Source organism: Hevea brasiliensis, chromosome 7, assembly GCF_030052815.1.
Source record: "Hevea brasiliensis isolate MT/VB/25A 57/8 chromosome 7, ASM3005281v1, whole genome shotgun sequence".
Taxonomy (NCBI): Eukaryota; Viridiplantae; Streptophyta; class Magnoliopsida; order Malpighiales; family Euphorbiaceae; genus Hevea; species Hevea brasiliensis.
This window is the reverse complement of record NC_079499.1, coordinates 38867082-38939170: the sequence shown is the minus strand read 5'-3', so window position 1 is coordinate 38939170 and position 72089 is coordinate 38867082. Positions and strand designations below refer to the sequence as shown.

The window sequence follows — 72089 nt, the reverse complement described above, 5'->3', positions numbered from 1 at the left end:
GAGAGTCCAGCACTGAGGGACATTCCTACTGTATGTGACTTTCCGGATGTATTTCCTGAAGAATTGCCAGGATTACCTCTAGAAAGAGAAGTGCAGTTTGAAATTGATGTTATGCCTGGTGTGGACCTAATCTCCATAACACCATACAGAATGACACCAGCAGAACTAAAAGAATTGAAAGTGCAGTTGCAAGAACTGCTTGATAAGGGCTTCATTCGCCCTAGTGTGTCACCTTGGGGAGCGCTGGTGTTATTTGTAAAGAAGAAGGATGGCACTTTCCGGTTATGCATTGACTATCAGCAGTTGAATAAGGTGACAATAAAGAACAGATACCCATTGCCCCGCATTGATGACTTATTTGATCAGTTGAGAGGTGCAACTGTGTTCTCCAAAATTGACCTGAGATCAGGCTATTATCAGCTGAAAGTACAAGAGCAGAGTATACCTAAAACTGTCTTCAGAACCCGCTATGGCCATTATGAGTTCTTGGTCATGCCATTCGGGTTAACTAATGCTCCGGCTGCTTTTATGGATCTAATGAACACTATCTTCAGACCATACCTCGACCAGTTTGTTGTGGTATTCATAGATGATATATTGGTCTATTCAAGGAATGCAGAAGAGCATGACAGACATCTGCGGATTGTACTGCAGACTTTGAGAGAGAAACAACTATATGCCAAATTGTCGAAGTGTGAATTTTGGCTGAAGGAGATATCTTTCTTGGGGCATGTAGTATCAGAAGAGGGCATTAAGGTAGATCCAAGTAAGATTGAAGCTGTCCTTAATTGGAAGCCACCCAGAAATGTTACAGAGATTCGCAGTCAAGGGTTAATGGATACCGTCGATTTGTGAAGGGATTCTCCATGTTGGCATCTCCATTGACCAAGCTACTTAGAAAGGATGTGAAATTTCAGTGGATGGACAAATGCCAGCAAAGTTTTGATGAATTGAAGAGATGCTTGACAGAGGCTCCAGTCCTGACTTTACCTACACCGGGTAAAGAATATACAGTTTACAGCGATGCTTCTCACAATGGATTAGGTTGTGTGTTGATGCAAGATCGAAATGTGATTACCTATGCATCACGCCAGCTGAAACCGCATAAGAGGAATTATCCGACACATGACTTGGAGCTTGCAGCCATTGTGTTTGCTCTTAAGATCTAGAGACATTATTTGTATGGGGAGAAGTGCTACATCTACACAGATCATAAGAGTTTAAAGTATTTGGGCACCCAGAAAGAGTTGAATTTGAGACAGAGGAGATGGTTAGAGTTGATAAAAGACTATGATTGCCTGATAGACTATCAGCCAAGGAAAGCTAATGTTGTGGTTAACGCCCTAAGTCGTAAGACTATGGCAAGTCTACAGGTTACTCCTTTGTCTTTGGTACATGAGTTGAGATCATTACATGCCAGTTTAGAGATTAATGATGAGGGGCAGACAGCAGTTGCATGGTATGTACAGCCAGTGTTAATTGATCAGATCAGAATGGCTGCTCAGAATGATGAAAGGTATCATAAGCTGTTGGAAGAAGTCCGGCAGGGCAAGAAACCAGAGTTCTCAATCAGAGATGATGGTTTACTGCTACACCAGGGTAGAATGTGTGTTCCTAATGATGTTGATTTGAGGCAGATCATTTTGAAGGAAACACATGAGTCTCCTTTTGCTATGCACCCTGGTGGTACAAAAATGTATAGAGGGCTAAAGGAGCATTACTGGTGGATGGGTATGAAGAGAGATGTGGCAGAGTTTGTATCCAAATGCCTAACTTGTCAGCAAGTAAAGGCAGAGCATCAAGTACCCACTGGGTTGTTACATCCACTACCAGTGCCAAAATGGAAATGGGAAAGAATAACTATGGACTTTGTGATGGGACTTCCAAAGACACAGAAGAGTCATGATGCAGTATGGGTCATTGTCGACAGACTGACTAAGTCTGCTCATTTTCTGTCAATCCGAATGGACTACAGTTTAGACAGATTGGCCAGGTTGTACATCGATGAGATTGTGAGACTTCATGGAGTGCCAATATCCATTGTATCAGACAGAGATCCTAGGTTCACTTCTAGATTCTGGGGTAGTCTTCAGAGAGCCCTAGGAACTAGATTGAACTTCAGTACGGCATTCCACCCACAGACAGATGGCCAGTCTGAGAGGGTAATTCAGATCTTAGAGGACATGCTACGGGCTTGTGTGATTGAATTTGAGGGTAGTTGGGATACACACTTGCCTTTGATTGAGTTTGCTTACACCAACATCTAACAATCAAGCATTGGGATGCCTCCATATGAAGCTTTGTATGGCAAAAAATGTAGAACCCCGTTGTGTTGGGATGACGTGGGCAAAAGAAAGATGATTGGACCTGAAATTGTTCAGCAAACTGAGGAGAAGATCAGGGTAATTAGAGATCGACTTAAAACTGCATCAGACCGTCAGAAGTCCTATATTGATTTGAAAAGAAGGGATATTAAATATGTAGTGGGTGAGAAAGTTTTCCTCAAGGTTTCTCCTTGGAAGAGGATTATGAGATTTGGCAGGAAGGGGAAACTAAGTCCTCGCTTTATTGGGCCATATGAGGTAATGGAAAGAGTGGGTCCTTTGGCTTATCGTTTGGCACTACCTCCAGAGTTGGAGAAGATACATAACGTCTTCCATGAGTCTATGTTGAGGAAGTATCGATCAGACCCATCTCATGTACTACCAGTAGAAGAAATTGAAGTGAATCCAAACCTCACATATAAAGAAGAACCCATAAAGATTCTGGCTTATGAGGTGAAGCAGCTACGAAACAAGCAGATACCATTGGTAAAAGTGCTGTGGAACCATCATTCGGGCCAGGAGGCTACTTGGGAACGAGAGGAGGACATGAGGAGACAACACCCACAGCTGTTCAGAGATTGGTACCAGGTAAAATTTCGAGACGAAATTTATTTAAGGGGGGGAGAATTGTAACACCCTTATTTGTATAGCCTGGTATATTTCACTGTTCCGGTGATCGGTGTTGGTCCGGACAATTAAGGGGATTAGAACCATACTTAAGACAACTAGAGAAACCATAAACACAAATAATTAGTAATGTTAAATTAGTTAAGTATAAATAATAAAAACAGAACATAAGAAGTTAAACGAGCCGAGAGTCATAGCGATGGGTGACCTCCCTGGGAACGACTGCGAAGTCATTTTAAACTCAAATTTCGAACCGTAAAATGTGACGCTACGGTCCTTAGGACCCTTATAAACATAGTGGAAAAGAGAAAATCACGAAAAAGAACTGTTAAGCCAGTCAAATAATTCGATCAGGGAGCTAGAAGAAATATGGAATTATTTGCAAACCGGAATGAACCGGCAAGGGGCAATTTAGTCAATTGACCCCGAGAGCTGACTCCTGACCTAACTGTCAAATAAAATCGGAGAAAAGAAAATTTCAGAATCGAGAATTGAATTAAAGAACTAATAGAAAAAAAAAGAAAAAAAAAAAGAGGAAAATGAAAAAGTAAAAAGGTGATGACATCATGCATGACCTCATGCATAATGCCATAAAAATTAATTAATTTATTTATTAATTTAGATTTTGTGGTCTTCCATAAGCCAAATTTATAAAAGAAAAGAAAAGAAAAAATAATAATAGAAAGCTCTTCTTCTTCCCTTTGCCGCCTCACTTCCTCCCTAGGTCATCCATGAAAGTTCTTCATTTAAGCTTACACTTAAGCTTAATTTTCCTTACTCAACCTTAATAACCCTCATAAAAACCTCACTAGAGCTTGTTATTGCTACTTAAGAAGAAGATTACAAGAAGAAAAAAGAACAAAAGATAGAGATTTGAAGATCTAAGAAAGGTTAGTGTGCTAACTTACAATATATTACTTTAAATACATATTTAGTTGATGAAATGAGCTTAGAAACTAATGAAATAAAATAAAAATATGGGGGAGGACCAAACTAAAATTTTGGCCAGGTTGAAGAGGAGTATGATTTTGTATGGTTTGATGGATTTGAATGAGTTTAAAAACCTTATTTAGTTGAATGGTTAAGATTGAAATGCTTAAATGTGATTGAATGCAACAATTTAGTGTGATTAGGGTTTGGAGGCCTAGGGTTTTGAGGCAAAAATTTGGAGAAGTAACTAAATGATGTGTTTGAACTATTGTGAAGTGAAAAAAATGGTCAATTGTGACCAAATGAGTTGTATTGGAATGGTAGGAATGAAAGCTAAATTCGGAGGGTGTATGGTCATGCTGCTAGCAGCATGACCAAGTCAACTTTGAAGGATCAAAAATGAAATTTTACAAGTCCAATTGATATGGCACCAATTGAGGATGAAAATAGACACAAAATGACACAATTTTCATTTAGGAACCATGCCCAAAAAGTGACTAAAACCTAGTGAACAAATTGACCAAAGTTAGATAAGTGCAGTCTGCCACTGTACAAACTGACTAAATGAACAGTATTTGTTCATTTGGTAATAACTCGAGTTAGGAAGGTCCAAATAACCTGAAATTTTACCAGTGGTTAGATAAGATATAGACCTAAAACTTTCATGAAGAATATAAGTCCAAATTCTGCCAGCAACCAAGCCATTTGGCCACCCCAAGTTGGTGACTCAAATCTGTCAGCACTAAAATTTGCTCAGAAAATCTGGGTTGTGTCTAACCCGGCAGCCTTGGTTCAAATAGCCATAACTTGAGCTACAAAACTCCAATTGGGGTGATCCAAAAATGAGAATAAACTTAAGACAATAAGGAACATTTTCTATGAAGAAAGTTTTATCAAATTCCAACAGTAGATTAACCAATGGAACAGTGCAATTAGGGACACCAAAACTGAAAATTTCATAATTTTGCCAAAATGACTTAAACTTTGAGAAAATGACCAAAACCAACAAATTTAATGACCAAAATGTGGTATGTGGGTGAAGTTGGAGTTTCCATACCTATTAAGCATTAAAAAGTTAACAATTTGACTTGAATAGTGTAGTGAATAGTAATCCAAAACACAAAACTTCGAGAACGTCGAAATTAGCACATTAAAGCTAGGTAAAAATGAAGTAAAATTTATTTTGGGATTTATGCTAAGTTATGGTACTGAAACACTGTGAAATTGTGTGTTTCAGCTGAACAAGACTTGGAAGCTATGAGAGACTGAGTCAAGGCCTAGAGGCGACTCACGTCAGGTCTGTGCACAGTAATTGTTGTTTAAATATGTGATTCTTGAAAATTTGATTTTCTTTGAGTTATTTATGAATTGTGTTGCCACTTATGATTGTGAATATGACTTTGAAAATTTACCAGATTTCCAGTAATTATTTGAATAAATTGTTTTGAATTGATTTTATATTCACACTTCGCATGACAGTATCACATTATTCCTCCTCCATTTATAGGGTTGAGATCGTTTATTTTCCTCCCTCTCTGGCTTGCCAGTTGAGGTTGAGATCGGATGAGTAATCATTAGCTAGCTAGCCACCTCCCTCATTGATTTCGATTAATGGGGTTGTAGATTGCTTTGTCGTGGTGTACAACACGGCATTGATCGAAAATTTTGTGTCATGACTTAAGTTGTGTATGACTTTGGCAACACTGTGTTTATGAAATTATTCGACTAAATTGTGTTATTATGAGCTTTGATAATTTGAGAAATTTTTAAATTGTGTTTCACCAATGAATGATTTATGTATTGCATTTTAAATTTTAATTGTGCACCACTGAGTATTTTTATACTCAGCGATAGCTTATTTTGCTGTCGCAGATAAGAGCAAGGAGAAAGCAGCAGAGTGAGCTGCTATTGAATTGAGGCCTCCACTAATCTTTTTGTACGGGTATTATTTTAAACCCTTGTAGTTAATTTTGATGTAAATATAGTAATGTTGTGTGTATCAATATAAGTTAAGCAGTTGTAAATAAATTGTCATCATATTATTTTTGGATTTCCTTCTGTAATTTAATAATTGTACATGTAAATTTCATATTTTATGCCTTGTGAATGGAGTTGTTAAATATTTTGAGATGATAAATTTTGATTTGGATTGTGTAATTACCTTGAAGTGATTTGAATTGAGTTGATTGAGATTTATTGGAGGTTGGGAGTTGCGAAAAATTTTTGAAAGTGTTTTTCTCAGGTATTTAAAAAATTGTTTTATCTAATTACAAACAGAACTCTGTCAAAATTTTTATAAAATTTACGGCAAAATTTAAATGGACAAAAATTTTTACTAGTATTTAAACTTTGAATAAATGATTTTAATTCCTATCAAAATGCTTACCACTTTCAAAATGTAAGAAAATTGTTTTAAAATCCCTTGTAAGGTACTTAATTATCGGTAGGTGAAGTTCGGTAGTTCATTAAATATACTACGGGATCATGTTATGCCTTACAGAAGCGTAAGGTGTGACAATATATTAATTTAATAATTATATATTTAATTTAATAATTAAATAAATAATATAATATAATAAATTTATAATTTATATTTATTTAAAAATTAAATAAATTATATAATATATATTTTTATTAATTATTTCACATATCAATAATAATAACTAAATATAATTTTATTAAACACTTAATATAAAACAGTAGTCATCTACTATCCTTTATCAATTATTAGCTATCATTAACGGCTACAACGGCTATCAAATTTACCTAACTTATAGAATGGCATCCTTCAGCTGATGGAAATTTTGAATTTCAAATCATCTTTGGTTTCAAAAAATCCTTAATGCTTACCATCAATAGGAAAATCCTTAACACCCGTTCTTCTAACGGTCCATTTATCCTTAAACGGCTCTCTCTCTCTCAATCGTTTTGCATAAAATTCTGAACTTATTTCTCGTATTTTCCTGGAAACAAACTCAATTTTCTCGAGAAAATTTACATTCGTGCTCCTGAGAAAGGAAATTTGACCGGAAGTACTTTGCCGCATCTCTCTTTATTGCTCAGGTTTATCCTCAGATCTCCGCTTACATTTCTATTCAAGTTTTCTTGTTTTTGTTGATTTTCTCGTTTCGTTGCCGAAAAAATGCTGCAAACAGGAAGAAAAAGTAAATCAAGTCAATTTCATTTGTCTGTTGGAATTCTGAGACTATAAAATTTTGCACCTAACTTTAAATTCTTCTCTCTTCCTGGATTATGTTATTGTCGTTATTCAAGCAGAAGTAGTTATTGCTTGCTACTGGTTTATGATTTGAATTATGTGGTTGAGCTGGAATCGATGGTATATGCTTCATTGCCAGCAACTGAAATCGGGAAACCAGCTTTGTGCTTAAAAGTTTGAAATTGTTTGTACCAACATTTAGTAATTCATTAAATTAAAGGCACTAGTCTTCTAGCATCGTTAGAACCACAAGCCATGAAACCTAATTTTGAGTTTCTGGGCACAAAACGGCTACCAAGAAAGAAAAATGGCACTCTCCATTTGGAAGGAAAAAAAATAAAATGTATTTCTTCTTCTTTTTTATCAAATGTTTTCTGTGTTGGGGGAAAAGGCACCAGCACCCATCTGTCTACTGTTTGATTTGCTGTTTACTAAATGTTGATTCAAATCTAGTCAATGTGGATCTGTACTTATCCCTTTTCTATTTTATAGGAATTAACCCTATCTTTTTCTTTTTTGTTGGGCAGGCACAGTTTCTATTAACATGTCTAATCTTCAGAATGATCCACTTCTGCAAGTGGAAACGACCTGTGGATCCCTTCTTTATGAGTTGCAGGTTTATAGAACTTTAAGATTAAAGATACAATATAGTATTTTCCTTATTGCAGATGCTTAACTATATATTCTTTTTAAATTCTATCATGAAAATAAGATTATTTGGGATGAGGTTGGGGAGTTGGATGCTGATAGAGATAAAATGCTGCTTGAGCTTGAACAAGAATGTCTTGAAGTATACAGAAGGAAGGTGGATCAGGCAAACAGAAATAGAGCTCAGTTAAGGCAAGCAATTGCTGATTCTGAAGCTGAACTTGCAGCTATCTGTTCTGCGATGGGAGAGCGACCTGTACATATTAGGCAGGTTAGAAATACAATGAAGTAATACTGAGCTTTTTGTTTTATTTTTTCCTTTAGTAGTTATACTTATATAAGTTACTAATGTGGTTTATTTCCAACTATGGTTATGTATCATGGTTGCTCAAACCATTATGAAGTAGAATTTTAATTTTCAAATTTCTTACTTCACATTTAGAAATGATTGAATTACCATAGTCATGTAATAGTAGTATTAACAAAAATCCATTGGCAGAAATTTGTATGGAAATGGAGTTAATTATATAGAGGCATTTGGAACAAATAAATTCCATATATTTTTTTATGGAATTCATATGTGTGTGTGTGTGTATCAAACATGCAATTCATTCATCAATAAATTCTATTATGAAATTCATTTGCATATGAAATTTTTTTTTTTCATTTGGTTACAAACACAATATTAATGCATAACATTGTAAACCATTTGGTGCAAAAAGTTGAAGGGTTTGGTCCTAAAGCTTTTTAGATAAATAACTGTTTCTTTTAAAGCAACATTTTATAAAGATTTGAAGATTACATCTTTTGATACAGACTAAAATTACCTAGGAATTGGTCTCTCTCTCTCTCTCTCTCTCTCTCTCTCTCTAAGTTTGTATTATTTCAGGCTGATAAAAATGCTGGAAGCTTGAAAGAAGAACTTCAAAGAATTCTTCCACAACTTGAGGACATGAGGAAGAGGAAGTTAGACAGAAGAAATCAGTTCGTTGAAGTTTTAGACGAAATACAGCAGATCTCAAATGAGATATATGGATCTGCTGCTCATATATTTGTTGATGAAACTGATCTCTCATTGAAAAAACTTGAAGAGTTGCACAGACAGCTGCACGCACTTCAGAAAGAGAAGGTTTGAGACTGTTTGCTTTCTCCTTCTCGTTCTAATTTTATTTATTGCCTGTTAATATTACTGATGGTTTCTCTAAATATTACTGATTGTTTCCTTTCTCTTTGCAGAGTGATCGCTTGAAAAAGGTTCAGGAGCATCTAGATACTTTAAACTCACTTTGCGTAGTGCTTGGTATGGATTTCAAGCACACAGTTACCAAGATTCATCCAAGTTTTTGTGATACTGAAGGATCAAGGAGCATAAATACTGATACAATTCAGCATTTGGCTACTGCAATACTTAAATTGCGAGAGATCAAAATACAGAGAATGCAGAAGGTAATAGTTCTGTAAATTTTGTCTACTTTTCATCCAAGAAGTTTTGGTATTTATCAACAGTGTGCTTTGAGTCATGACAGCTCCAAGATCTTGCAACTACAATGTTGGAGCTATGGAATTTGATGGATACTCCAATTGAAGAGCAGCAAATGTTCCAGAATGTTACATGTAACATAGCAGCTTCAGAACATGAAATAACTGAACCAAACACTTTATCTGTGGACTTCATCAATTATGTGGGTAGAAAATATTTAGGAGCTATTTTTTGTTAGTATGACAGTTGCTTTGAATTCTTGTAAAAATGTAGATATTAAATCTTACAATATTTTAAATTGCAGGTTGAGGCAGAAGTCTGTCGGTTAGAAGAGTTGAAATCAAGCAAGATGAAAGATCTTGTTCTGAAGAAGAGGTCAGAGCTGGAAGAGGTCTGCAGAAAGACTCATATGGCACCAGAAGAAGATACTGCAATGGAGTATGCCATAGAAGCCATAGGGTCTGGTATTTGTCTTTAATCTTGATGGTATTATATCATTGTAACTTCTAATCATTGTAGCACTGTAGCATTTATTGTCTATATTGTTGCAGCAGATAATGTGGACCCTGCAAGTGTCCTTGAGCAGATTGAACTTCAAATAGCTAAAGTTAAGGAAGAAGCTTTTTGCCGGAAGGAAATCCTTGAAAAGATTGAGAAATGGTTGGCTGCATGTGATGAGGAGTGCTGGCTTGAGGGGTATAACAGGGTTAAGTGTCCAAATCATTTCTTTATACATTTACTTTATCTTTCTTAAGTTTACAGCTTAATTTTCACTTGGTGGAATTGTACAGGATGAGAACCGATACAATGCTGGTAGAGGAACTCATCTTACTCTTAAACGTGCAGAAAAAGCTCGTTCTTTGGTTAATAAGCTTCCAGGTATATGCCCTTCCTACTGTTGACAAATGTGATAGGCAGATAGCATCACCTGAATTCTATTTTTGGGACATCATACCTGAACATCCTATAAACTACTGTAGAGGCTGCTTTTTATATTTAATTTGTTTTCCCAGGAGGATTTATGGAGGCAAAATTGGGCCTTTATAGGTTTTATATCTTGACTTGAATGTTAACAAGCTTTCTACACCTTGCAACACACAATTATCGTGAACATTATTTTAAGATAGTCTGGTTCCACATCTCTTAGTAATTTGCCTTTTTCACGTTGTTCCAGGTATGGTGGAGGCATTGGCTTCAAAAACCATGGCATGGGAAAAAGAGAGAGGCATTGAGTTTTTGTACGATGGTGTAATTCTCGTACTTCTTAGGCATACTTTGGTTCAAGGAATGAAATGGAATAAGATGGGAATAAATTAGTTATTCCTAGCTTCGATTCAAATTTTGAACATAGAATCCTATTCCAGGAAATGCTATTTTACAATTTAAATTTTTAATCAGATTTTAAAATTTGTGATTATTATTACAAAGAATATTTATTGTTTTTATTATTGGGATATAAATTCAACACATAAGCAAAGAATAATTATTTCATGAACATGGAATGACTTGACATTTAATGAACCAAACTAGTTTAGGTCTTGATTTTTTGTTTTCACCCACTCCTTTGGTGCCAAACTCTATTGTGCCGAAAGTTTAGCTGAATCACTTATAAATTTTACAGATTCGCCTTCTTTCTATGCTTGAGGAGTATACCATATTAAGACAGGAGAAAGAGGAAGAAAGGCAGAGGCAGCGGGTATGGACCTTTCATTTACTCTATCGTACACGTTACCAAATCTTATGACTGTGCATTGCATAGGCTGATTCTATTCTTTGATATATATATATGGATGCTTTTGTACACATAATAATGCTAATTCTGACTTCATTATCTTTTTTCTCTGTTACAGGATCAGAAGAAATTGCAGGGACAGCTGATAGCAGAGCAGGAGGCACTTTATGGGTCAAAACCAAGCCCTTCAAAGACACAAAATGTGAGAAAAGCTCCCAGAGTTTCAGCTGGAGGCGCAAGCAACAGAAGACTCTCCCTTGGAGGAGCAATGCTCCAAACTCCTAAACCTGATTTAACTAACACCAGCAAAGCTACACAGCATTCACATCCTGGCAAGAAAGTTGACCGATTTCACCAATATGACCCTTTAAATAAGCTGCATGATGATAGCTTTGCAACATTATCAGCTGGTAAGTTCTTTTACAATGTGAAGTTACAGGTTCACCAAGTAGTTTTTCGCCCACAAAATCTTCACTAAACATTTTCATTTTCCTTTTTCTGTCTCGTGGAAGATGATATAATTGAAACCAAGCAATAATGGCCCGACACTCTCCCCTTGGGGTGTGGAAAGAACGCCAGCTGGTTCTTGTCAATTTTCTAAGTTGTTGATTGTTGAAGTAGGTTTCTGTCTCTCCAAAACCTGTAGAAAAATAAAGCCTTTGTTTACTTATCAAACATTCTATTAAGAAAACTATAAAACTTGTTAAAAATTGTATTTTTAAACCACAATAACATGGACTAATGATGGTTTTGAAGAAAAGAAAAATATGAATGCGGCAAGGATCAGACATTTGGTCGGATGTTTAAAGAGTACCAAGGGTGTCTGATATTTGCTTGGCAAGTTCTTTATTTAATTTTTTTTGTCATTTTCTTTTGGCTGTTACATAGGTAGGAGAGGGTCGGATATTGCTGGTCTTCCTGCAAAAATACGTTCCTTCAATACTGTAAATGCTCATGAACCAGAGTCACCAATGCTTCGGAAACCTTTCTCACCAATTTCTTCTACAGGATCATCAAAAGCTAACGTATTAGAAGATGTGACCGCAGCACATACCGATACGACTAAGAAGACACTTGGAATTAATGAACTGTCCTTCCTTGCTACTACCCCTTTGAAGACTTGTGTCGCAGATGAAGAGAATAGGACTCCTAGGGTCATGCCAATTCCTGTGTCAACACCACCTTCGACATTGTCTGTTTCAATGCAGACTGCTATGACACCAGCCCCTCCACTTTCGTATGGCGCTAGTGCAGCAGAAGAGGTTCCTGAAGAAATTGAGTACTCATTCGAGGAAAGACGGGCTGGATTTGTTCTTCCCAGAACTCCTATCAAGTCGACGCAAGTTTGATAAATTGCTGAAGTTTTAGGTGAACTTGACTTGAAACTGTTGTTATTGCATGTTAGATTTTGTCAAGTAAAATTTTAACATTGTATATATAGTCTACGAGTATTGAACGTGGACTAGATTATTTAAAATGTTCCCTAAGAATGTTAGATTCAATTTGGTATTATTTCTTAGCTGAAAGAGCATTATAAGTTTTGTATGGATTACTTTTATTCCTATTCGACGTGAAATATCTATTTGACATGAAAAAAAAAAAAAAAGATTGAAAATGTCAATCATTAAATGGTGACATTTAATTCACCATTTAATACATTTTGTAAGTTCCAAAGGAAAATGGTGACATTTTAGTGTGTAATTATTTTCATGTTATGGAAAATTTCATTGAGGTAAAATAATTAGAAAAAGCTGCGACCCTTATAGCTGTTCACTTGTAGAAAATTAAGATATATATTTTTTTATAATTTTCTAAAAAATTAGAGAAAATTTCTTATTTAAATGTGTCAGTTTTCAAGAATTTAAATAAGACAAAAAAAATAACGTTAAATTAAGATTTTTATAACCACAATTATATTGTAACTTTTCATATTAAAAATTGAATAATTATTTAAGAAAATATTTATTTATGATAATTTAAAAAAATCATATTATTATAAATAAATAACACATTACAAATTTTGTAATCATTTACTTTTTTTAATTATAAAAAGTGAAATTTTTAAAAACTTTTAGAATTAAAAAAAAAACTACATTCTATTATTTACCTCATACTTTTTTTTTATTTTTATAAAATTAAAAATTATTTTTTAAAATAAAAAATAAAAAAAAATAATTTTTATTTATTTTTATAGATATTAATGAAATGAAAAATTAACCTATTAAACATCCAAATAAAATTAATAAAGAAATAAAAATTACAAAATACCATTCTTATAATCACCTTTATTCATTAAATGGTGACATTTAATTCACCATTTAATACATTTTGTAAGTTCCAAAGGAAAATGGTGATATTTTAGTGTCTAATTATTTTCATGTTATGGAAAATTTCATAGAGGTAAAATAATTAGAAAAAGCTGCGACACTTATAGCTGTTCACTTGTAGAAAATTATGATAATTTTTTTTTATAAATTTTCTAAAAAATTAGAGAAAATTTCTTATTTAAATGTGTCATTTTTCAAGAATTTAATTAAGACTTAAAAAATAACGTTAAATTAAGATTTTTATAATCACAATTATATTGTAACTTTTCATATTAAAAATTGAATAATTATTTAAGAAAATATTTATTTATGATAATTAAAAAAATCATATTATTATAAATAAATAACACATTACAAATTTTGTAATCATTTACTCTTTTTAATTATAAAAAGTGAAATTTTTAAAAACTTTTAGAATAAAAAAAAAACTACATCTATTATTTGCCTCATACTTTTTTTTTATTTTTATGAAATTAAATTTTTTTTTATAAATATTAATGAAATGAAAAGTTAACCTAACCTCGTTAAGCATCCAAATATATATAAAACAGAGTGGTGTTCCTCTGGTGCTACCACATAGGATTTTAAAACTATTATATTTATGCTATGTGGCAATATGTAAAGTAGTCAAATTTTCTCTTGTACTAAGTGGCAATGCCAAGTGGTAATATTAAATTAAATTTATTGCTAGCAATATTTTCTTCTTCCTACATATGCCAATTATATTAAATTGAATTTATTGCTAGTAATTTTTTTCCTTACCTCATTTGTCAATTTTATTGATAACAATTTTTTTCCCTTATTTAATTTTTAAGTTATAATATAAATTTAACTTTTTAGTCCCTAAATACATATAAAAAAGATCTTCAATATATCTAAATACACATATTTTCTTTTTTATCAATATCAAAATTCAATTTCTTGAGTACAAAAAATTAAGGAAATAATATTATATTATCTGTAATCCAAATTCTATCATTTATGAATTATAATAATTCTTCAGACTTGAAGTGAGGCAAAGAAGTCACTGCAGGCTATGTGTCTTCATTTGGAGGTTGTACTATAAACATATTATTAGATCAGCACTACAATATCAAATTTACAAATCAAACACTAGGAAGATAGATCCATCATAAGATTTACCTCAATAAATAAAACATGCTTTCATAATATTAAAAATAAATAAATAAATGCAGTTTTATTTAACTGAAATTAGAATAAAATAATCATGTTCTTTCAAAAGAACAAGCAAAAGAAAAAAAAAACAATCTTCTTAGTAAGGAAAGTTTCTCATATTCTTTAAAAATAAAGTTAAAATATTTTTCTTTTTAGAGAAATTAAGTAGAAAATCAACAATCTCAACAAGAAACAGAGCAAAGAACCGAGTGTAACCAAGTCAAATAAAAAAAAAAAAACATAGCAAAATTACCATAAAGAGTGACAAAAGAAGTGAAAATCCAGAAAGAATCTCAAGGGGGATTGTCATTTTAAATGTAACACCCCTATTTGTATAGCCTGTTATATTTCACTGTTCCGGTGACCAGTGTCGGTCCGGACAATTAAGAGGATTAGAACCACACTTAAGACAACTAAATAAGCAATAAACATAAATAATTAATAAATGCCAATTAGTTAAGTATAAATAAGAAGAACAGAACATAAGAAGTTAAACGAGTCAAGAGTCACAGCGATGGGTGACCGTCTCGGGAACGAATGTGAAGCCATTTTAAACTCAAATTTCGAACCGTAAAATGTGACGCTACGGTCCTTGGACCATTACGAACACAGTGGAAAAAAGAAAATCACGAAAATGAACTGTTAAGCCAGTCAAATAATTAGGTCAGAGAGCTGGAAGAAATATTAAATTATTTGCAAACCGGGTTGAAGCGGCGATGGGCAATTTGGTCAATTGACCCCGAGAGCTGACTCCTGATCTAACTGTCAAATAAAATCAGAGAAAAGAAAATTTCGAAATCGAAAATTAAATTAAAGAACTAATAGAAAAAAGAAATAGAAAAAAAAAGGAAATGGAAAAGTCAAAAAGGTGATGACATCATGCATGACCTCATGCATGATACCATAAAGAATATAATTAATTAATTTATTTATTTACATTTTTGGTCTTCCATAAGACTTAAAAATTCATAAAAAAAGAAATAAAATCATTTCTTCTTCAAAAAAAAACGTCCTCATCTCTCTCTCACTTTTCTCTCCCAAGATTCCTCCATTAACAAGCTTTTAAAGCTTGAAAAACTTAGTTCTTCCCCACAAATTTCAACCCTAAACCCTAAAAAACTTTTAAGTTACCCTAGAAAAGAAGATTAAAGAAGAATAGGAGAGAAGAAAGTGGAAGAATTGAAACTTTGGGAATACTTCCTTAAAGGTTAGTCAAGAATCCTCTCAATTCTCCTTATATTCATGAATTTGCACTTGAAATGAACTAGTATTGATGAAAATAAAATAAAAACAACATATTTAGGAGTATAATGAAATTCAGCCAGTTTAGAGGTAACTTGAAATTGATGGATTTTGATACAATTAAAAGGGTAGGCAAGCTTGATTGAAGGTGTAGTTGAGGTTTATATAGTTTAATTGCATGAAATGAGCTTAACATGGAAATTAGGGTTTTGGACATTAGAGTTTAGAGACAAAAAATGTGAAGAAGTGCTAAATGATGTCTTTGACATAGTTTAAGGAAAAAAGTGGCGATTTGTGACCTAATTAAGTGTGTTAGAAGTGTTTGAATCAAAGCCAAATTCGGATTGAGTATGCACCACGACTAAAAGTCAACTTTGAGGGACTAAAAATGGAATTTTACAAGTCCAATGGATATGGGACCAATTGGGGATAAAAATAGGCACTAAATGACACAATTTTTATTTGGGAAGTATGCCCAAAAAGTAACTAAAACCTAGTGAACAAATTGATTAAAGTTGAAAAATTGCAGGCTGCCCTACACAAACTGACCAAATGAACAGTGTTTGTTTATTTGGCCATAACTCGAGCTAGGCAGGTCAAAATGACCTGAAATTTTACCAGTGGTTAGATGGAATATAGACCTAAAACTTTCATGAAGAACACCAACTCAAATTATGCCATTAACCCAATCAAATTACTGAGCAAAATTAGTGACCTGAACCTATAGAACTGCAGATTACCATATGAACAATAAAGTTTCAATGGCTATAACTCTCTCTAGAAAAGTCCGATTTAGGTGATTCTTGAACCGATGGAAACCTAAGGCATAGTACAACATTTCATATGAAGAAAATTAGACCAAATTTGGACCTAACTTGATCAAATTGCTAAACGAAAGTTAGAATCAATAATCTGCCAAAACAAAATTCTGCAGCATGAACAGTAAACGTAATTTGCATATAACTTGAGCTACAAAACTCCAATTGGAGTGATTCAAAAAGAAGAATAAACTTAAGACAATAAGGAACATTTTCTATGAAGGAAGTTTTTCCAAATTCCAACAGAAAAGTAACCAATGGAACAGTGCAACCTAGATACCAAAAAACTGAAAATTGACAATTTTGCCTAAAAGACTTAAGTGTTGAGAAAATGACCAAAACCAACAAGTTTAGTGACCAAAATGTGGTATGTGGGTGAAGTTGGAATTCCCATACCTATTAAGCCTTAGAAAGTAAAAAATTTGACTTGAATATTATAGTGAATAGTAACCCGAAACATAAAAATTTCAAGAACGTCGAGTTTAGCACATTAGAGCCAGGAAAAAGTGAAGTTAAATTTATTTTTGGATTTATGCTAAGTTATGGTACTGAAACACTGTGAAACTATGTGTTTCAGCTGAAAAAGACTTGGAAGCTCTGAGAGATTGAGTCAAGGCCTAGAGGCGACTCACGTCAGGTCTGTGCACAATAATTCTTATTTAAATATTTTATTCTTGAAATTTTGACTTCTGTGTTAATTATGTATTGTGTTGCCATTTTCTGATCGCAAATATGACATTGGGAATTGATTAGATTTCTCACAAATTATTTAATTAAATTGTTTTAAATTGATTTTGTGTTCACACTTAGCATGACAGTGCCTTATTATTTCTCCTCCATTTATGGGGTGAGATCGATTATTTTCCTCCCTCTTTGGTTTATCAGTTGAGGTTGTAGATCGGATGAGTACTCATTAGCTAGCTAGCCACCTCTCTCATTGATTTCGATTAGTGGGGTTGTAGATTGCTTTGTCGTGATGTACAACACGGCATTGATCGGAAATTTTGTATCATGGCTTAAGTTGTGTATGATTTGGCAACACTGTGTTTATTGAACTATTTGACCAAATTGTGTTATTATGAATTTTAGTAACCTGTGAAATGTGATTGAGAAATATTTAAATTGTGATTTGATAATGAATGATTTATATATTATATTTTAAATTTTTATTGTGCACCACTGAGTATTTTTATACTCAGCGATAGCTTATTTTGCTGTCGCAGATAAGAGCAAAGAGAAAGCAGCAGAGTGAGCTGCGGCATTGACAAGAACTCTTGATCATTTTTGTATGGGTATTGTTTTATACCCTTGTAATTATTTTGATGTAAATACTGTAATGTCATAAGTATCAATGTAAAGTGAGCAGTTGTATAATAAATTGTAATAATATTATTTTTAGATTTTATATATCTGTAAAGTTAATATGTGCATACAATATTGATGGAATGATATGAAATAATTTGTTTTGAGAATTTTGAGATGTATTGACTTGAGAATATTTGGAGGTTGGGAGTTAGGAAAAATTTATTGGAAGTGCTTTTTACAGGATTTTGAAGAACGGTTTTCTCCAAATACAAACGAAACTCTGTCAAAATTTTTATAAAATTTGTGATAAAATTAAAATGGACAAAAATTTTTACTAGTATTTAAGCTTTGAATAAATGATTTTAATTCATATCAAATTGCTCACCACTTTCAAAATGTAAGAAAATAGTTTTAAAATCCCTTGTAGTGTACTTAATGAATTATCGGTAGGTGAAGTTCAGTAGTTCATTAGGTATTCTACGGGATCATATTATGCCTTACAGAGGGGTAAAGTGTGACATTAAAGCAAAACACTAATAAAATGAAGAAGAAAAAGAAAAGAATGGTAACTACAAAAAAGACTATGCTTTGGAGGTCTAATCTTTTCGGTATTTTTCTAAAGAGTTGAAATATATAGTTATTATATAACTTCTAAATTTAAATATTTTTAAATTAAAAAAAAAAGAAAGGTCAATATTAAATTTTATTTATATTTCCTAAATAATTTTAATTAAATTTAATTTTCTTTAAAATATCTGTTCTAAATTAAAACAAAGTATCAAAGATATTTGAATATTTGTGAGAAATTAATAATTGAATTTTTTTTAAAAGATGTATAATTATTAAAGATTATTTAAAAAAAGATCAAAATTAAATTTTATCTATATTTCCTAAATAGTTATAATATATAATTATTATATAATCTAATTTTCAAAATACAATTCTTAATTAATATGATCTTCCAAATTTAAATAATGAAAAATTATTAATTACTATAAATAAGTTTAATTTCCTTTAAAATATTTGTTTAAAATTAGAACTAAGAATTAGGAGATATTTGAATATTTTTTAGAAATTAATGATAAAATTTTCATTAGGTGTAATTTTCTTTAAAATATATGCTTTAAATTAAAATAAGGAATCAAAGGATATTTGAATTCTTATAAGAAATTAATGATTGAAATTTTAAAGGTAATTAATATTCAATTTAAAAAAAATGAAAGGTCAACATTAAATTTTATTTATATTTCTTAAATAGTTTTAATTAAATTTAATTTCCTTTAAAATATCTAATCTAAATTAAGACCAAGATTCTTGATGATTAAGATATATATATATATATATATACACACACGCACACACCCCATAATTAGGTTTAATATATATATACACCCTATAATTAGGTTTAATTTCCTTAAAAATATATGTTTAAAACTAGAACTATGAATCAGGAGATATTTGAATTTTTTTTAGAAATTAATAATAAAAATTTTCATTAAGTTTAATTTCCTTTAAAATATATGCTCTAAATTAAAATCAGGAATCAGGGATATATTTTTAATTATATATTAAATGATATATATAATGAATTATTGAAAAATGAAATGAAATAAAAATTTATTTTCATAGTTATGGTAAGTAGAAAATTTATATCAATATTCAATTTTCATTTTTTTATTTTTTTATAGTATATTAATAAATAATTAATATTATTACTTTGGTTAATATTAATTATGTTATATTATTTTATTATCATTTAGAAAAATTAATTAATAATATAATTTTTTAAAATTATGATTAAGTTATTAATTTCCTAATTATGTGTATATAAGTTACAAACTATTTACTTAGTTATTACTTTAATATTTTAATAAGTAGCTATTATTATTATTATTATTATTATGTAGAAACCTCAATTTAATTAGATACAGAAAAAACTCTTTATTTTATATATATAGAGAGGTTATATTTAATAATTATATTAATTAATGTAATTAATTATTACCATTACTATTACCATTATTATTACAATTTTTATGGTTAACTAATTAAAAATATTAGACATATTTTAATAATTATTCTTAAATTTTTAATTATTTATTATAAAAATTTAATAATTATATATATTTTAAAATTAATAAAATAATTTAAAATTATGCTATGAAAATAGTCACATTGAATAAAATACTTTACTTTTTTTCTCTCTCTTTTATATATTTAATAATTTTTAATTTACTTTAATATTATTTTATTTTTATTTATCTTATTTTAATATTCATTTAATAAAGACATATTTTTATTGAATGCTATATAAAATGAATTGTGGAAAAATAAAATGAAATAAAAATTTATTTTCATAGTTATGGTAAACAATAAATTTATATTAATATTCAATTTTCATTATTTTTTATATTCTTTATAGTATATTAATAAATAATTAATATTATTAATTTAGTTAATATTAATCATGTTATATTATTTTATTTTATTATTATTTAGAAAAATTAATTAATGATACAATTTTTATAAATTATGATTAAGTAATTAATTTCTTAATTATGTGTATGTGAGTTACAAATTATATAATTATTATATTTTAATATTATAATAAGTAGCTATTATTATTATAAATGTTTAGAAAAATTTAATTTAATTAGAGTTAGGAAAAACTAAGAGTTAATCATATTAATTTATTAATTATACTCAATGAATACACATGTAACACCCCTAATTTTTAAATTTATTATTTTTTTGGGCAAATATTGATGTTTTAATTTTATTTAAATTTTAGGAAATTATTTGAGATTTTTCAGATTTTCGAAATTGGGTTTGATTTCCCGAAAATATAAAACTTTGATGATTTTTAAAAATTAATTTAAAGACCACGTGGCAAAACTAAAAATATATTTGGAGTCTATGAATTTTTTTGAGTTTTCTAGAATTTTTTCAGAATTTTTGAACCTCGTTTTTGGTCCCAAGGCATAGTAAAAATTTAAAATTTTGTATTCTGAATCGAACCGGCTGAATCAAACCAGATCGGATCGGACCGGCCTTCCTTCTTCCTTTTTCTTCTCCCCGCGCGCGTCCTGACCTTCCTCTCTTTCTCTCCCATTTTCTCTCTCCTCCCTCCTCCCCTCGCCGCGCCGTCGCCTCCCCAACCACCCCGGGGCGCCTCCCAAGCCGCTCCAACTCGCCGGTCGCCGCCTGAAACGCCGGCAAGGGTCGCACGAAGCGACGCGACGAGCAGCGCTAGACGCTTCGTCTTTCCGATCCAAATTCGGCCGATCCGGCCACTAATCGTGCCGGGTCTTGTATCTAAACCCATCTACACCTCGAGAGCTTTTCATAGACACCAAGAACACCAAAATCCATCTAGCGGTTTGTCCAATTTTTGTCCGGGAAGTTTTAGCTCATTTTGACTTTTGGGCCAGATTTCTCGCAAACCGTGAACCCCACAAGAAAACTAAGAGTACCAGAGCGCTCCACTTGTCTAGAGCTTCGTGACAATATAAATTTCAAAATTTTTCGACACCGTTTTTTCGGTGGGTCCCATGGAACTTCGCAGTATTTTTCCGAGCATTAAATGAGCTTAGAAAATTTCGTAAAATTTATGTACTAACCCCCGTGTTGTGGGCTTCGTGTAGGTATCTTCAATTCGTGGAAATTCGACAGTTGTCCGGGTCTGTGAATTTCCAGCCAGACAGACCGGCTACCGAAAAAGTCTCCGAATTGGATCGAGATTTTGGCTACCCCACCATTGTCAGACGTCCCGAGCGCGTCCTCGAAGTCGGAATCGGCATAGGTAAACCCAAACCTTACTTTTTCGTAATTTTCTAGTGCTTAAATAAGATTAAAAATCCATAAAATATTCATGATAGCTCAGAAAATTATAATTCTTTTTGCAATAGCCTAGTAATATTGCTAAGGACCACAGGGCAAAGTTTTAGATTTTTTAGAGCTTATTTGGGCAGTTTTTGCAAAAATGATCAATTATAAGGACTAAACTGTAAATTTACATATTGTGATTGAGAACTGTTTAGATGGGCCCAGGAGGGGCTGTGTGATGTGATTAAGTTGTGAGTGTATGATTTGTGAATATAGAAGTGAGTTTTGAGCTCTTTTGCAAGTTGGATAGGTCATAGGTATAAGGGAGACTCTGCAGGATTTTCGGCACGACTTAAGATGTATTTAGTCTTTTTTTAGTTTGTATTGAGTCAAATTTATTAAATGATTATAATAAAATTGTCAGGTGAGCCGGAACAGCCTTCTTCCTCCGCCCAACCGCCACAGTGACCGCTGTGAAATCTGTGAGTAAAATATTAATTTTAATTGTAATTTTGATATTATTATATGTTTAAGCATGTCCATGCATCACTTATATGTATGTATCTATGTAGTTAAACTCTAGGCACGTTTTATGTTGCATTCATAACTGTTAAAGTGCCATGGATGTTGTTGTGATAATTTAGAGCAGTGTGCGTGCGTTGGTGTGCGTGTGATGTGGTGTTGACTATGGATAGGACGGGTAGACACGGCTTGAGATCTTTGCTAGGACCCGGTCCTTCGAGGTAGACACGGCTTGAGTTCTTCGCTGGGACCCCCATTTGGTTATTAAGTGGAAGTCCGAGCTGAGTTCTTCACCGCACAAAGTTGGATTTAAGAGAGTCAGATAGAGGATCAGCTCCCATATATTATGATTGATATTACTGGGTGTGTGAGTGCTCCAAATTACCTTTTTGCTGTTATGATGTGAAATTATTGCTGATGTTGCATTTCACTCTACAGGGAGCATTAGCTTTAGATAGTTATAGAGATTATGGTTAAAATTGATATTTTACTCTCTGAGTCGAACGCTCACTCCTGTTCAATATTTTTTCAGGCCACAAAAGGATATTTTTGAGGTTAACCTGCTTTCCTCCCTCGCAGGTCATTTATTTGTTTTTGTATAAACCCGTTAACTCTTAGAATTTCCACATGTGATAGAAATATTTATTCGACTTGGGTCTGTAATATAATTATCATGTTGGACCTATAAAATTATTATTATATGCATATTTGATGGACTGGATGAGGGAGCTGAGCTCCCATTTATTTTTATGTTGATATGAGTATGTGGAGGGTGAGCTGAGCTCCCCAATTGATTATATATCATGTTTACAGGTCCGGTGAGTCAAAAACTCCCCGTTAAAAGGTCCACTTTATGGTCGGACTCTGTCCGGTTGAATTCTTGAAATTGGGCCCAAATGGGCCTTAGAGTTGGGTTAAGGAATAGTTAGGCTTACTACGGGCCTCGGAGGCTTTAGGCTGGCCCAGGTCCTAGTGCTGGTCCGGCTCATAGGTTGGGTCGTGACAACACATATATTAATTTATGTATATTTCGTGTTCACTTTCTGATAAAGAGGTTGTTCAAAGTTTATTAAATAAATTCAATAAGATATAGGATTTTAAATTTGTCACATTTATAGGACGTAGCAATTTTTAATTAAATTTATTGATAACAATTTTTCTATATTTCTTAAACAATTATGATATATAATTATTATATAATTTTATTTTTAAATATGATTCTTAATTATTTTGATCTTCCAAGTTCAAATAATAGAAAAAGTGTTGATTACTAAATACAATTGTCATTCATTACAAGTTTATTACTTTTTAATTTAAAAAGTCAATGGTAGTTATTTTAAAAGAAAGTTAAATACTTTTGAACACATTTACTACAATTAAATTTAGTATTTAATTGCTAATAATTTAACAACTCAAGACATTTAATTTTAAAATTTAACTAATATTATAATGATTATCCAATTATTACTAAAACTAAAAGTTTAATTTCCTTTAAAATATATGTTCTAAATTAGAATCAAGCATATTTAAATTTTTGTGAGAAATTAATGATTAAAATTTTTTTAAACATGTCGAATTATTAAAGGTAATACCTATCCATTAATTTTTAATTTTTTAAAAGAGAAAAGTCAATATTAAGTATTTTTTATATTTTTTAAATAGATGTAATATAACTATCACATGTTATTATGTTCTTAATTTTTAATTTAAAAAGTCAATTGCGCTAAAATACTCATATTTATTTTTAAAAAAATTATTATTTAAAAGTTTTTTCTCTTCCTTTTATGCATTTAATAAATTTTAATTTACTTTAATTTAATTTTTATTATTTTAAAATAATTTTATTATTATTATATATGAAAAATAATTTATGGCCATTAAAAAAAAACTTATGACTATTAAGTTCATTGATAACATATTAGAATTTTAATATAGTAAATAGTAATATTAAAATATTTTCAATTAAAAAATAATATATATATATATATATATATATATTACCGTGATATTCCGCTGGTAAAATTAATAAAGGAATAAAAGTTACAAAATATCATTCTTATAATTGCCTTTTACTCATCTTCTCATCTTGTACCAAATACCCCCTGATACCCCTAGAAATTAAGTTAGTCCTGGTAAAGAAAGAAAAGAACAATGAGAGGAAAATTCCATCTATGATGCCCTTTCTTGTCAATCTTCATATGGACCATCAGCATTGCTTTTCCAAGGAGAGGGTCGGTTTAACTTGAAATGGGAGGAAATTTCCCAAAAATAAAATAAAATAAAAAAAAAAACAATGATAATACATTTGCACTGCAGCCATCTCAAATATGTGCCAGAATCACAGCAGCCATCTCAAATATCTGCCAGAATCACAAAAGCTAGCAGAAGAAAATTTAGCTGAAAAAATTACCCATGTATAAATGCAAAAGCAAAAGCCTTGGGCATGACAATTAAATGCCACCTCCAGAAGCTCGTGAGCACTCGGCAACATCCTCTAACCTTAGCGTTATTGATAATTCTTGGACCATTTTACCTCTATCTGCTGAGTCACCTACAGCCCTATTTAGCCTTTTTAACCAAACGTCATAGTCGACCGGATATGGAGTTCCACAAAGGCTATCAACATAATCAGCAAATGCCTTTAAAAGAGCCGAAACCTCACCAAGTTGCTGTTGAATCAAACGCTTTGCCCAGCTTCTCTCTCTCCATTGCAATGCGGCTTCAATAGAATCCTGTTGCTGCATACTGCCCCCACAAATAAAATACAGGAGGTAAATAAGGCTTTCAGCATCAGATGATGGACAAAGCTTGCCATGCTGAAGTGCATGTGATGAAGAGAACTGTAGATTTAGTCCGGGGCTGTCCCTGTCTTCCAGAACTGCACGTCCCCAGGAAATCGGCATGTAAAAGAATCTGTTTATCCCGCGGGAGTCCATGACGCGTATTATGTTCTCTGGACAAATATCACCGTGTTGGACACCAGCCATTGTTGCACTTCTGAGAGCAGCTAGGCAATCTCGGCAGCAGCGAACTGCCTCCTCAGAGGAAAATGAGCCATCCTGAGCAACTATGAAAGAAAGTTGCTCCCCGACTGGAGATGTCACAAGTATTGGGGTTCCACACCAAGGGTGATCACAACAACCTCCAGGGCTTTGCTTCTTACATGGACCAGGATGCAAAATTCGGCCAGAAGCAACTATTTCTGGCAAATATTTGCTTGTAATTCCTCTCTGCTTCAAGATGTTTAGTACTTTTGTTTGCCTCTGTACTTGGTACCACAAACTCATATCTTCCCAACATGGCTCTAATCTACGTGGATGGGCACCCACGTATAAAGTCAATAGCTCTGTTGGATTATCTAGATAAACAGCACTATAGAGTAAATAATTCCCTCCAACAAAGGAATTCTGAATTTGAAAACTCTTATGCCCCTGCTGCTGGTCCTCCAACAGCAATACTTCACCCTGCCTAAGCTTCAAACGCAATGATTGTTTTCTAGAAGAATCATGACTATGGTTAAGTTCTACGATCTCTCCTTGATGTCCCGTCTGTTGGAAATGTACCCAGGCATTTTCACCTTCACTAAGGCAGCACTCTATCCTACGCTTCTGAAGACGGAGACTATGATCTGAGGCCAACGAAGCAATCGATTTTCTTGGTGGTCCATTCCACTGGACAATGGAATAAAAAGTTGCTAGAAGTACTTGCAGAGTTCCAAGGTCCCCCCAGTTTGCATTGCCTAACTTATTCCAGACCCGCTCAACAGAGGAAACTCTAACTTCAGCATGACATTTGATCCATTCAATCACAGAGTGATATGGATTAGTCGACTTCAATTCAAGTCTACTAAGATCACCCCCAAGCTTCACCACACCACCAAATTTAGAATCAAAAACCAAAAGAAAAACGGAATCACTGTCAATTGTGTTGAGCTTGCTCAAACTCCTAGCAATTAGTATATGAATGCCATAAAACAAGGCTTCACATATGCAACTGGCAGATAATTTTAACTCGTTACCTGACAATATATCTGTTTTAAATAAGGAAAGCTCCACCACTTGACCCCATTGAACTAGTGGATCACTCCCAGTTTTTGATATTAAGGCTAAACCACAAAGCTCTTCAAGTCTTCCCCTTGATATTGCCTTCTGTACAGTGTAAAACTTTGATCCATGGCGACAGGGACAAGATAAAAAGAATGGCAATGGCCCACTTTTCCGCCAAAATGTATGCCATAGACCATTCACAATAGCATGAAGAAAATCTTCAATTGCAAAATACTCATCTTCTTTTGAATCACCAGAAGCATAAGGTGAGCAAGGCATACGGCATAGCTGCTGAAACAGGACCCCCTCCAATGCTAAATCAAGCTTGCGCAATTCGTCAATTGAGAAGAGTGAACTGAAAGATTGCTCATCAGTTGTATCTGCATGAAAATTTTCCATAACCCAATCCTCAAGACTATGTTTAAATAACTCAAGGTTGGCAAGTTTCCTCCCATAGTCTTTTAGTGCCTTGAGCACTCTTCTAGAAGTAGGAATGAACATGCTTGAAGTAGAAATGCTAGATATGCTACGGGTAGAGATAACTGCATCCAACAGAAACCCATGTAATATTAACTGTGAACGACAATAGAGAACAAGTCAGGCCTAAAGGAAACATAAAGGAGGAAACAAACTTTAAAAGATTAGCCAGTATTACAAACCAGAGCTAGACTTCCTGAAACTTCCATCCAAACTCTGTCCTGGACAGGAGTCCCCCACATCATTTTGTGAAAAACCTGAGCCATGATAATCCCATTTGTGAAATTTGATAGCATGGCAAGTTATGCAGAAAAATGCAGTTCATCAGAACAGTGGCTAATTCAGGGTAAAATTTAAAACAAAAACAACATATTTTGACAAATGAATATTTGTTACACATTAAATAGTTTATGAAAGAGTAAAATATTTACGGAAAAATAAAGATGGAAAAATAAAAATCCAAAGCAAGACTTTTTTGCTTCTAATAACAAATCACGTAAATCAGATAATTAATGGTAAAATTGGTACTTGAAGAGAGATGCTTAAAACAAATCACATAAATCAGATAAGCACAAGATTACATTGATAACAGCATCTATTATGATTCATCAGTTTGCATTGAAATCTGTTTTGCATTGAAATCTGTAATGCCTTTCTACTTGGTGACATTTATGTCATGTAATCACCGGAATGCTATAATGTCATCAACTCAAAATCAAAGAAGACAGAAAGGCGAAATTACATCTGATTTAGAAAATTGCTCGTGTGAATTTATAATGCCAACGACTAGATAACCACCAAGAAATTACTGAAGCACCAACAGCTGGTCATCAACCATACATTGGGAAACAAGAATCACATTTTATATTTAATCAGCATTGGAGAGACATATCATATCCCAATCTTAATGCCTAGCAAAATCTAAAAGGACAATATACATTCAGCATAATTAATTGCACATCTTCAGCACACAGTTTGTAGGGCTTCATTTTTACCTATGGTCACTGAATTTATCCTTTATGGTTCTGTAATGTTAGAAAACCTCAATCTTTATTATAAGCCAATTAACTTTGATTTTGTTTCAATAAAATGACTACTGCCAAATTTTCTAAATTTTGATGTGTTGACTAAGAAATAGAATATTTTTAACTGTAGAAGTATATTAGAAAAAAAAAATTATTTCTGGCTAAAACTTTACAAACATTTGACAATAATGACCTTTTTGAAACAATCATGAGTTCAATGACCATATTGAAATTTGGTGGACATATTAAATTTCATGATAAGCTCAAAGACAAGTGAAATTAAGCCAATTTTGATTTTGCAATCCACATTGTTATATTGCATTTCACAGTCACATAGATAGGTTTCTTCCACACAGCATGGTTGCCATAGCATGGCCACATTATTCATCATAGAAATACTGGTTGGGCCAGAAAAGATGAATAAAATATCTATGAAAACACACACACACACACACACACACACACATATATATATAATCCACATATAACAGATAACACACTTTAAGCAAATAATGCTGTTTGTATGTATTAACTTCAAAGATTCTGAATATTTGCCACAAACAACTGTTCAATTAACTGGGGCAAAAAGCCAACACACACATAAACAATAATCAATAAAGTCATTCACATTATCAGCAAAAATCTCTCACCTAATTTCATGGCGACAACTTGACCAAATGCAAAAGTGAACACTGCAGGAAATGGGACAAACTGCAAAATCTTGATCTACAGATCTTTGGGGGCATCAAACCAAGTATCATTCAGCACCCATTTTGAAGCATCTACATAAACCACAAGAAAAGGCATAGTGAGGAGCCATAAGAAAAAAAAAAAAACAAAGTACAAGATATTTGAACAATCATTCACTGAAGACAAATGCAAAGCCAAGAGGGGTAATTTTCCAGCTATTTAAAAGATTGGATAAAAAAGGTGGGACTATTTTCACATCTACATGTGCTAAATCCAGTCTCACTAATGTTGTTTAATAGATTAGACCAAAATTCCCTTAATCCCTTCCATTTAAATCCAATGTTCTGCACCCAAAATACTATAATTCAAGCAAAAACTCCTAATCTCGAAAAACAATTAGAAAATTGCTAAAGCTTGCAGAAATATAAAATTAATAAATTATTAAGTTTCTGACAACTGGCTATAGGAATAATAGTAGTTGAGAACAGATCCTTACAATACGGGCTTCAGCCATATTTAGGACTCCAACTTTTGCCTTGTGAAAATATTTTCTCAAAGAAGGATTACAACATATTTATATAATTGTGATCCCTACTAAGAAGGAAAGTAATCCTATAATTAAGCAAATACATATCTGCAATGCTATAAGTTAGGGATACAAACAAATATACAAAGTTGGCATTCCATAACACTCCCCCTCAAGTTGGAGCATAGATGTTAATCACACCCAACTTGCTACAAATGTAGTCAACTCGAGCTCCATTTAGAACTTTTATAAAAATATCTTCCAATTGCTCTCCTGTTTTGACATGTCCTGTTGAGACGACCTTCTGTTGAATCTTCTCTCGAATAAAGTGATAGTCAATCTCGATATGTTTAGTTCGCTCATGATACACAGTATTAGAAGCAATATGGAGAGCTGCTTGATTATCACACCATAATTTTGCAAGTAATGGAACCTTAAGACCAACCCACATAACTTCACATACTGATTGTGCTATAGCCCGATATTCTGATTCAACACTTGAACGAGAAACTACACTCTGCTTCTTACTCCTCCACGATACCAAGTTTGCTCCAACAAAAACACAATACCCTGTTGTTGATCTCCTGTCAATCTTTGATCCTGCCCAATCTACATATGAAAAACACTCAACATTTAAATGCCCATTATTGCTATACAAAAGACCACGACCCGGAGCACCTTTCAAATAGCACAACATCTGTCCCAAAGCTTCCCAATGAGTAATAGTAAGGGAAGACATAAACTGACTCCCAACACTAACAGAGTAAGCAATATCCGGATGAGTCACTATCAGATAATTCAGTTTTCCAATCAATCTCCTATGCCTCTCAGGATCATCAAATAGCTCACCATCTCTTGCTGTAAGCTGAACGTTAGGAGTCATTGGTGCACTACATGGTTTAGCACCTAATTTTCTAGTCTCTACCAATAAATCAAGTACATACTTTCTTTGAGACAAGAAAATGCCTTTTTTACATCTTGAAACTTCAATGCCCAAAAATTATTTCAACAAACCCAAATCTTTTGTTTGAAATTGAGTTTGAAAAAATGACTTAAGTGATGAAATGCTAGCAGAGTCACTTCCAATAATTACAATGTCATCAACATATACCACAAGTAAGATTAGACCACTTTCAGAATGCTTAAAAAATACAGAATGATCAGAATTACTCTTTTGCATACCAAACTGTTGTACCACCTCGCTAAATCTTCCAAACCAAGCTCGAGGATTTTGTTTAAAACTATAAAGAGATTTGCAAAGCCTGCAAACTTTGCCTGGTTGCTCCATATATACCTCTTCTTGAGGATTACCATAAAGAAAAGCATTCTTGATGTCCGACTGGTGCAAGGGCCAATTATATATAGCTGCTAAAGAAATGAACAAGCAAACAGAAGCAAGTTTAGCTACAGGTGAAAAAGTATCAGAGTAATCAACTCCATATGTCTGAGCATATCCTTTTGCCACTAGACGAGCTTTTAACCGAGCCACAGATCCATCGGGATTCACTTTCACTGTGAACACCCATTTACAACCTACAGCCTTCTTACCAGTGGGCAGAGATACCAAGTCCCATGTACCATTAGTCTCTAAAGCCTCCATCTCCTCTCTCACAGCATCACACCAGTCAGGATTGGATAATACTTCACTAACAGTTTTGGGAATATGGATAGAGTCTAAAGAAGTAACAAAACATCGAAAATAAGAAGACAACTGATTATAAGAAATAAAAGATGAGATAAGATAAGTACATGAGCGTTTACCTTTACGAAGAGCAATTGGTAAATCAAGGTCGGAATTAGGACCAGAAGCAGAAACCGGATCTCCCAACGAAGAAGCCGGTAGAGAGTTTGAGTCTGAGTCTTGGATCTCTTCCATCCTCCTGGGAAAGATCCTTGAATAAACATGATGAACTAGTGGTTTAGGCTGAACTGGTACTGAGGCTGAAGGATCAGATGATGGGAGAGGAGTAGACATAGTATATATTAAGAGATCATCCTCCTCCCCCTGACTCTCATACACAAATGATTAAGGAAAAAATAGGGTAAACTCAAAAAATGTAACATCAACAGATACAAGATATTTATTAAGAGTGGGAGAAAAACACCGATACCCCTTTTAAAGACGAGAGTACCCAAGAAAGATAGACTTGAGAGACTTGGAATCCAATTTGATAACCTGCGGACGAACATCACGAACAAAACAAGTACACCCAAAGATACGAGGTTCAATGGGAAACAAAGACTTAGAGGGAAACAACACATTATAGGGAATGTCACTGTGAAGGACAGATGATGGCATACGGTTAATCAGAAAACAAGTCGTGGAGACTGCATCAGCCCAAAAATGTTTAGATACCTTCATTTGGAAAAGAAGTGCTCTAGCTACCTCTAGAAGGTGACGATTCTTTCTTTCGGCAAATCCATTTTGAGAAGGAGTATCAACACAAGAAGTCTGATAGAGAATATCATTCTGTGACATATAATTTTGAAAACTGTTGGAAAGGTATTCTTTTGCATTATCACTTCTTAAGGTACAAACACATGCATTAAAATGTGTTTTGATTTCAGCACAAAAGGCACAAAAGATAGAAAATAACTCTGAACGATTTTTCATTAAAAATAACCAAGTAACACGAGAATAGTCATCAACAAAGGTAACAAAATACTTAAACATAGTTTTAAAAATGATGGAACATGGACCCCATACATCAGAATGAACTAACTCAAAAGGAAACGAAGCTCGTTTATTGACTCGAGACACTGTAGGTAAACGATGGTGTTTGGCAAACTGACATGACTCACAATTTAAAACTGACAAAGACTGAAACTGTGAACATAACTTCTTCATGATAGATAGGGAAGGATGGCCTAACCGACAATGAACTTTGAGAGGACTTAAAGCACTGGAGCACACAAGAGATCTTGGCACTTGCTTGTCAATGATGTACAGGCCCCCAGACTCATGCCCTTTACTAATAATCTGCTTCGTCGTAAGATCTTGAAGGAGAGAATGATTGGGAAAAAATGAGACACAACAATTAAGGGTACGAGTAAGTTGACTAACAGGGAGTAAGTTAAAAGCAAATTTAGGTAAGCATAAAACTGAAGACACAGAGATTGTGGGTGATATATTGGCTACACCAGTACCCAGACACGAGATTTGGACCCATCAGCTAAAGTGACAAAAGAAGAGGAGTAATGAGGTTCAAATTGAGACAAAAGACTAGAGTTATCTGTCATGTGGTCTGTAGCCCCAGAATCAATTACCCACGTTGAAGAAGATGACACAAGGCATATAGTAAAATTACCTAACTCAGCAATAGCAGAGGCTAGTGAATTAGTGGGCTTTAGTGATGCCTGATACTGAGAGAATTGTGCATATTCTTCAGCAGAAACTAAAATAGTTTTTTCAAAAGTATGAGCTATGGTAGACTCCTCGGCTGCTATATTTGCCATCTGAATCCGGTTATTCTTGTTCTAAATCTGTGGGCAGATTCTTTTTGTATGTCCTGGCTCATGGCAATAATATCACACAATGCCTCCTGAGTCATGGTTATGGACAACTTTCCCACTTCGCTAATTACCCCTATTGCTATTGAACCCTCCTTTGTTTCCTCCTCTGTTGCCCTGCCTCCCACTATCAATGCGACCAACCAAGGCACTGTTAACAGACTGTGGAGGTTGGGAAGATTCTGTACGAAGTACTCTAGTGAAAATGTCATGCAAAGAAGAAATTTCAGAACTAGAAAGAATTTGAGATTTGGCAGTCTCAAACTCTGGAGGAAGACCTGCAAGAAAACTCATCACAGCCATTTGCTTCCTTTGAGCCTATTGGACTTTCACATTAGAATTAAATGGCATCAATACATTGAGTTCCTCATAAACTTGCTTAAAATCCATAAAATAAGCCGTAAGAGACCTATCTTGCTTTTCTGCTTTATATAATGCATTGCACACTTCATAAGTACAAGAAAAATTTCCTTTGCCCAAGTACAAAAATTCTAAATAATACATTATGTCTTTAATAAACTCACAGTGATTAATTAAACTAATTATCTCAGTACTAATGGAATTACGAATCCGTAGGAACAACCGAGCATCTTCCCTCATATAAGTCTGCTTTGTATCATCATTAGGAGGATCTTTGGTAAGGTGATCATCCTGATCAATACTTCGCAAATAAATACGAACGGTCTTGCTCCACTCTAAATAATTGAAACAATTAAGTTTGTGCTTCGTGATTTTGGTCATCACAGAAATCACATCAGCAACCACATTTTTAGTATCTGCCATTCTAAGAAACTTAACACAACCAATTTATCAAGGAGCAAATTACCCAAAATTTTCCTCAAAACTACCAAGATGCACACCAAATCACAGAAAGCAATATCAAAACAGATATGAGATGACTCAGAAACAAGACAACACGCTTGGGTTGTCAAAAAATAGTGTAAATAATACCGTTTTAAACCTCCGAACCACAAAAGGCACAAGAATCAAGGAGCAACACACCAAGTAACTTATCCCTATCCAAGAAGAGGCCGTCGGAATTGCTCGGAAAAGAAACGGACGGCGAGCAGATGACGCACGTGCTTTGATGTGCTGGCGCGTGAAACTGCGTTAATCCTTCTGTCGGCGCGTGCGGCTCACGCGCAGCTCCACTGGTGACCAAACCTCCAGGAAGCTAGTCGCCAGTGACCTAGCTGGCGTTTGGGGTGGGAGGTGAGACAAGATGGTTACCCTTGATAGTGACCCAATTCTCCAGCAGCAAAAAACGTAGAGAAAAATAGAAAGAGAAAAAATAAAAAAGAAATAGGAATTTCCTTCACAATAGCTCTGATACTGTAGAAAGAGATGATTCTACTTAATTTCAATTAATCTGTACATGGGTATATATATATACAATTGATTCCTATAATTGTGTTCTACTAATTAGGAAGAAATCCTAAATAAGAAATCCTAAATAGGAATATAAAATACAAAATATACAGAGAAATAATATAGTGATTTGACTTTCCATAACACTCCCCCTCAAGTTGGAGCATAGATGTTAATCATGCCCAACTTGTTACAAATGTAGTCAATCCTAGCTCCATTCAAAGCTTTTGTGAAAATATCTCCTAACTGCTCTCCAGTTTTGATGTGTCCTGTTGAGATGATCTGTTGTTGAATCTTTTCACGAATAAAGTGACAATCAATCTCAATATGTTTGGTCAGCTCATGAAACACCGGATTAGAAGCAATATGGAGAGCATCTTGATTATCACACCACAATTTCGCAGGCAGGGAGGTCTTAAAACCTGTCTCATCTAGTAATTGAAGTATCCACATTACCTTACATACTGATTGTGCCATGTTTTTGTATTCGGATTCAGCACTAGATTGAAAAACTACACTCTGCTTCTTGCTTCTCCAAGACACCAAATTTCCTCCAACAAAAACGCAATATCCAGTAGTTGACCTCCTGTCAACCTTAGATCCAGCCCAGTCGGCATCTGAAAAACATTCAACATTCAAATGCCCATGATTACCATATAGCAAACTTCTTCTTGGAGCGCCCTTCAGATAACACAAGATTTATTCCAAGGCTTCCCAATGAGCAATAGTTGGGGCAGACATAAACTGACTTACCACACTAACGGCATAAGCAATGTCAGGACGAGTGACTGTAAGGTAATTCAATTTTCTTACCAATCTCCTGTATCTCTCTGGATCTTCAAACAACTCACTATCCCCTGCTAACAGTTGTAAAGTTGGAGTCATTGGTGCACTACAAGGCTTAGCACCTAATTTTTCTGTCTCTGTCAATAGATCGAGGACATATTTTCTTAGAGACAAGAAAATACCCTTCTTACTTCTCATAACTTCGATACCCAAGAAATACCTTAACAATCCCAAGTCTTTGGTCTGAAACTGGGTTTGGAGGAAGGTTTTAAGAGATGAAATACCTGCAAAGTCACTCCCAGTGATGACAATGTCATCCACATAGACTACCAGGAGAATTAGGCCAGCCTCAGATTGCCTATAAAATACTGAGTGATCACACTTACTCTTTTATATACCAAATTCCTGTACTGCTTCACCGAATCACCCAAACCATGCCCTAGGACTTTGTTTCAAGCCATAAAGAGACTTCCGAAGCCTACAAACTTTACCCAACTTCCCCTGAGCAACAAACCCAGGTGGTTGCTTCATATACACCTCCTTCTGAAGATCACCATGAAGGAAAGCATTCATGATATCCAATTGATGCAGGGGCCAATCATATGTAGCTGCTAAAGAGATAAACAAGCGAATAGAAGTAAGTTTAGCTGCAGGAGAAAAAATGTCAGAGTAATCAATCCCATATGTCTGAGCATATCCTTTTACTACAAGGCGTGCTTTTAACCTAGCCACAGAACCATCAGGATTTACCTTTACTGTAAATATCCATTTGCAACCAATAGCTTTCTTACCATTGGGCAAAGGCAACAGTTCCCATGTACCATTAGCATCTAAAGCCTCCATTTCCTCTTTCATAGTAGCACACTAGTCAGGATGAGACAATGCCTCACCAACAGTATTAGGGATAGGAACAGAGTCTAAAGAAGTAACAAAACACCGAGAATAAGAAGACAATTGATTATAAGAAACAAAAGAAGAGATAGGGTAAGTACATGAACGTTTACCTTTACGAAGAGCAATGGGTAAGTCTAGATCAGAATCATGATCACTATGAGGTACAGGATCTCCCAACGAAGTAGCTGGTGGAGGATCTGAGTCATAAATCCCTAATCTCCTGGAATAAACATGAACAATGAGAGGTCGAGTAGGTCTAGAGACAGAAGGAACAGGCTATGGGAGAGGACTAGACATTGGTTGGACAGTATATATTAAGAGATCATCCTCGTCCCCCTGACTCTCATATACAGATGATTGAGGAAAAAATGGAGTGGACTAAAAAAATATGACATCTGCAGAAACAAGATAACGATTAAGAGTAGGAGAGAAACAACGGTACCCTTTTTAGAGCCGAGAGTACCCAAGGAAGACACATTTGAGAGATTTTGGATCTAATTTAGTAACCTGTGGACGAACATCACGCACAAAACAGGTACAACAAAAAATACAGGGTTCAATAGGGAATAAAGATTTTGTAGAAAACAAAGCAGTATAAGAAATATCCCCATTAAGGACAGAAGACGGTATACGATTGATCAAAAAATATGCCGTAGAAACTGCATCCACCCAAAAGTGTTTAGGAACTTTCATCTGAAAAAAAAGAGCACGAGTTACCTCAAGAAGGTGTCGATTTTTTCTTTCGGATACGCTATTTTGGGATGGGGTATTCACACAGGAAGATTTATGAAGAATGTCATTTTGTGTCATATAAGAATGAAATTGTGCTGAAAAGTATTCTTTGGCATTGTTACTTCTTAATATGCGCACAGAAATATTAAATTGAGTTTTGATTTCATTACAAAAGACACAAAAGATAGAAAACAACTCAGAACGATTCTTCATTAAATACAACTAGGTAACACGAGAGTAATCATCAACAAAAGTAATAAAATAACGAAATACAGTTTTAGATGTAACAGAACAAGAACCCCAAACATCAGAATGAACTAACTCAAAAGGGTATGAAGCCCGTTTATTGACTCTAGACACAAAAGGCAAATGATGATGTTTTGCAAATTGACACGACACACATTCTAGTACTGATAAAGACTGAAATTGAGGACAAAGCTTCTTCATGGTAGACAAAGAGGGATGACCCAATCTACAATGAGCTTCAAGAGGTGTTAAGGTACTGGAGCAAACAAGCGACAACGGTACATGATTTTCCAGAATGTAGAGACCATCTGACTCGCGTCCTCTACCAATAATCTGCTTCATCGTAAGATCCTGAAACAAACACTAGTCAGGAAAAAAGGAAACAGAATAATTTAAGGTACGAGTAAGTTTACTAACAGAAAGTAGATTAAAAGAGAATTTTGGTAGACACAAAACAGAAGATAAAGAAATTGATGAAGTTGGGTTCGCAGTTCCAGAACCCATGACACAAGAAGTAGAACCATCAGCTAAAGTATGATGAGGAAGTGAGATTAGACCAAAGCGGATAGAAGACTAGAATTACTGTCATGTGATCATGCGCACTAATCAATAACCCATTTGAATGAAGAAGACACAAGACATGTAGTGGATTTACCTGACTCAGCGATCACAGTGACAGGGGAACTGGTAGGCTTTAGAGATGCCTGATACTGGGAAAATTGTGCAAAATCCTCTGCAGATACCAAAATAGTTTTCTCAGAGGAAGATATTGTAGAATTCTCTACTACCATATTTGCCATCTGTGATCGCTGATTTTTCCTCTGAAGTTGCGAACAATTATATTTTGTATGGCCAGGCTCATGGCAATAATAACAAATGACTCATCTTGAGTCTTGATTAGAACTAGCCTCTCCATTACGCTGATTACTTCTGTTGCCTGTAATTCCTCCTCTACTTCCTCTTCTATTACCCTATTGTCCATTTGGATTACGGCTAATAAGAGCACTACTGGCAGGCTGTGAAGATTGAATACTCTCTGTACGAGGACCCGTGTGAACGTTTCATGCAAAGAGGAAATCTCAGAACTGGAGAGAATCTGAGATTTAGCAGTCTCATACTCTGAAGGAAGGCCTGCAAGAAAACTCAACAGCCAGTTGCTCCCGTTGGGCCTGCTGAACTTTCACATCAGGACTAAAAGGCAACAATACATTAAGTTCCTCATATACCCGTTTAAAATCCATAAAATAAGCCGTGAGAGACTTATCCTCTTTCTCAGCACGGTAGAATGCCTTACAAACATCATAAATACGGGAGATATTCCTTTACCGAATCTGAGAAAATCTAAGTAATCCATCAATTTCTTAACAAATTCACAGTGATTAATTAAACTAATTACCTCACTATGAATCGAGTTCCGAAGCTGCAAAAACAATCGAGCATCCTCCCTTAGCCAAGTTTGTTGTGTATCATCAGTGGGTGGATCTTTAGTAAGGTGATCATCCTTATCAATGCTACGCAAATAGACCATAACAGTCTTACTCCACTCCAGGTAATTCGAACCATTAAGTTTGTGTTCCGTGATCTTAGTCATCACCGGAATCACATCAGAAATAACATTCTTATTGTCTGCCATTTGTTGAGACCAAGAAAACTAACCGAAACGCTAATCCAAAGTGCTTATAGCAGCAAAATAACTCAAAATCACAAATCAAGCAAATACCGAAATAGGATCTGAGAGCCCAACCTCAGGAGTCCTTTAATAGTATACTGGATCAGGCAACAGCACACAGTGGTGGAATGAGGGGTTTGAGGCGACACCGGTGATGTTGATCGGGGTTGAAACGGCCGGTCAGCGGCCAAGGTCTCTCCTGAGCTGAGTAGTGAGAACAAATAGTCACCCTAGATTGATGACCTGCTCTGATACCATGTAAAAAGAGATGAGTAGAAAGAGATGAGTAGAAAGAGATGATTCTCATTGATTTCAATTAATCTGTACATGGGTATATATATACAATTGATTCCTATAATTGTGTTCTACTAATTAGGAAGAAATCTTAAACAAGAAATCCTAAATAAGAATACAGAATACAGAATATACAGAGAAATAATATAGTGATTGACTTTCCATAACATAGTGATTGACTTTCCATAGAAGAAATGGCAGAAACTGTCAATTGGAATTTGAGCAAAACTCAATAAACTTCAGAATAGCACTATCAACTTATGGACACATTTGTGGTTGAATTTTGGGAATTACTTCCTATTATTATTAGATATTGTTAGAATCCCTTAATTAGTCTAAATCCCTTACTTAGTGTAAATCAGCTGTAAATTATAATATAATTAGGAATCATTATATTTATTAATTTCCTATTTAGTCCTAGCCTTTATATATAAATTAGAATTCTTATATATCATTTTTGTATGAAGAAATATAAAAGAAATTCTCTAAATTCTCCGTCTTCTACAAGGTATCAGAGCTGTGCCAAAATTTTTTGGCGTGAACAGTATAGTTCTGGGTAGTTTTTTTGTGGGTCAAGTTTCTACGTCGTTCTAAGAAGGGCAGTGACTATCACCACCCACCTAAGGAGGGACACCAGCCGATCGGCCTATGCCCGGAGTCCCGCCGCTGTCCAGTGAAGCACGTGAGCTCACTCGCCTCCAGAAGCCTCACATCATTCTTCACGTGCCAGCGCGTGCACCCTTTTTCAGGTGATTTCTCCTGTCGTGCCTCTTGCCGATGACCTTCCCTGTCGAGCGCGCCTCTGACCAACATGTTTTCACACTTGGTTTGCACTTTCTTTTTTGGCACCTTCCATTGCTCAGTTTCTTGCTTTTTGCCTCAGTACCTATTCTTTTAATTGAAAAATGACTGATGGAAAGAAGGAAGCCTCTGAAACAAAGGTTGGATTTGTCAATAATTATCCCTCTTTACAAATTACTCCTGTAAAGTTGGATGAAACTAACTATTTGGCATAGTCTAGATCCTGTCTACTGTTCATTCAGGCTAGAGGACTGCAGGGGGTATATCATTAGAGATAAGAAAAAGCCAGAAAGTACTAGTTCTACCTACAATCAGTGGGAGTCGGAGAACTCTCTTGTTATGTCATGGCTCATCAATTCTATACAATCTCATATAACTCGTGGGTATTTACTGTTGGACAGTGCAACTACCATTTGGATTGTTGTTTCCCAGACTTATTCTCAAGTTGGGAATGATGCACAAATTTATGAGCCTAGGAACAAGGTTCATAGAATGAAACAAGGTGAGTTGACTGTTGCTCAGTATTATGCGGAATTGAGTGATTTATGGCAAGAGTTGGATTTCAATCAGGACTTTCAGACTTCATGTCTGGTTGATGCAGTTAAGTTCCAGAAATTGATTGAGAAGGAACGAATATATGATTTTCTTGCTGGGCTAAAAGTGGAGTATGATCAGATTCGGATCCAAGTACTTGGTAAGGATCCTTTGCCCACCTTATGTTCAGCAGGAGGAGAGCAGAAGAAGCGTCATGATCAATTCTACAGTTGTTGATAAGGCTAGGCTGACTGCTGACTGCTAACTCCTTACGAGAATAGTCACATGGTCCATCAGATAAGGATCACTTGCATTGTGACTACTGTGGGAAATCCCGGCACACCAAAGAACAATGCTGGAAGCTGCATGGCCGCCCAACTAAAGGGCGTAGAGGAAAAAGGATGACTGTGCTAGACCACAAGCAAATGTATCTGAGGCTGAGTGTTTTTGAAGAGACTGTTATCACTGGGATGTTTTCCAATGAAAAGGTACAGACTCTAAGGTGATTCCTATCATAGCTTGAATCACAATCCAATACAGTTGCCCCTTCTAACTTCGTCAACCCAGGTAATGCTTTTTTTGTCAATCATAATAATTCATTTTGAGTCATAGATTCTGGAACAAATAAACATATGACAGGCTCTTCAAATAAATTCATATTCTATTCTCCATGTTCAGGCAAAGAAAAAGTCCGCACTGCGGATGGATCCTTATCTAATTTTTCTGGAACAGGTTCTGTTAAATGCACTCCTACTATAAGTCTTAATTCTGTCTTACATGTGCCTAGCTTTCCTATTAATCTTCTATCTGTTAGTTCTATCACAAAAGCTCTTAACTGCAAAATTGAATTTTTTTCTCACTCACTGTGTATTTTAGGAATTAATAACAGGGAGAATAGTTGGTAATGGTAGACTGCAAGATGGGCTATTTTTATTGAATGATTGTGTTGATCAAACCATGTTGGAACAGTCTATGGGTGCTGAGGAAGAAATTATCCAGTGGAATAGGAGACTTGGACATCCTTCATTTACTGTTTTAGAGAAACTTTATCCTCTTTTGTTTAAGCAATGCAAAACTGAATTATTAGTATGTGATGCTTGTGAGTTTTTCAAACATACTAGACAATGTTATCCTGCAATAAAGACAATGTTATCATACAATAAATAATAAGGTTTTAGTTTTTTTTTTTTATGACTATCCATTATGATGTGTGGGGACCTACTCAAACTTTGTCTTTATCGGATTATAGATGGTTTATGACTTTTATTGATTGTTGCAGTAGGTTAACTTGAGTATATCTGATGAAAGGGAAAAATGAAGTATTTTCATGTTTTCAGCAGTTTCACAAAGTAATTAGCACCCAGTTTAATGCTTATGTTAAAATACTGAGAACTGATAATGGCATAGAGTATATGAATGGAGTTTTTCAGGAATATTTAAAGTTACATGGAATTTTGCATCAGATTAGTTGTGTTAACACTAGTGTTCAAAATGGAGTGTCTGAGAGAAAAAATAGATACTTACTTAAGGTTGCTATATCTCTTATGTTTACAATGAATATTTCTAAACCTTACTGGGGGGATGATGCTCTTTCTGCTGCATATCTTATTAACAGGATGCCACTCCGGACTTTAGAGCTTAAGAGTCCTTTAGAGGTTTTGCAAGGTAAAAATTTATATACTGTTCCTACAAAGGTCTTTGGTTGTGTTTGCTTTGTTTATCAGCCTAATAGGGGGAAGTTAGATCCTTGAGCCCTCAAGTGTGTCTTTGTTGGTTATTCCAGTACTCAGAAGGGGTATACATGTTACCACCCTCCTACACGAAAATATTTTGTGAGCATGGATGTTACCTTTAGGAAATCTGAATCTTATTTCCATCCACCTCTTCAGAGGGAGCATAGGAAGGAAGAAGAGGTGTTTTTCCCTTCTTCTTTGTCTTCTCTCAACTTTCAACTTCAAAGTGAAAATCTGGGTTTAAAACTTGTACCTAATAATGATACTCAGAGGAAGTCACCTAAATCTCGAAGGAGACTAAATAGATCAGATTTGAGAATCTATACTCAGCGGAACAAGACAGATATAGCCATCAAGCAGGAGACTGCTGATCAATTGAAATCTCTGAATTCAATTCCTAAACATTCTAAGGTATGTGATGAGTCTCTTTTGGTTCTTGAAGAGTCTAATTTTAATTCTCGGTCTACTTTTTCTTCTTCTGATAATGATCTTGATATTCCTATTACTCTCAGAAAAGGTGTTAAAACCTATACTAAACGTCTCATCTCTAACTTCATTTCCTATGATTCTTTGTCTCCATCCTATAGAGCCTTTCTATTATCTGTTTCCTCTGTTTCTATCCCACAGGATTAGAAGAAAGCATGTCTTGATCCAAAATGGAAGGCAGCCATGGTGGAGGAGATGAAAGCTCTGGCAAAGAATGAGACATGGGAACTTGTTACTCTTCCACCGGGAAAAAACCACTTGGATGCAAGTGGGTGTTCATTGTGAAACATAGAACAGATGGTTCAATTAAAAGGTATAAGGCTAGGCTGATAGCAAAAGGCTTTACACAGACATATGGGGTAGATTATCAGGAAACCTTTGCTCCTGTTGCTAAAATGACTACCATCAGAATTTTACTATCATGTGTAGTAAATCTTGAGTGGGATTTGCAACAGTTTGATATAAAAAATGTATTTCTACATGGTGATTTGGAAGAAGAAGTGTATATAGAAAATCCTCCAGGATTTGAGGATGAGAAGACCAAATGAAATGTTTGTAGATTGAAGAAAGCACTGTATGGCTTAAAACAGTCACTTAGGGTATGGTTTGACAGGTTCAGTAAGGCTATGGTTTCCTTTGGATACTGCCAAAGCAATGCTCATTACACCTTGTTTATAAAACACTATAAGGGTAAGATCACTCTGCTTATTGTTTACATGGATGATATTGTGGTAACTAGTGATGATAGAGAAGAAATGGCTCATCTAAAGGAGCAACTAGTACAGGAGTTTGAAATCAAAGATTTGGGAAGGCTAAAGTACTTTCTTTGAATAGAGATTGCCAGATCAGATAAAAGAATCTTTATTTCTCAAACGAAGTACATACTAGATCTGTTGGAGGAAACAGGAATGCTAGGTTGTAAATTAGTAGAGTCTCTCATTGAAGCAAATTACAAATTGCAAGCTGGAGTTGGGGAATCAATGGATATAGGGAGATATCAGAGGTTGGTTGGCAGACTGATTTATCTTTCACATACCATACCAGATATAGCATATGCAGTGGGTCTAGTGAGTCAGTATATGCATGATCCTCGTGAACCTCATTTGGAGGCTGTTTTTCGCATTTTGGGATACTTAAAATCTGCACTTAGGAAATGACTTCTTTTCTCAAAGTATGGCCATCTTCAGATTAAGGCCTTTACAGAAACAGATTGGCCTGGATCTCTTAATAATAGGATATCGACATCTGGTTACTATAATTTTATTGGTGGTAATCTAGTCACTTGGAGAAGCAAGAAGCAAAATATGATAGCTAGATCTAGTGCAGAGGCTGAGTTTAGAGCAATGGCTTAAGGTATTTGTGAACTATTATGATTACGAAAGTTGATGGAGGAATTAAAATTGCTGGAAGCTAGTGATTTGTACTTATTCTGTGATAACAAAGCTGCCATCAATATAGTTCACGATCCAATTCAGCATGATCGGACAAAGCATATAGAGATTGACAGACACTTCATAAAAGAAAAAGTTATCAATGGTTCCTTAAGTATCTCTTACGTAGGATCGAAAGACCAATTAGCTGATATGTTTACTAAGGGATTAAGTTGTAAGGGGTTTCATACCCTAGTTTGCAAGTTGGGCATGTGCAACATACATAAACCAACTTGAGGCAGAGTGTTAGAATCCCTTAATTAGTGTAAATCCCTTAATTAGTGTAAATTAGCTATAAATTAGAATATAATTAGGAATCATTGTATTTATTAGTTTCCTATTTAGTCATAGCCTTTGTATATAAATTAAAATTCTTGTAAATCATTTTTATATGAAGAAATATAAAAGAAATTCTCTAAACTTTTTGTCTTCTACAGATATTAATTCTTGTTTTAATTAAGAGTAATTTCCTTTTCGGAATTGTAATCCCTTGTATACAGGGATTGCTATTTATAGTAGGATTATTATTATTTCCTAGAGGGATTTCTATTTCTAGTAGGATTATTACTATTTCCTTTCTTATTATTATTTCCTTTCTAGTTATAAACCTGATGGAATTAGGATTTCTAATTCTAGTAGGATTCCAATAGATTTTGCGTAAACCTCTCTTATTCACTTGAATTAATAAAATTAAGCAGAACTATTTTCAATTAAATTGAGATCTGGACTCTCTTCTCTAACAAGTCTAAAGTTAGAGCTCCCTTTTGACAAACTCAAGTTTTTAGCAACAATAGGCCGAGGAAAGTATCGATGTAAAGCAAAAGTTTTAACTTTTGAATAAGATTTCACTGTTAACAAGCCTGTGACAAGATCCTAGGCACAAGAACATAACAAATTAGTATCAGAGCCAACCGTCCTGAGCGACTCAAATCTGAGAGAAGAGTTAAGATCTCTTTTCCAGGAGGCATAGGCCATATCCGAAGCTAAGGTGACTAAAGCAGAATCGAGAATGGAGGCTCGAGTTGTACAATCAAAAGCCAAGATAGAAGCACGATTACAGATTTTATCTCAGCAAATGCGGGAAATTCTTAATGGTGCTAGTAGAAGCCGAGGAAGAGAATTCGATGGAGGAATAGGCAGTAGCAATAGTCACATGCTTAACAGAACAGAAGAAAAAGTAGAAGGGTGACCTATAGCAGGAGTTGTTCCACAGTACACTAAGCTGGATTTCCCAACTTTTTATGGAACCAAAGATCTGTTAATTTGTTTGCATAGATGTGAGTGTAGAAAGAGATGATTCTCTTTGATTTCAATTAATCTGTACATGGGTATATATATACAATTGATTCCTATAATTTTGTTCTACTAATTAGGAAGAAATCCTAAATAAGAAATCCTAAATAAGAATACAGAATACAGAATATACAGAGAAATAATATAGTGATTGACTTTCCATAACATAGTGATTGACTTTCCATAACATAGTGATTGACTTTCCATAACACTCCCCCTCAAGTTGGAGCATAGATGTTAATCATGCCCAACTTGTTACAAATGTAGTCAATCCTAGCTCCATTCAGAGCTTTTGTGAAAATATCTCCTAACTGCTCTCCAGTTTTGATATGTCCTGTTGAGATGATCTGTTGTCGAATCTTTTCACGAACAAAATGACAATCAATCTCAATATGTTTGGTCCGCTCATGAAACACCGGATTAGAAGCAATATGAAGAGCAGCTTGATTATCACACCACAATTTCGTAGGCAGGGAGGTCTTAAAAACCTGTCTCATCTAGTAATTGAAGTATCCACATTACCTCACATACTGATTGTGCCATGGCTCTGTATTCGGATTCAGCACTAGATCGATAAACTACACTTTGCTTCTTGCTTCTCCAAGACACCAAATTTCCTCCAATAAAAACGCAATATCCAGTAGTTGACCTCCTGTCAACCTTAGATCCAGCCCAGTCCGCATCTGAAAAATATTCAACATTCAAATACCTATGATTACCATATAGCAAATCTCCTCCTGGAGCGCCCTTCAGATAACACAAGATTTATTCCAAGGCTTCCCAATGAGCAATAATTGGGGAAGACATAAACTGACTTACCACACTAACGGCATAAGCAATGTCAGGACGAGTGACTGTAAGATAGTTCAATTTTCCTACCAATCTCCTGTATCTCTCTGGATCTTCAAACAACTCACTATCCCCTGCTAACAGCTGTAAAGTTGGAGTCATTGGTGCACTACAAGGCTTAGCACCTAATTTTCCTGTCCCTGTTAATAGATCGAGGACATATTTTATTTGAGACAAGAAAATACCCTTCTTACTTCTCATAACTTTTATACCCAAGAAATACTTTAACAATCCCAAGTCTTTGGTCTGAAACTGAGTTTGGAGGAATGTTTTAAGAGATAAAATACCTGCAGAGTCACTCCCAGTGATGACAATGTCATCCACATAGACTACCAAGAGAATTAGACCAGCCTCAGATTGCCTATAAAATATTAAGTGATCACACTTACTCTTTTGCATACCAAATTCCTGTACTGCTTCACTGAATCTCCCAAACCATGCCCTAGGACTTTGTTTCAAGCCATAAAGAGACTTTCGAAGCCTACAAACTTTATCCAACTCCCCCTGAGCAACAAACCCAGGTGGTTGCTCCATATACACCTCCTCCTGAAGATCACCATGAAGGAAAGCATTCTTGATATCCAATTGATGCAGGGGCTAATTATATGTAGCTGCTAAAGAGATAAACAAGCGAATAGAAGTAAGTTTAGCTACAGGAGAAAAAGTATCAGAGTAATCAACCCCATATGTCTGAGCATATCCTTTTGCTACAAGGCGTGCTTTTAACCTAGCCACAGAACCATCAGGATTTACCTTTACTGTAAATACCCATTTGCAACCAATAGCTTTCTTACCAGTGGGCAAAGGCAACAGTTCCCATGTACCATTAGCATCTAAAGCCTCCATTTCCTCTTTCATAGCATCACACCAGCCAGGATGAGACAGTGCCTCATCAACAGTATTAGGGATAGGAACAGAGTCTAAAGAAGTAACAAAACACCGAGAACAAGAAGACAATTGATTATAAGAAACAAAAGAAGAGATAGGGTACGTACATGAACGTTTACCTTTACGAAGAGCAATGGGTAACTCTAGATCAGAATCATAATCAGTATGAGGTACAGGATCTCCCAACGAAGTAGCTGGTGGAGGATCTGAGTCAGGAATCTCCAATCTCCTGGAATAAACATGAACAACGGGAGGTCGAGTAGGTCTAGAGACAGAAGGAACAGGCTGTGGGAGAGGACTAGACATTGGTTGGACAGTATATATTAAGAGATCATCCTCCTCCCCCTGACTCTCATACACAGATGATGGAGGAAAAAATGGAGTGGACTCAAAAAATGTGACATCTGCAGAAACAAGATAACGATTAAGAGTAGGAGAGAAACAATGGTACCCTTTTTGGAGCCGGGAGTACCCAAGGAAGACACATTTGAGAGATTTTGGATCCAATTTAGTAACCTGTGGACGAATATCACGCAAAAAACAAGTACAACAAAAAATACGGAGTTCAATAGGGAACAAAGATTTTGTAGGAAACAAAGTAGTATAAGGAATATCCCCATTAAGGACAGAAGACGGCATACGATTGATCAAAAAACATGCCGTAGAAACTGCATCCACCCAAAAGTGTTTAGGTACTTTCATCTGAAAAAGAAGAGCACGAGTTACCTCAAGAAGATGAAGATTTTTTCTTTCGGCCACGCCATTTTGGGATGGGGTATCCACACAGGAAGACTGAAAGAACGCCATTTTGTGTCATACAAGGATGAAATTGTGCTGAAAAGTATTCTTTGGCATTGTTACTTCTTAATATGCGCACAAAAATATTAAATTGAGTTTTGATTTCATTACAAAAGGCACAAAAGATAGAAAACAACTCAGAACGATTCTTCATTAAATACAACTGGGTAACACGAGAGTAATCATCAACAAAAGTAATAAAATAACGAAATCCAGTTTTAGATGTAACAGAACAAGAACCCCAAACATCAGAATGAACTAATTCAAAAGGGTATGAAGCCCGTTTATTAACTCTAGACACAAAAGGCAAACGATGATGTTTTGCAAACTGACACGACTCACATTCTAGTACTGATAAAGACTGAAATTGAGACACAGCTTCTTCATGGTAGACAAAGAAGGATGACCCAATCTACAATAAGCTTCAAGAGGTGTTAAGGTACTGGAGCAAACAAGCGACCGCGGTACATGATTTTCCAGAACGTAGAGACCACCTGACTCGCGTCCTCTACCAATAATCTGCTTCGTCGTAAGATCCTGAAACAAACACTGGTCAGGAAAAAAGGAAACAGAACAATTTAAGGTACGAGTAAGTTTACTAACAGAAAGTAGATTAAAAGAAAATTTTAGTAGACACAAAACAAAAGACAAAAAAATTGACGAAGTCGGGTTCGCAGTTCCAGAACCCATGACACAAGAAGTAGAACCATCAGCTAAAGTAACAGTAGAGGAAGTGAGATTAGACTGAAAAGCAGATAGAAGACTAGAATTACATCATGTGATCTGTCGCACTGAATCAATAACCCATTTGGATGAAGAAGACACAAAGCATATAGTGGATTTACTCGACTCGTGATCGCGATGTGAGGAACTGTAGGCTTTAGAGATACACGATCTTTGGGAAAATTGTGCAAAATCCTCTGCAGATACCAAAATAGTTTTCTCAGAGGAAGATACTGTAGAATTCTCTGCTTCCATATTTGCCATCTGTGATCGCTGATTTTTCCTCTGAAGTTGCGGACAATTATATTTTGTATGGCCAGGCTCATGGCAATAATAACAAATAACTCATCTTGAGTCCTGATTAGAACTAGCCTCTCCATTACGCTGATTACTTCTGTTGCCTGTAATTCCTCCTCTAGTTCCTCTTCTATTACCCTGTTGTCCATTTGGATTACGGCTAATAAGAGCACTCTTGGCGGTGTGAAGATTGAGTACTCTCTGTCTGAAGGACCGTGTGAACGTTTCATGCAAGAGGAAATCTCGGAATCGAGAGAATCGAGATTTAGCGATCTCATACTCAAGGAAGGCACAAGAAAACTCATAATGACCGGTTGCTCCGTTGGGCTCTTTGAACTTTCACATCAGGACTAAAAGGCAACAATACATTAAGTTCCTCATATACCTGTTTAAAATCCATAAAATAAGCCTTGAGAGACTTATCCTCTTTCTCAGCACGGTAGAATGCCTTACAAACATCATAAATACGGGAGATATTCCCTTTACCAGAATACAAAAAATCTAAGTAATCCATCAATTCCGTAACAAATTCATAGTGATTAATTAAACTAATTACCTCACTATGAATCGAGTTCCGAAGCTGCAAAAACAACTGAGCATTCTCCCTTAGCCAAGTTTGTCGTGTATCATCAGTGGGTGGATCTTTAGTAAGGTGATCATCCTTATCAATGCTACGCAAATAGACCCTAACAGTCTTACTCCACTCCAGGTAATTCGAACCATTAAGTTTGTGTTCCGTGATCTTAGTCATCACCGGAATCACATCAGAAATAACATTCTTATTGTCTGCCATTTGTTGAGACAAAGAAAACTAACCGAAACGCTAATCCAAAGTGCTTATAGCAGCAAAATAACCCAAAATCACAAATCAAGCAAATACCAAAATAGGATCTGAGAGCCAAACCTCAGGAGTCCTTTAATGGTATCTTTGGATCGTGCAACAACGACACAGTGGTGGAATGAGGGGTTTGAGGCGACGCCGGCGATGTTGATCGGGGTTGAAACGGCCGGTCGGCGGCCAAGGTCTCTCCTGAGCTGAGTAGTGAGAACAAATAGTCACCCTAAATTGATGATCTGCTCTGATACCATGTAGATATAGATGATTCTCCTTGATTTCAATCAATCTGTACATGGGTATATATATACAATTGATTCCTATAATTGTGTTCTACTAATTAGGAAGAAATCCTAAATAAGAAATCCTAAATAGGAATACAGAATACAGAATATACAGAGAAATAATATAGTGATTGACTTTCCATAACAGTGAGCAATTCTTTTCCTATCAAATGACTTCTAAGGCAAATAAAGTATGTCTTACACCATTTCATATGCTTGGAGAAACACAAATTTGGTTCTATAGATTGGAAAAAGAAGAACCAAACATAACATGACTAGTCTTCAAGGATTATTGCAATTTGAGTTTCAGACCTCCACTCAGTCGCAATTCTTTGAGCGAATTGGTTAATTTAAACCAAGCAGGAACAGTAGAGGAGTACCAACGCCAATTTCAAAGTTTGCTAGCTCAAGCAACAAACAGTTTGAGTAGACCAATGGGTGGACTTATTTAATACGGGGCTAACTAATTCAATCAAGCTTGATGTGGAGATGCAAAATCCACCAAGTCTAGCATAAGCAATGAATTTAGCAAGAGTTTTTTAAAGAAAACAACAGTTGGGAGAGACATACGATAAGGAAATTGGACAAATTCACAGTCCAATACAAGAACAACAACTATTTCATCAATTCCGCCTGTAACCAAGGCTACCGCCAACCAGATCATTAGCACATCACATAATTCTAGTTCAGGAAGTGTTTCATCTCTTTTTATTAAAAAAATTGAGCCTTGCAGAGATGCTTGAGTGAAGAGCAAGGGCCTTGCTATAATTGTAACAAACCATATTCCTCCAGGCATCAATGTAAGAAGTTATTTTGATTAGAGATGGATGATTCAGAGGAAGCAATGAGGGAAAAGGACTATGGATGACTCATAGTCTTATCCTACTATCGAGTTTGGGGACAAGCTATTTCTCCAAGAGGAAAGTGATGTTATGGACGCATTTGTGGTTGAATTTTGGGGATTTACTTTCTATTATTATTAGATATTAATTCTTGTTTCAATTAAGAGTTATTTCCTTTTCAAAATTATAATCCCTATCATACAAGGACTTCTAATTCTATTAGGATTATTATTATCTCCTTTCTAGTTATACACTTGATGGAATTAGGATTTCTAAATCTAGTAGGATTTCAATAGATCTTGTGTAAAGCTCTCTTACAAAAGGGTCACTTGAATTAAAAAAATTAAGCAAAACTATTTTAAATTATATTGAGATCTGAACTCTCTCTTCTCCAATGAGTCAAAGGTTAGAGCTCCTTTTTAATGAGCTCACGTTTTCAGCAATAATAGATCGAGAAAAAAATCAAAGTAAAACAAAAGTTTTAGTTTTCGAATCAAATTTCATTGTTAACAGGTCTGTTATGAGATTCTGGGCAGGAGAACATAACACACTATCCCAAATTGTAATACCAATACCAAAAATGCTACTTGTCTATTCTTTTGTTTTCTCAATATTCTGCCACTTGATGTAGCTTTCATTCTATCAAAGGCCCAAAATATGCAAGCAATATTTTGTTAGACAACATGGCAAAGTTGTTTATATTGGGTCAAACCTAGTTAGGCAATACAAGTAGAATGGCAAGCACCTAGTAAGTATTCAAAAACCATATTTAATTATCATGATTGCAAGTACATGCAATACTTTTTTTGTATAAACTTCATATGCAATGGCTACATGTTTCCGTGCATTGGCATTTTTCAGCTAAATCAGATGTCTTTAGTTTCAAGGTGCTACTTGAGCTTGTGAGTAGTCATGATGGGAAAAAATGTAGAGGACCTTTTAAGCGATATAAGTATCACTTCTTCTCATTAACTAAAAATCTAGCCACAATATTCATTCAACCAAGCTATGCTATGTCACCAACCATTACCACATCCTATTCAAAATTGACTAAGGAGGTAAAGGAAGTCCAAATAAACATATCATATTCAAAATCAACTATAGAGGCTAGGAAGCCCTGTTGGGTAGGACTATGCATGGTTTTTGGGGATTGTGAACTGTATTGAACCATACTTATTTCACTATTTTGGTATGGTTCTAGTTATTCACGAAGAATGAAACTAAAACCGTACCGAATCGAGAATCAATTTTATACATATGTTTTTCTATGATTTTTTTGGATATATATATATATTATAATTATGGATTATATCTAACCTAATATTATCTTTCATTCCTCTACCCTCTCTTAATAATTTTTGCTATAAATACATTAAATCACTTGATAATTCTTAATTATAATTATACTACTATTTTACATAATATGCTTAATCCTTAATTATATATGCGCCTTATAGTTAAAAATTATATAATTATGAAAAAGGTTAAAGGTATATTGTATAATATATTTGTATTATTATATTATATAATATTCTTAATCCTAAATTATATATATACTTTATAATTAAAGATTATAGAATTAAAAAAATAGTTAAAATGTATATATTAACAACCAACTCTTAAGCTTAAATGGCAATTCATAAATGACTTTTCATGAAAACAATTGTATAAAATTGTTTCAAGAATTGAAATCCGAATTGAAATCAAAGTACCGAGAACTGACCTGAAACTGAAACATCAAAGAATTGAACCAGAACTATACACCCCTACTGTTATGATAGCAAATGTGAAGTGGAAAAAAGCTGCATTGGAAAAACCAAGTCTAAGTAAGAGACACATTAGTGGAAAATGTCTTATGGACTAATGCCTTAAGGCTTTTAGTTAGATGTTGTGTGAAAGTTGTTGGGATAGTACACGTTAAGGGAAATGGCACATTGGAAAGACAAGAAGGAATTGCGCATGGTACAATTAACTAAACCATGCGACTATCTTTTGCACCAAACCAAACCTACCAGTTTAGTCATCTTTCACACTGTAACTGGTCTGCCCAATTTGGATTCTTTGGGTCTTCATTTTTTTTTCCAAGTTCAAGTAAAATTTTTTAATTTAATTTTAAGTCAAGATATTATCAATTAGGCTAAAGTAAAAATTTTTTTAAAACATTTGCATGAAAATTACTAAAGACTTGACTAAAAAAACTTAAAAAAAAAAAAAAAAAAAAACTATGATGTCAATAAATATTGTAAAACCAAATATAAAAATTGCCACATTACTAATATTAGTATCTTCTACTAGAATAATAAGAAACAATAATAATAATTTAAAGAAACATAATTCAACAATATAAGAGTTCGTTCTCATACTAAATTTAGCATTAAAGTATACAACTCAACTCAATTAAGCCTTTATCCCAAAAATTTGGGGTCGGCTATATGGATTCTCTTTCTCCACTCTAAACGATTTTGGATTAAATCCGCGGAAATGTGTAATGCTTCTAGATCATGTTGTACTACTCTCCTCCAAGTCAGTTTAGGTCTACCCTTTCTTTTCTTTCTATCCTCTAACCTAATATGCTCTACTTGTCTAATTAGAGCCTCCGTATGTCTATGCTTCATATGACCAAACCACCTCAATCTCCCTTCTCTCAGCTTATCCTCAATTAGCACCACTCCTACCTTTTCTCTAATACTCTCATTACAGACTTGATCTAGTCTAGTATGGCCATTCATCCACCTTAACATTTTCATCTCCAATGCAGTGTTGCTCTTAAGGACTAAATGAGGGCCATAAAAGTGGAAATGACCAATGGACCTAATGCCTTGAAGTTTGGGATCAATTGTGTTGTCAAGACCACGAGTGTGGTTCTCTAACAAAATCCTACAAGAAGGATTCCCCCAAGCACTTTGGGCTCCCCAGTTTTAACAAGTCCCAATAACCAAGTCATTTAAACAAACCAACTTAATGATAACAAACTTGCAATGTTTTGATAAGTGTCTTTTGGGTCAAACCAAAATAGAAAAATGGATAAATAATATGGGTAAAGATTCACTTTTCTCAACACCCATACCAACAATTTAATTTATCTTTACTCTCATATTTAACTACCATATTGATTACTCATATCCTTTATTTCCCTAAATTCTCTTTTTCTAAAAATGACTCAAATAAAATAAAATAATTGCCATGATAACTAATCACTAGGAAAGGAATAGGCCATTAACTATCATACACATTTGATACTTGAATTAACCCTCTCAATTCAAAGGGCAATAATTTTACCTAAAATGATGATAGCAAGAAGCTAAAAAAAGCATTCATCAATATGTTACATACCATGGATAGATTCAGTTTCAAGATTCCATTCAAATGATCTCTACATTCTCCTCAACACAAACTACCTTCTTAAGAAAATGATAACAACAAAATAATGAATCAGCTTCCTGAAGAGCAACACTGCATTTGATAAAAGCACAAAAAAGCATATATAGGACTCAACCATGCTTTCAAATAACGGCCGTTACGTAACATGATGGTTGTTATTTACATGTTTTGGAAGGGCCTGTTATGTGATACATTGTTATTTATAGGCAAATTTGCGTTGGAAGTGTAATGGCCGTTACAATTGTTACGTAAGGGTAACGGCTGTTATTTACTGTTACGTAACAGTAATAGCTGTTACTTTAATTATTCCTTTGTTGAATCACATGGAAATAGTGTTATTTTGCTTCTCTTTTCTTTATCTGTGTATTCTTGCTTTCACAGCCACTATATCTCTTATATTCTCTCAAATTTTCACCCAAATTTCTCCTTTCTTCTATAAAATCTCTCCTTATTATTTGCTAAGCTAATATCATTATTAAATATCTCTATTCTAGCTATAAATTATTTAATGCTAATGATATCTAAACATAATAGATTTAATGTATTTATTTGATGTATTTGTGCTTATTACATAGTTGCGTATCTTTTTAGGGATTTAGGGAAGTCCAAAGCGCCTAGGGGAGAATCCTTTCTCGATGGATCTTGTGAAAGAACACACTTAAGGCCTTGACACCACATCTATCTTAAAATCTTAAAGCAATAGGTCTATGGGTCTTTTCTGCTTATATGTCTCTCATTCATCCCATCTTTTTTCGATTTAGGAATTCCACACTTGTATATTCCTAAAAATCTCTCCCTCAAGCGTGAATCTCTTCTACATTAGGCCTACTGGATTCGCTCCCCTCGAATGGAAGCATTTTTTCCCAACTCAAGCATTATGAAGTCACCAAGAGCCCAATTACTCGACCAAACCTGCACCAGAATGCACCACAAAGAGTCATGCTAGAGCCATTATGTGCCCTGAGAGTTTCCATTCCATTGGCATGCTCTTCTCCAGAAGAGTACTTTTCTACTCCATTGGGCCTATGTCTCCAAACCCTTCCATCATGTGCCAAAGCACCACGGAAACCACCGACCATCGTTTCCATACTCATCCTTGCCGAACTATCGGCTCTGATACCACTTGTTAGAGATTCAAGAAAGCCCAAAGAGCCTGGGGGAGAATCTTTTCTTGATGGGCCTTATGAAAGAACACACTCATAAATTTGGCACCACTTCTAACCTAAAACCTTAAGGCAATAAATATATGATCCTTCTCACTTATATGTACATCACTCATCTCATTATTTTTTGATGTGAAAATTCCATATTTGCATATTCTCAACAATAATTTTACTTGTATCTGCTAATATATAGTCATTTTATAAGCATTGTAAATTTTTCAAAAAAAATTTGCGTAGAGCTAAGCCGTTACTATTATGTTGCGGCCATTATAGGCCTATTTCTGTTAACCGCAACCGCAACCGCAACTTAAAACCATGGAATCAACCAAATTAAAAATTAAAAATTTTCAAAAAAAATAACTTTGTAGTATGCTTCACCAAGATATACCGTACTGAAAACTAAAGAAAAATAAGAATTACCAAAACTGAATGAGAATTAACTTGCTTTTATGCTAAAACTTGAGTTTCATCACCAATCAAACGAAAGACCAAAAAAAAGGGTTAAAATAATGTCCAACTGAATTCCAATCGTTCGTATTATAGACACAATTCAAGGCACCCTAAGGCACAAAGGGATCTTCAAGCCTCAGCTTGTACACACACATTTGAGAGGTGAGGCACAGGAAAAATAAAATTTTCCAGAAACTTCCCAATTAACAACATATATCCATTACTTTCAAAAAATTAAAAAAAAAAAATCATATATCCATTGGAAACTAATATCTAGCTAGCACTCCTCCTTTTGAATTTAACTATCATATGTTACATGTAGTTTTTTTTATGGAATCATTTCTCTACAAGAATGATCAAAATCCATACTCCATAACAAGGAAAAGGGCTAAAACTACTAGAATCCATATTTAATACCAAAAAATGGTCAGCACCTATCTCCATATGAGCAAGGGACAACAACATTCTAGGTTTCTTAAATTTCACTTGGGAAAAATAAATGGACAAAAAAAAAAGACAAGAAGAAATGGGTTAACAAAATGGAAAGAAAACAAAGGACTAGAGAGGAAAAGTAGAGAAGGAAAGAGAGAGAACCAAGGACTAGTCATTTTCGTTAGCTTGTTTAGAAGTTGTTAAAGGCTCAAGGCGCACCAAGGCACAAAAGGTCCTGGACCCTAGCGAGCGCTTGTGCGAGGTGAGCCGCAGCGCAAAAATAAAAAATTCATAAAAAATAAATTATTTAAACACTATAAATTTAATAAATATAATATTAATTACTTATAAAAATATATCTGATATGATAGTAAAAATATTTGCTAAAATGGGTTAACAATTGCAATTCAAAAAGTATCAAGTGCAATCAGCCAAGAGGATTTTTATTTGATTATCTAACCTAAAATCCTTTGCACTAGAACATTTACATGGTGTGTGATTGAGAACCAAAAAGTAAGCAGTATGCAAAGTATATTAGGATTTAATGGCAGCCATCAAACCAGAAAATATACTTTTCACACAACTCACTTTGCATTAAACTGATTACCCAGAAAAAAAGGGGGGGAAGAAGAAGAAGAAGAAGAAGAAGAAGGAAAACTACCAGATTAAAGACAAGCATTTTAAAATAAAATAAACCTTCTTACCCAGCTCATTTAAAATAAAAATCTTAGGCGCATACAATGTCAAAAAAAAGAAAAGGACATAAGTTTAAACAAGGGATTCAATTGAAAAGGCAATGACAATTCTCTGAACTCAACACAAAATATAATCTAGAATTCAAATAAATTTTCCGTGCATAACTAAAGTTGTTCCTAAGATCATACTAGTAATTCTTTTATAAGCCTAACGGTATATAAAGCTTCAATCTGACAAAATGTCCAAATCAATCGAAGACAATGTCGCCAACATAAAGACACAGACACAGAAATTACTTCAAATAAAATCATATTCAAACTTCTCAAATAAAAAGATTCAGTAGACAGAGATAATCAATTTAACATCCTCAAAATCACAAAAAAATAATCGCAATTAATTCAGAGAACCCAGAAACTTTTCATGCCATAAATATGCAAAAATAATTAAAGAATTAACTATCAAGAACACAAGGTTCAGAACCCAAACAGAACATTGAATAAAAGGATTCCAAAAATAAGCAAATATCAAGCAACAATAACTTCAGATTCTAATTGGTTAGCTTTTGTTTTTTTTTTCTATTATGGAAGCAAAACATTAATTTACTTGCATCAATATCATCGGCTTTCTTTTCCTTTTATTTTCTTATATAGCCCGACAGTAAAAACATCAGAATTTGTTTAAATATTTTTAATAAAACAAAATCCTAAACCCATTCATTTCTTTTATCCAAGAAAAGCCTTAAAATATCTAACTAGAAAACTGTGGATTTTAACAGAACAAATCACTTTTTTAGCCATTAACAACGAGACTGAGGATATGTGTGCGCTTGTGTAGAAAGAGAGGATAACAGAACCGATAACTATGATTTATTTACCTGCTGAGTTCGCAATAAATAACCGGAAAACCAAGAATGAGTTGTCAACACTTCACCAGAAACGAGTCCTCCTCTACGCTAGTAGTCACGCGCTGCCACTGTTGAGCCTCACCGGAGACTAATGGGAACTGAATAAGCAGGCGACTCCCAGGAATGCCAAGGTCGGAGATGAGCTAACAATATCTTAAATCGACGTCAAGTGTCTTCAACTCAAAGTTCTCGATCTGATTTTTCCGTTGGTTTTACGGCGGAAAAGGAAACACTGGCAGAGAATGAGGTAGCAGGTCAAGCAGGAGGACTAAGAATAAATGTGTTTGGTCTCTCGGCCACCAACGGCGAAAAGAAGCAATGGTTTGGGCATAATTCCGGCAGAAGAAGACTCACTGGGTTACTGACGCTGGCTTATAACTAACAAACTGATTGGATAGAAGTACAAGGAAGCGTCAAGAGAGACTCTCTAAAGCTGAAAGAGACCTTCTGTCTTCGGCTTTCACATTTTTTTTATATATTATTTTTTTGTATTTTTTTCCCCCTTGTCCCCAGCGCACAGCTCTGCTTTGGCAGTTGGTGGTCCCACAGACGAATGATTCTGCTCTTCCATTTGTGTCCGCTCTCCTTTTGGGTTAAGATCCGGATACTAAAAAACGTTTTATTAAAGAATATTATTTTAAATATTATTTAAAAAATCCTTTCAAAAAATAATTTAATTATTTTTAAAGTTTTATAACTAAAATATCTAAATTTAATTTTAAAATAATTTTATTAGCACCCTAAATTAAATTTTAATTAATTTTGAGCTAAAACTAATGTAATTAAGTTTTCTTATAGTGAAAATTTAAAAGTAGTAGAGAAAAAAAATATATAAAATAATTATTGTCAACATATACACGTGAAAAAGTGGAGATTTAGTGCCTTTTTAAGAAGTTTATAAAAGACCAGATAATTTTTTCAATTAATTGATCAACAGCCAACAAATCTAATCAAATAGCAAACCAATTCGAGCACAATTTGCCTTTCAAATTTCAGTCCTTATTTATTTTAGTTTCACTCATTTTCTTTTTAATTATTAGCATATCACCACCACCATCACCTCCACTACTTATGCATGCACCTATATTACGTCAACCCAAACCTCATGTTGACTATGAAGCCTTCAAGATAGTTTTTGAAGAGTTGTATGGACCTGACCATTGTCAGATAGGTCGTCTTGAGCTTCATAAACCCTGTCCAAACTGGGTGAATAGAAATAATCCCTTCCCTATGAATTATAGAATACCTGAGTTCACTTTGTTTTCAGCAAATAGGTTACAATCTGTTTTAGAACATATTGATAAGTTTACTATGCAATGTGGTGAGCTTGATAATTATGAAAAATTTGACATTTTTAAACTAAGATTGTTTCTCAATTCCTTCACTGCAACTATATTTTCATGCATGCTTCATTACCTAGAGATTCTATGCATACTTAGCAAGATATGGAGCACTTATTTCACACAAAGTTTTACAAAATTGAGCATGAGATGTCTATTGTTAAGTTGTTTAAAATTTACCAAGGGTCAGGAGAGTATGTAGATTCATACATATCTAGGTTCAAGAATATGTGTAACAAATGCAAAGTATTTTTGCCTAAATATGAGTTTGTCAAGTTGGCCTAAGGTGATTTAGACATTGAGCTTCAAAAAAAGTTTCAAGGTGTGGAGTTTAGAGAATTCCTTGAGTTTTCTACAAAAGTGGCAGACTATGAAGAGTTGCTTAGGGAAAAAAAAAATAAGAAAAGGAAAACTTCCATTGGCACCTATTTTTAAAAAACTTTTCATGATGATGGTATTTTTTATTATGTGAATATGGGTAGCTATATTTGTCCTATGTTATCTAAACCAAAAAAAAAAACTCTAAAACCATCGAGGAAAGCCTTTTCTAACCCTTTGCCACCCCTGCAATAATATTCTTTTGACATAACCAGGGCGAAGGAGATTTTTTATTTTATTTTGCAAGAAAAATTCTTGATTCTTCCACAAGGACACAAAATGTCATCTAAAGAAGAGGTGAAGGGCATGGATTACTGCAAGTATCATGATATTTAGACTCATCACTCTAATTACTGTCAGGCATTTAGGAATTTGATCCAAGATAAGATCAATAAAGTTGTGCTCAAGTTCCTAGACCAAAGTGAGACTTCAATGTTGATTAATGAGAATTTGTTTCCACCTGTGACAACCACTAATGCCACTAATGTTGATCTAAAAGAACTATTGGAGGATAAGAAAATTAGGAATAAGATGCAAAAAAATCCAAGTCCAAAGCTAAAATGGGCCTGGGTTCCAAAGCGGCATATTATAAGGTTCTTGACAAATAACATATGAGATCAACAAGGAAGGTTACACTCATGAAGTAGATCATAGGACCTTGGCACCAAAAGCCAAATGCAATAAAAGAAAGAGTTTGATTTGTGGTACAACCTAAAGGTACACTTGCTAGTGAATGGAGTCTAGTAAGGCACAAGAAATTTCCTAAATGGCTAACCAAGACACAGAAATAGAGAGTACAGTGGTTAAAAGCTAAACAACACCGTAAAACAATATTTACCATTAAAGGCTCTATTGGGTATCAGAATACAGCTTAGGCATACGATGAAATGGTGAATAGGAAAAGTTTTGCGGAAGGTGAGCTAGTTTGGAAATTCATCTTACCTCCGGGACAAAAGACAGAGAACTAAGAAAATGGTCACACAACTAGGAGAGACCATTCAAAGTGCACACAGTTTTTAAATATGAAGCATACCAGCTAGTTAGCCTAGATGGAGTCTCGCACAAAAAGTGCATTAATGGACACTACTTTGAAAAGTACTATCTTCGGATTTTAGAGGTAACATAATCAGAAGGTTCAAACAAAATTGTATAGGGCCATGAATATGGCCTACATTAGGCTAGCCTCATGGCCGCCATGTTTGTGGTGTCATTAAAGTCAAAGCAATTGTATAGTAAGTAAACAAGTTCTCAATAAGTCATTCTACTATTCCTATCATGCACAGACAGGTTAGACAAAACATGCAGAAGGGCTTTACAGCCTATTAGGTACCTGCTCAAGACATTCATATACATGGTGAAGTGGGTGACAGTGGCACAATAAAGGGCTCAACCCCATTTAACAGTTCGCAATAATAAGTAAGGGATCAGCTGTTAGTAGTATACCCTAAAGCATATCATTTAGTATGTATCTTGTACATATTTTATTAATAAAAGGCAATTTCACTTTTCCGTTTACATAATGTATTTATATGTAATAGAAAATGTCCATTGATATTTTATTAGAAATTCTATTCTTAAGTTGTTAAGAATATGAGTTTATCATAAATCGGTTCACAATTGAGGATACTTCACACAGGATATGACTTATCCAGAAAGATTGTAATTATGTTTGTTCCCAAGGTATTTATATGAGATATAAATAAGATAGAGTGGTGAGTCTTATGCCACATAACAAACATGATAGGCACTTATACATGATAAGTAGGCCGAACTAGTGATGCACATGACAAGCACATGGAGTTTACTCTTGTCAATGCATTGTCATATATCATATCAGTGCATATAATCTTTAGACCTGAGATAACACATTTATCTTATATATTGGTGATTTGAGTTTGATATTGCTTTCATACTTGTACTGTGTATGGGTATATGGGCATCTGTTGGCTCCTACTAGTTATATATGGAGATACGTGTTGATCAAGATGGAATCTGTTACCCTATGTAAATAGGGATAAAATCCAATGTTCATTTAATTGTTCTTGATATTTCAAGTTCCTAGCCAGGATAGATAGATTTAGTCAGAAAAGAGTTTCTGACAAGAAAATCTAATTAATCAAGAACTGAAATTAAAAGAGAACATAATATTCATAGCAAATGGGGTTTGACATAAACCATGACTCCAGCTCGAATTGAGATTTTGTAACAGAGAGATTCTAGTGCATAGTAACATATGATTAAAGGTGCATTTAAGATATTCCTTGTTACTGATTGGGTGGCCATAGCACGCTATGCTAGGTGTTAACCATGGTCTATGAGATGCCTAAAATGATTTAGAAAAATCATTTATGGTAAGAAAGAGTTCTGATGATTTTAAGAGTTAATATCATATCTCATTACTAATTAGTGATGAGCCTAGTGAGTTACACACATACACAAAATAATCACCAAGTAAAATGTGATTTAATTGATTAATTAAAAAGTTTAATTGATTAATTAAATAGGTTTGGTTTATAATAAGATTGCAAAGTTCCTAGCATGACTTGAAACCAAATCTGGGTTATTGGATGTATATAGGTTAAATTTATATTTAAAGTGTTTAAATATGAATTTAATTGTGAGAAATTAATTAATAGAGATTAATTAATTAATTTATATTTGATATAAATTGATTTGAAGAGGAGAAATAATGATTTTGGGTTGAGAACTCAAAATTACAACATAAAGATAATTTGGTCATTTCACATGGTGACATGTGGCACCATGAGATGGTGACACATGGCATCATATAAGCTTGCCATTTGTCTTCCTATCATGTAAGATGATTAAAGTAAGGATTAAGTCTAACTTTGACACTTGGCTTAATGTGATTGAGTCAATTAAAAAAAATAAGATGCAATGAGGTGGTGACATGTAGCAAAGGGTTTAAGTGACTTAATGACCTATTTATATAAAAGGGAAAAGAAAAGAAGAAACATAACACTCTTATTTTCTCTCAAGTGTGGCGGCACACCTCTCTCCCTCTTCTTTTCATCTTGTCTCATCAATTCAAAGAGAATTGAATAAAATCCTTTGAATTAAAATTGCTAGAAATTGTTTCTAGTGTCCTATACATACATACTACCTCTCTAAAGGCAAAAACCTAATTTATAATTAGTTGGAAAAGGCTTGAGAAGCAAATTGGGGGCTGCCCATTGGTGATCTTAGTGTGGACAAGCTAGAGGGACAACACTTGGGGTCCTAGGTACTTCTTAAAGGTGCCAATTACATCCATAGTGCATCAAAGAGGTTAGTGCTCTAACTTCTCTTTTAAACTAGGGTTTAAATGAATTAATTTGTTAATTCACAATCTTGAATGACAAACATAAATCCTAATACATATTAAAAGTGTTTTAATATGCAATTGAGCATTGAAATTAATTAGGCACATAAGAAATGTGGCATGATGCATTAACCCTAGAAAAAAAATTTTGAAATTCAATACTCTAATGAACTAATCAACATGCTTCTACTCCTTCAATTGGTATCAGAGCCACTATATTTGCCATTTAGATTGAATATTGAGATTTAATTGTGTGATTTTGATCAAATTATGATTGATCTAAAGCTGTTTAGATTCACCAAGAGGTGGCGGCATGGTTGTGTACCTCATGGTGCGCATGGTTGTTGGGATTCAATATATAATTGTTGTATGTCTTTAGGCCCATGCTTAATTAAATTGTTTAATTAAGAATTTTGATCATACAATTAAATTTTGAAAAATTATTTTCAAGGTATTAAATTTGGAAAGAGTTTCTAAATTTAATTTGTTTGAATGAGATTCAAATATGAATTTTTAAATTTGTTTGAATGAGATTCAAATCTGAAATTTTTAGTTGAATATGAGATATTCAATTTTAATTTTAATATGTATGTTTTATTTAATTGTTAAATGGTAATATGCATGATGGATGATCATGGACAATAAAAAACCAATGTGATTGGATTTATTTCTTTTATTTTTCTTTGGGTTGTAAAATAATTAATTTTATTTTGGTTACATGTATTTTAAGTGTTGTAATAATTTGGGTTGTAATTTCATTTATTTGAGGACTTTAAAGTCCATATTCTTGTAAATTCACATTGGTATGCCAAGGATTATAATATAATTGGATTGCAAGAAGATCAAAGAGGTCAAGAGCATTGGTGGGACCAGTGAGAGGAATTCAAGATCAAGTGTTGATTATGTACTCCTTCAGCAACTCTTGTAAAATGAATGAATGAAATGCACCTAAGAATACCCTGATTCAATTCTTGGTGGCTCAGAATTGAATCCCTTAGAAAGTCCATGATCATACCATATTAATTGTTTATCCATGTATGTATGAGATGTATGGGAATGTATGCAAGTATATGATATATGCATGCTAATGGACAATGTGCAAAGTGAGACCATAATAGTAATTAAGTCAACCACTAAATCTTCCAAACAAATGATTAAGTTGAAAATGGTATAATTAAAGTAATTATATCATGGGTCCTCCATTGAGGCAATTATGTGATGCATTTAATTTAAGAGATTTTCTTAAGAATAATTGTTAAGCATGAGATGTTGTAGATATGTAAATAGTTGATGGTTAATAATGGATGTGCTTGAGGACATTAAATTTATTTGCATGTTTACTTGCGCAACAGGATCAACTTAACTAATGTAAGAAAAATCAATAATGAATGTGCCTGAGATTTTGAGCATTAGGGGCTAGATGAATGATTGAACCTCACATGAGATGTGATGGGAAAGGAGTTGCTCACTTATAGTTTATTGTAATTCCAATAATGGATGTGCCTGAGGATGATCAATAAGACTATAAGAATTCAATCACCCACTAGAAATCCATCTAGCTAGGATTTTCGTTTCCTACTTTGGAAGTGTAGGATTTACCAAGTTAGTGGAAAGAACAATTTGATTAAAAGACCATAATCATTTTGGTTAATTACTTGATACATTTACTAATTAATCTAGTTATTATCTGTAGTTATTCTTCTAATAATAATGAGCACACAACAACCACCACCATCCAATATTCTTGCAAGCATACTTGATCACAATAGGTTGACGAGATCTAATCTTTCTAATTGGCTAAGAAATTTTAAACTTGTCGTGAACCTAGAACGTATTGGATATGTTCTAGACTCAAATGTTCCTGGTCCATTACTTCCAGAGGCCACTCAAGAGGAACATGACACTTTGAACAAGTGGAAGGAGCATGATATGAGAGCCATGTGTTACATGCTTGCTTCTATGAGTAATGAGTTACAAAAGCAGCATGAAAATATGCAAAGTGCTAGTGAGATCCTCCTGCACCTACAAGAGTTGTATGGTGAGCATAGCAGGAATGCTTGGTATGACATATCTAGGCAGTTATTTCGAACGAGGATGTCTGAGGGACAAAATATTGGGAATCATTTCCACAAGATGATTCGGCTTATAGAGCAGCTAGAACATCTTGACTTTAACATAGATTTCCAACTGCAGATGGATTTGATCCTTCAGTCCCTACCTGAGTCATTTGGGAATTTTGTGACAAATTTCCATATGACTAAGTAGGAATACACCTTGGCTTATTTACTTAACATGCTAGTTATTGCCCAAAAGAATATGCCAGGCAATAAAGGAAAAGATGTAGCTTTGATTGCATCTTCTTCTTCTGGAAAGTCCAAGAAGAAAAAGGGCAATAAGAATAAGAAACCTCAAGTTTCAGGACCTTCCAAGAAGATAGCCAAACAAAAAGCGAAGACCAAAGCTGATGGAGGCAAAGGAAAGTGTTTCCACTGCCAGAAGGATGGCACTGGAAAAGGAACTGCCTAGAGTATCTTGTTTCTCTGAAGGACAAGAATGATACACCTTCAGAAGGTTTGTCTATATCTTGTTATTTAGATGCTGATGATGCTCATAGTTCATCTACAGCTTGGGTTTTAGATACTGGTGCTAGTTCTCACATTTTTTATGATATGCAAGAACTAGCAAATAGTTGCAGCTTGCATGCTCGAGATGTCAGACTCCGGATTGGCGATGGCTCAACTGTTGAAGCTTTAGCCATAGGATCTAAATCTTTTTACATGTGTGGACATGTTTTGTGTTTGAATAATATTTTGTATGTGCATGATGCTTTTAAGAACATCATTTTAATATCTAGTTTGACTAGAAATGGTTATGAATTTCAGTTCACAAATAATGTTTGCAATATTTATTTTGGAAATAAATATATTGGCTCGGGTTATATGCATGATGGTCTTTATTATTTAGATAATAATGATAAACACAAATTGAATGCAAGCAATATAAAAGAATGCAATGCCATGATGAAAATTAACTAAAGTTCAAAATATCTTTGGCACTTGTGATTAGGTCATTGATAAGTGCATAATTTATTAATTTTACTCCCATCACATTTAGTGTTTTTAATATGTTTTTATGTTTAATTCAATTGGTTAAGTATAGTTATCTATTAGGCATATATTTAGAGAGTTATTGAAATAATTGTGTTAAATGGAGAAATTTGACTGTTGGTGTATTTTTCAGGGTTTTGGTGAAGTTCTGGAGCAATATAGTGTGGAAGGAAGCTTGAAAAGGTTAAAGGATTGAGAAGCGTGGTTGATATGAAATACACAGGTCGTGTAACTTGACCCGTATAAATCTTGAAGACCTGTGTAACATTCTGCTAGGAGAAATCCAGAGAACCGAGGAAGAAACAAAGTACACAGGTCGTGTAACTTGACCCGTGTAAATCCTGGAGACCCGTGTAACTTTCAATGCCCATGCGAGACATGACCATTCAGCTCCAGTAGGTTACACGGCCCTGGGCCGTGTAGTGATACACGGGCCATGTATCCATCGATAGTCAGATTCCTGATTTTGCTCCAGTTGCGGTTTTTGACAGAGACTCTAAAAACCTAACCCTAGACCATTTATTATAAATAGAAGAGATAGCAGCCGATTTAGAGGGTATTGAGATGCCTCCAAAAATCATTCAGCAGCCTCTCCATTCATCTTTTAAGAATTCTTATTTAGTTTTTTTTTTCTTTTATTTTTTTGTAAGCCATGAGTGGCTAAATTTTTAATTCAGTTCAAGGGATTCAAGTTCTTTTACTTGATTTGTGAGACCAAGTTTTTAATTTAATTTATGTCTTTTTGAATATCTATTGTTTTCTGATTTCTTTGTCTTTGATCTATTGAATGATTTGCTAAAAAGGCCTATTAGTTGATTGTTTGATGAGATCAATTGCTAGTTCATCTTCATAATCCATAATTGTTGTGTAAGATTGAACATAAGTAGCAATTAGGTTTTATTGATTATGATCCTAGTTTTCTATAATAACCTAAGGAAACAATAGGGTGGATTAAATGATTTATGCTTCATAAATTGTTGTTCAGTTTAACTATTTCCTTTTCTTAAAGTAATTTATTAATTTGATGAGGATTGCTTAATACTAACTCAGTTAATAATTAGAGTCAATAAGAGTGCTGAGCTCGAATTGATGAGTATAGGGAAGTCAGGGGTTTACCTCGCTGTTTGGTAAATCTACATTAAGTATTCAATAAGAGATAATTGTATTTCTTTTGTCTATGATCAAATCAATGCATTGGAATGCGAATTACCTTGGACTGAAGTTTGTTTAAATTGAGATTTTCATATTTAGTTCTTGAATATCTGATTTCTTCTGATTTTGTGTTATAAACCCCCCCCCCCCTAATCTTTGTCTCTTTCGTTTCCCATTACATAAGTGCACGAAAATCTAATAATTCAGTCTCTAGGGTTTGACTTGGATTGATCATTTGCTACTAAAAATATTTTATAGTTAGTAATTTCAGTTAATTTAATTTCTGGTAGATTCGACACCCATCAAGAATTTTGGCGCCGTTGCCAGGGACTGAAATTTATTTGATTTCGTGTTTTTGGTGTTAGATATTCTGTTATTAACTCTGTTTGTGAAGTGTTACTGCTTTTAGGTTTTTGAAAAAAAAATAATTATGGTGTTACTGTTTATTATTACTGTTCATTAAGGATTTTGGTTGAATTTGGAGGGCGGCCCATACCTATTTTGAAGGAAATGACGCTCTGATCAAGACCAATAAATCTATAGGATTTTTTTGGCCCCACCCTCTTGAGGCCAAATTCTATATTTTTCTAGGGTTTTGAGGCATTTTTCTGTTTTTACTTTGATTTCTTTTTATTTATGACAAGAACTTCTCAATCTGGTGAGTTGATTTTTGATCCAGAAGTAGAAAAAACAGTAAACAGTTGAGAAAATTGGCTAAGCAAGCTAGGCAGATTCCAAGTACATCTGAAGGAGTCCAATCTTCAAAGGAGTTAAGTTTGGATTCAGATTCAGAGTCAAATTCTGAAAACGAAACCATGGCTGCTAGAACTTTGAAAGAGTTGACTGCTCCTAATTTAAACCAATAGCTTTTGTGTATCCAATACCCTGCTTTAAATGTTGCTTTTGAGTTGAAATCTGGACTAATCCATTTATTGCCTAAGTTTCATGGTCTTGCAGGTGAGGATCCATATAAGCATCTAGAGGAATTTCATGTTGTGTGTTTCGGCATGAAACCTCAAGGAGTTTCAGAGGATCAAATCAAGCTTCGAGCTTTTCATTCTCATTGGAGGGCACAGCTAAGGATTGGCTGTATTACCTTCCTTCCGGATCTGTCAACTCATGGAATGGGATGAAGCAGATATTTTTGAAGAAGTATTTTCCTGCTTCCCATGCTGCCAACATAAGAAAAGAAATTTGTGGCATTCGGCAGTACAATGGAGAGAGCTTGTATGAGTATTGGGAGAGATTTAAGAAGCTGTGTGCAAGCTGTCCCCATCATCAAGTAAGTGAGTAGCTTTTGATTCAGTATTTTTATGAAGGACTTCTACCAATGGACCGCAGTATGATAGATGCTGCTAGTGGAGGAGCTTTGGTTGACAAGACACCAGAAGAGGCAAAGAGGCTGTTTGCTAACATGGCAGCAAATTCTCAGCAGTTTGGAATGAGAATGGATCACACTCCCATGAAGGTTAATGAGGTAAGTACATCTAACCTTGAGAAACAAATTTATGATTTAACTTATTTGGTGAGGCAATTGGCTATAGGGAACATGTAACCTGTTAAGGCATGTGGAATTTGTTCGGGTTAGGGTCATGTTACTAATATGTGTCCTGCATTACAAGAGGATGAATCATTGCAACATGCTAATGTAGTAGGATATTATGGACAACCACAACGCAGGTATGATCCCTATTCGAATACTTATAATTCAGGATGGCGAGATCATCCCAATTTGAGTTATGGGAATCAACCGGTGTAAAACTGATATCAACAGCAAAGACCACAAGTGAATCAACCACAATCGCCTCCACCTCCGCCTCCCTCAAATCAAGGTATATCACTTGATGAAATTGTTAAGGCCTTGGCTAACAATACCCAACAGTTTCAACAGAAAACCAGAAATAACATTCAAAATATAGAGAGGCAGATTGGTCAGTTAGCCTCATCTGTGAGTAAGCTGGAAGCTCAAGGTTCTGGAAAAGCTCCCATCACAAACAATCATGAACCCTAGAGAAAATGCAAGTGCTATATTATTGCGAAGTGGGAAAGAAGTTGATAACCAAACTCCACATGAGCCAAAGAAAAAGCAAGGAGAAAAAGAGTCTGAAGTTCTTGAAGTTGAGGTAAATATTGAACATAAATTGAATAAGATTAATAATTATGTTCTTCCTCCATTTCCCTGCAGGTTGGCTAAAAATAAGAAATAAGAACAAGAGAAAGAAATTTTGGAGACTTTCAGAAAGGTAGAGGTGAATATAACTTTACTTGATGCGATCAAACAAGTTCCCAAGTATGCTAAATTCCTTAAGGAACTATGCACCACAAAGCGCAAGCTGAGGAATAATGAAAAGATTAGTGTGGGGGAAAATGTGTCAACATTAATTCAGCAAAAATTACCCTCTAAGTGTAAGGATCCAGGTTCATTTTCTATTCCCTATAGAATAGGTGATTCTAAATTTGAACGTGCAATGGCAGATTTAGGAGCATCTATTAATATTATGCCAAATTCAGTTTTTCAAACTTTAAATTTGGGTCCTTTGAAAGAAACCAGTGTCATTATTCAGTTAACTGATCGTTCTAATGCTTACCCATTGGGAGTAGTTGAGGATGTGTTGGTGTAGGTTGGAGAATTGATTTTTCCTGCACATTTTTACATTCTGGATATAGAGGATAGTGTTCCCACATCAAAATCAGCTTTGATTTTGTTTAGAAGACCTTTCCTAAAGACTGCCAAGACAAAAATTGATGTGGATGATGGCACTTTAACTATAGAGTTTGATGGAGAAACTGTCAAATTTAATATCTTTGATGCCATGAAATATCCTACTGATGATCATTCTGTTTTTTCTATTGATGTTGTTGAAACAATTGTGCAGGATGTTTTTGAGTTAAGCATGAAGGATGAGTTAGAAGTGGTGATTAGTCAAGGAATTCAAGAAATCAGTACCAATCAACCATTAAGTGTAGAGGTTCAAGAGGCAGCAATGGAATTGCAGTTACCTCCTATTCAAAAAAGGTATGGAATATCAAAGATTGACTTACCTGTATCTCACACAAAATTATTACCTTCTGTGGTGCAAGCATCAGTTCTTGAACTCAAGCCTTTACCTAAGCATTTGAAGTATGTTTACTTGGGAGACAATGAGACACTTCCAGTTATCATCTCAAGTAATTTAACAAAGATTGAAGAAGACAGATTAACTAGGGTTCTGAGAGTACACAAGGAAGCAATTGGATGGACAATAGCTGACATCAAAGGTATAAGTCCATCAGTGTGCATGCACAAGATTTTTTTGGAAGATAAGGCTAAACTAAATAGAGAAGCTCAAAGGAGATTGAACCCACAGATGATGGAGGTTGTGAAGAAGGAGATTTTAAAGCTATTGGATGCAGGAGTTATTTACCCAATTTCAGATAGCAAATGGGTAAGTTCAGTCCAAGTAGTGCCAACAAAATCAGGAGTTACTGTGGTAGCAAATCAAGATAATGAACTTGTTCCAACAAGGATTCAGAGTGGATGGCGAATGTGCATAGACTACCGCAAGCTGAATTCAACAACAAGGAAGGACCACTTCCCACTACCATTCATTGATCAGATGCTTGAGCGGTTAGCAGGTAAGTCTTATTTCTGTTTTCTCGATGGCTTTTCTGGATATAATCAAATTGTGATTGCACTGAAGGATCAAGAGAAGACTACCTTCACTTGCCCTTTTGGAACTTTTGCTTTTAGAAGGATGCCCTTCGAGCTTTGTAATGCACCTGCCACATTTCAGAGATGCATGATGAGCATATTTTCAGATTACATTGATACTTGAATTAAGGTGTTCATGGATGATTTTACTGTGTATGGTGATTCATTTGATGAATGTTTACATCATTTAACTTCTGCTCTTGAGAGATGTATTGAGAAAAATCTTGTTTTGAACTACAAGAAGTGTCATTTTATGGTAAAATAGGGGATTGTTTTGGGTCATGTTATCTCTAATAGGGGTATTGAGGTGGATAAATCTAAAATTGATTTAATTGTGAAATTACACTACCGTACAACTATGAGGAAAGTACGCTCTTTTCTTGGTCATGCAGGTTTTTATCGCAAGTTCATTAAGGATTTATCTAAGATAGCATTGCCTTTGTCTAGACTCTTACAAAAAGATGTTCCTTTTGAGTTCAGTGAAGAGTGCAAGGAGGCTTTTGACAAATTGAAATTTGCATTGACATCACCCCCTATTATCCAGGCTCCTGATTGAACTATACTGTTTGAAATTATGTGTGATGTGAGTAATTATGCAGTGGGAGCAGTTTTAGGGTAGCGTGTTGGGAAGCTCTTTCATGTGATTTATTGTGCATCCAGAACACTCAATTCAGCTCAGCACAATTATTCTACAACCGAAAAAGAATTTTTGGCTATAGTTTTTGCTTTAGATAAATTTTGGTCATATTTGCTTGCTTCTAAAATAATTATCTTCTTTGATCATGCAGCGTTGAAGTATCTCTTGGCAAATAAGGAAGCAAAACCAAGGTTAATTAGATGGATCCTTCTGCTGCAAGAATTTGATCTTCAAATCAAGGATAAGAAAGGAGCTAAGAACTTGGTAGCAGATCATTTGAGCAGGTTAGTGACACAAGAAGATCCACTTCCTTTATAGGAACTTTTTCCTAATGAGCAGTTATTTAAATTGCAAGGTATGATCCCTTGGTATGCTGATTTGGTGAATTATTTAGTTACTAAGGTTGTGCCTTTTGATTTGAGTAGAACTAAGAAAGAGAAATTGAAAAGTGAAGCTAAGTATTATGTATGGGATGACCCGTATTTATGGAAATTTTGTTTAGATCAAATTATTAAGAGATGTGTTCCTGATAATGAGATTTAATCTATTCTTGCTTTTTGTCATGCCTATGTATGTGGAGGTCATTTTGGACCCAAGAGAATAGGTAGAAAAATATTAGATTGTGATTTTTGTTGGCCCACTATATTTCGTGATTCATATTTGATTTGCAAAAATTGTGAACAATGTCAAAGAATAGGAAGTTTAACCCGTAGGAATGAGATGATTCAAAATCCAATACTTATTTGTGAGATTTTTGATGTGTGGGGTATTGATTTTATGGGTCCATTTCCTTCTTTTTTTGGCTTTGTTTATATATTACTTGCTGTTGATTATGTTTCGAAATGGGTGGAAGCTAAAGCCACCAGGACTGATGATTCTAAAGTTGTTGTAGGTTTTATCAAGTCAAACATTTTTAGCAGGTTTGGAGTTCCTAGAGCTATAATCAGTGACTGGGGCACACATTTTTGTAATAGAACTGTTGAGGCATTGTTGAGGAGATATGGTATTTTTCATAAAATATCTATAGCTTATCACCCTCAAACAAGTGGGCAAGCAGAGGTGTCTAATAGAGAGATCAAGTCTATTTTGGAAAAAACAGTGAAGCCAAATAGAAAAGATTGGAGCCTTAGACTTGATGATGCTCTGTGGGCTTATAGGACTGCTTATAAGACACCCATAGGTATGTTCCTTTTCAGATTGGTATTTG

General features: G+C 34.5%; 2 protein-coding genes and 1 non-coding gene across 16 annotated transcripts; 1 reads left to right on the top strand and 2 right to left on the bottom strand.

The window, feature by feature from the left end:
- The first annotated feature begins 6634 nt into the window (after window positions 1–6634).
- On the top strand, window positions 6635–12503 carry LOC110667077 (65-kDa microtubule-associated protein 3). Of its 7 annotated transcripts, none has more exons than XM_021827979.2 (13): window positions 6635–6944; window positions 7626–7714; window positions 7811–8017; window positions 8621–8875; window positions 8983–9192; window positions 9273–9428; window positions 9531–9690; window positions 9778–9922; window positions 10018–10105; window positions 10401–10472; window positions 10848–10922; window positions 11077–11368; window positions 11847–12503. In XM_021827979.2, the coding sequence occupies exons 2-13, from the start codon at window positions 7643–7645 to the stop codon at window positions 12305–12307; spliced, it is 2193 nt and encodes a 730-aa protein (XP_021683671.2). In that variant the 5' UTR covers window positions 6635–6944; window positions 7626–7642; the 3' UTR covers window positions 12308–12503. The 7 variants fall into 7 exon arrangements, with proteins under 7 accessions (XP_021683671.2, XP_021683869.2, XP_021683598.1 ...); XM_021827906.2 differs by having other exon boundaries at window positions 6637–6944; window positions 9781–9932; window positions 10401–10474; XM_021828251.2 differs by having other exon boundaries at window positions 6637–6944; window positions 9778–9932; window positions 10401–10474; window positions 11967–12503.
- An 11692-nt stretch (window positions 12504–24195) lies between these two features.
- On the bottom strand, window positions 24196–57796 carry LOC110667468 (uncharacterized). Of its 8 annotated transcripts, XM_058150076.1 has the most exons (6): window positions 57226–57796; window positions 53563–53627; window positions 51953–52031; window positions 28372–28503; window positions 26879–26953; window positions 24196–26792 (listed from the first exon to the last, which is right to left on the bottom strand). In XM_058150076.1, exons 5-6 carry the CDS (start codon window positions 26939–26941, stop codon window positions 24624–24626), a joined length of 2232 nt encoding a protein of 743 aa, XP_058006059.1. In that variant the 5' UTR covers window positions 26942–26953; window positions 28372–28503; window positions 51953–52031; window positions 53563–53627; window positions 57226–57796; the 3' UTR covers window positions 24196–24623. The 8 variants fall into 8 exon arrangements, with proteins under 8 accessions (XP_058006059.1, XP_058006057.1, XP_058006063.1 ...); XM_058150074.1 differs by lacking the exon at window positions 53563–53627; XM_058150080.1 differs by lacking the exon at window positions 53563–53627 and having other exon boundaries at window positions 24196–26761; window positions 57226–57794.
- A 9935-nt stretch (window positions 57797–67731) lies between these two features.
- LOC131181752 (small nucleolar RNA R71) lies at window positions 67732–67838 on the bottom strand. Its single transcript, XR_009150231.1, has one exon. It is a non-coding gene; the product is annotated as a small nucleolar RNA R71 (small nucleolar RNA).
- Window positions 67839–72089: the final 4251 nt, after the last annotated feature.

Coding starts and splice junctions, on each gene's coding strand:
- LOC110667077 (XM_021827833.2), top strand. CDS start 7,643: ATGTCTAATCTTCAGAATGATCCACTTCTGCAAGTGGAAACGACCTGT. Junction 9,193..9,272: donor AAATACAGAGAATGCAGAAG/GTAATAGTTCTG, acceptor GAGTCATGACAG/CTCCAAGATCTTGCAACTAC. Junction 9,933..10,017: donor GGCTTGAGGGGTATAACAGG/GTTAAGTGTCCA, acceptor GGAATTGTACAG/GATGAGAACCGATACAATGC.
- LOC110667468 (XM_058150076.1), bottom strand. CDS start 26,941: ATGATGTGGGGGACTCCTGTCCAGGACAGAGTTTGGATGGAAGTTTCA. Junction 26,793..26,878: donor TTTCAGGAAGTCTAGCTCTG/GTTTGTAATACT, acceptor TGTCGTTCACAG/TTAATATTACATGGGTTTCT.